Genomic DNA, 72,089 nt, shown 5'->3' with positions numbered 1-72,089 from the left:
CCTTGTTCATAGGGAGGATAGGGAATACTCACTGAGTGCCCCAAAACGGTTGTTCAAAAACAGTAGCTAAGGGATAATATCATCTGTTCTTATCAGCTCTCAGGGGTGCATTTAGTGGCAGAAATTTAAGAATGTAACAGAGCTCCCTACCTGGTAGGAGCTTTCTTATAGGTAGAAAATAGAAGGAATTCTTGTGAACAACTACTTCCCAAGTTATTTCAATCAGCAGTTTGAACAAAGTAAGAACTTACTGTAATATATTACTACAGCTATTATCACCGGGATCAGGAGGAGGACGAACAACCATTGTAAGTTAGACCTGGATCCTGTAGATTGGAACATTGGACATTGTATATGAAAATAAGTAAACTTTAAGATTAAACAAAGTACTCTCGAAGAATCAAAAGAGATTGGCTTTTCTTCATATTTTACAGTGGGGATGGGAGAAAGGAGAATATAATCATAAAAAGAAATAAGAACCTTCTTTGCATTTAGTGTTACTGGTTGGTGTGCAAGCCTCAATGATCCCATGTTCACACCTAGAAAAAAATATAGAGGAAATTCAAAAAGCCTGGTAGACTGATTCCTTGATTATTTTCAATGACATACTTTAATCCAGAGCCATTTTATTCATATTTGCATCTCTGGCTAACATATTCCATCAAATATTTCTAGATTAGCATCTAAAGCTGGTATAAATTCATAACATAATTTGGATGTTGGGATGAAAAATATCCAAAAGAATGACTATGTTTTAAAATACCAAGAGTTAAAGGAAGGTGATAAAATATTGATACATAGGAAAAAGGATGAAATAGATACAAAAATAATCTTAAAATTGGTAATAAACTGTGCTGTTAAAATTATAAAGTACCTAAAGCGATTTCAAAACAGTCCCATAGAAAACTAAAACAGCCAGAAAATAGCCATTGCCCATGATGCTGCTTGGGGAGCCTATGTAGCCGGCCCTTAGAGGTTTCTTCTTTTAGCATCAAGTAGTGATTAGGATATTCCAGAGTCTCCTGTAGGATTTTCCTTAGACAGCGCAGCACTAACAGATTGTCTGAATTATAGCCTGGCTCTGTCCATTACCTAACTAGGTTAGCCTGGTAAGTCACTTAATCACCATGAGCCTGTTTTCTCATCAATAACAAGGAGATAATATTAACTGCCTCAAAGCGTTATGGTGAGAAGAAAACTAAATCCATATTATGACGTAGTTAGAACTACTATTATTATTATTATTATTTTACTAAGTTATTTACTCCTCCCCCATTCCTACTTATCCTGTCATCATGAGGACACTCTCAGACACTTGGGGCTAGAAGGGAGAGGCTAGGTTAACTGCACATAATCTAAAATTTTAGTAAATAAGAGATATAAAGCATCATGTCCCTATTTTTTGAGTCTACTAGGTGAACTCCTAAAAGTTTCCCAAGATCAATTACAAGTTTAAGGAGAGGCACATGAACATAAACCTAATAGTTCATATTTATACAAAACAATATCTTACAAAGCAAAAGCTATTTTTCCAACACATATTACCCAATCTGGTCTTCACAGAAATGAGGCCAATAGGACAAGTGAATATTGTCTGCATCCTATGAGTGAGGAAACTGAAGCTCAGAGAGGTTAAGTGATCTGCTCAAACTCAGTTAATCAGCAGAAAAGTGAGATGCACAATCAGGTTTTCTATCTTTGGGTCAAAACCAAGCTCTTTAGCGTAAAAGACAAGGCCCTTAATTATTTGGCCCTGCCTCCTTCTCAGTCTTTCCTACACTCCGGTCAGGTATCCTGTTCTCCGGAGCTTCCTCTGTCTCTTTGCAGCTGCTCTTCCCCTGCCTGAAATGTCCTTTCCATTCAGGTACACCTGGGAATGCTCTTTCTTTCCTTCCTTCAAGACTCAAACCATGTGTCATATCTTCACCACTTCTCCCCAGGCAGGGTTGAAAGGTTCTCTTGTATAACTTGCAACAACTTGAGCACAAGTCTCTTCTGATGCTTTCCGCGTGGTGTTGACACAATAACCATTGCTTTTCTTGACTTTCTCTGCCTCCAGCCTGAGATCTTTGATGCCAGGAATGTGTCTTGCTCATATTGTTGGCTTAAGCAGCCACCACAGCATCAAGCACACAGGAGGTGTTCAATGAATGTTTGGAGACTGGCTGTTTGAATGAACAAATGGTTATCTAGTTGTTTGCAAGTAAAGCAAGACTCGAACCCAAATTCTTGACTCTCAGCAAGTGTTGCAACCCCTACAAAGATGTTATTTCTCAAGGTATATCTAGTGTTTTAATCAGAAAAAGACTAAAACTTACGTAGTGCAACGGTTACAGTGTTCACATGGAGAAACATTACAAAAAAAGTTTGATTTACATTTGCACTTGGTGTTCTGGGTACTGGTGCAATTTTTTTCCACTTCTTGACCTAGAAAACCAATTTGCAGACTATTAATAGGGACAAGAAAAGCTTATGTCCAGAGATTTTTGATGTCAAACAAAACTGGGAGTACTTCTGTTACATCTTAATCTGGTCCCTCAGAATAGATTGGGGTACCCATGAAAATTCAGGGCCCCAATTGGAATTATCAAGACCAACCAGATCCACAAAGGAGGAGGAGCATCCCACCCACCTCTCGGATTCCTCTGTCCTTGTATCTGAAGGCTTCTGAGCTCTTTCTGGCCATGAACAAGAGCCATTACACAAGCATAAATAAAGGCAGGAAAAAAAAATTTTCAGCAGTTTTGGTTGGAGTTGGTGAACCTTGTTCACAGGCCTCATATTTAGTCATTCCCCTATATCTGGAAGAATTGCCTAGACTCAACCCACAAATGTCTAGACCAGTGACTAGCTCAGTACCTGGTCCTGTTTCACCCCAGCAAGCCCCATCCTGTCCCTTCCTCTACAACAACATAGCACCAGAGTAGGCCCCAACTTCAAATTGCAGTATAAATCCTTCTACATGGAATACCATGATTGATCTCTTTCAATTGCTTTTAAGACACTTACCCTCTCCTTCATCACAAATGCTACATCTTCTGCATGTAGAAGAATAATGTTTCTCGTCTGTGTACTCCACCCCTTCTGAGCAGGGCACACAGACTGTTATGTTCTCATTGGCTGTGCAATAGAAACCAGTAGACAGTGCCATTAACCATTAGGTAGCTAGTAACTAAAGGTTTTTTGTGATTATTAATTGTTTTCTTTAGTTGTTCACCTGCTCATTGTTAGCTGTGCCGCTTATTTTTAAAATAAGTCATGTAAACAGGCAATATATCATCTGACTCCCACTAGGTTCCTCATAGATAACGTCTCCCTGATGCTTGGGTCACCATGATAACAGATGCCTGAGCTGTTTTTCAGAAACTAAGAGTTGACCCCTGTCTGGTTCAGGCTGGTCAAGACCACCAACCCACCAACTGGGCCTGCACAGGTGTCTGATAGGCGACTTCCTGATGTCAGGGAGCCAAAAACTCCACCCTCAGATCATGTTAACACACCATTTTGAGAACATGAGTCCTATGAAGAACCATGAAGCTTGACTACGCTTGTACAGATCATCAATGACCTCACTTCTCCTTACCTCCAATCATCTATCCACACACTTCAGACCACCCCATCCCTCTACCCCATAAATATTCCTAATCCCCATTTCTCAGGGAAGAAGATTTGCGATTTGTACTCCTGTCTCCTTGCTTGGTTGCCTTGTGAATAAACCCTCTTTCTGCTTCAAACTTGTCATCTTGATGATTGGCATTTCACGAGATGGGCAAAACGTACCTGGTTTGGCAGCACAATCAGTAGCTCTCTTTGTGCCTGCACAAGAAAAAAATGGAGCAAGTGTGTTTGAATGCACGGTGGTCATGCAACATTAAGGGAAGTATGCAGGGATGACAATAAAACACTGCTAAAACAGGGGGAGTTAAGCTAATGATATATAAATACAACAAGGGAGAAGATTATTATAAAAATCATGTCAAGAGACAGAAATTCTTCCAAGACAAAAGCAAAAGTAACTGAAGGACTATGCCTACAGAAATAGGACAATTAACAACAGGAGCATATTTAAAAAAAGAGGTTAGAATGACCAAAAGCACTGGAAGAAATGCCTTTACCAACTTTTTTGGGGGGAGAGGAGAGGTTGGTAGGTATATATTCATGGCGGAGATGTCTGTCACTCGCCACTGAGATTACCTAAGGAATTCACCTTGCTCTGGTTTCTCATTTTACTTTCCAAAGTCCACAAATCCTGATTAGAGATGGTATAGTGTAAGGAAAAGAACATTTAAAGTTCTAAGGGCCTTGGTCAAATCTTCAGTAGCCACAAGATCTTTAACAAAGTACTTAACCTCTCTCAGCCTTAATTTCTTCATGCATATGATGGAGATAATGATACTTCTCTTGCGTTTCTATCAGAACTGCATAGGACCTACTTCATAAGCGCTCTCAGTTCTTTCTCTCCTCTTTCTTTCTATTCCTTTGCCATTAAGGGACAGAGTATGTTTTGATGGGAAGCCATGAAAATATTTATAACAAAATTTATTATCAGGTTTATTATCTTAATACACATAATTTTAAATAATATCACATTTGCTTTAATTTACTTTAAAAATATAATGAGTCATTGTATTGATATTAGTAAGCATTACACAACAACGCCTTCTCCTGGAAAATTCATTTATTTAACATGTGTTTATTAAATGTCTATTGTGTGCCAGGCACTTTGTAGGAGCTGGAGGTACTGCAGGAAATAAGATAAAGCCTTGGTCCCTAAGCATGTCACATTCTCAGGGTAGAGCAGGCAATACACAAATAAATATATGACGTCAAGTGATGCTAAGCGCTATGGGGAAACCTGGCTTAGGGCAAGGGGATAGAAAATGAAGAAGAAAGAGACAGAAAATATAAAGGGAAAGCTAAGAGAAAAGCATGACTAGTGACCCTAATTACTAATGACATAACTAATTAAAAAGAATAGGCATGGGGCTGGCCCAGTGGCGTAGCAGTTAAGTTCACATGCTATGCTTCGCTGCCTGGGGTTCGCAGGTCCAGATCCCGGGTGCGGACCGACACACTGCTTATCAAGCCATGCTGTGGCAGTGTCCCATATGAAGTAGAGGAAGATGGGCACGGATGTTAACCCAGGGCCAATCTTCCTCAGCAAAAAGAGGAGGATTGGCAATAGATGTTAGCTCAGGGCTAATCTTCCTCACACACACAAAAAAGAATAGGCAAAGTGTAACCTGCCCCACTCTCATGTACAGCAAAAATAATTTATGCTGTCTTTCCTAGGAACATGACTTTCCTAATAACCTCATAAACAAATTATAAAACTGCTTATTCCATACACAAATTATGAAATGTAAACATATATGATATTTTAGTAAACAAAGGCAATACTTTTTCAAGAGAAAAAATAAACAAATCATGGAAACTCAGAATCAAATTCAAATACAGTGCATCAGGGCTATAGAACATTGTAGTGATATGTTTAAGAAAACCCAGCCAAAGTACAATTTTATTTGCTTGCCAGTGGTATGATACTGGTTTCTAAATGAACTGGCCTCTTTACTGAATTACCTTGCAGAATGTGCCTAGCACAATGCCTATGACATGCCAGGGATACAATAAATCGCAGGTTCTTTCTTTCCTTCAATGTATACAACCTAAATTTATCAAAATATAAAAAAGGAGTGGTTGTTTTCTTGAAAATAAGATTTTAAAATATATTTGTTTCTGAGCATAATAGTACATATGCTCCTTGTAGAAAATTTGGAAAAGTTAGGAAAGTATAAAAAGCATCTATATATCAACCACTGAGATATTCATTGTTATCATTTTGGTGTATTCCTATGCATATAAATACACACATATATACATGGTGACTATATGTATCTGTAATATGTGTGTGTGCGTGCATATATATAAATATACATATATATATAATGTATGCAGTGTAGTATAGAATCCTTCTTATTGGATATGGTGATGTGACGAGGACATTTTTGATCAGTTAATCAATAATGTCAGTTCACACAGGGAATCACTGAAAAAAATACTATCAATATTTTAATTTATAAAGTATAACTGTATAATTATTTGACAATCTTGTGGTATAGAAACAAGTTATTAGAATTCCAGGTTCTTTCTCACTTAAGTCACATCCAAGACGCATCACCTATGATTTCCTGGTTTTCTTTCACTTTCTTCCTTTCTTTCCTCCTTCCTTCCTTCCTTCTTTCCTTTCTTCCTTTCTTTTTGACAGAAAGAAAACTTAAAGACACCAATAATCTGTATGAAATATTTTCAAGATTTTTTTGATCTTTCCATTTATTTTGCCCTCACCTCACATCATCAACAATTTTTTTAGCATCTCACCTTTCCTGAAATTCTTCAAAACCTTGAAACTAGTTTTCACAGAAATAAAATCTGTCTTTCCTCCATATTCATGTATCATTAATTTGTATCATATTTAGAATTAAATGACATATTAATATTATAACACCAATGAGCGTAAACAGATCTGGAAACAAGTTGAATATGGATAAGCCTGAAATTTAAAAAGGGAAGAGAAGTGCAAAGAGTATTCAGCACGTGTTGGACACCATCCAGAATATTTTAGAGATGGAGCAGAGAGACTCAGTTAATCCAGCCAGCAGATGAGTTAGGAATCCCTTAAGGGAATTTATATACGTTAAAGTTTATATCAGAAACATAACAGAAAACATCACTTTGACTGATACATAATATTCCAGCCTCTGAATACTCCAAAATTTACTTAATCAATCCTATACCACTGGGTATCATAATGAAATGTCATGCACACAATATGTTCCTTTATTTTTGACTATTTTAAGATTTTTTTCCTATAAATATATTACTGTATCAGTGGGTATAAATATTTTCAAGTTTTTGACCCATATATCCAAATTTCTTTCTTAAAAGGTTGTTAACAATTTACATTCCAATAGTGGTATACAAGAGTTCTTATCTCACAAGCTAACTCACCAGAGCTGAGATCACTTCTTAAATGAAAGTAAAACAAAGCAAAACAGAAAAAGCAAATAGACAAAAACTCTTGACAGTTTGATATGCAAAGCACATTACCTTTGTTTTAGCTTGCATTTTAGGTTTTAAAAATATGAGTAAAGATCTCAACTCAAAGGACAAATAGATGGTGTTTGGTGAGTTATAAAAAAGCCAGGAAACAATTCTTTATTCCCATTTGAGAAGAGTAAATATAAATAGGCTTAAGTATAAATGGGTTGAATTATAAGAGAGATTTTCTGTAAGGGTTATGAAAACCTGGAGAGGAGGCCGAGAGAGACTGGTAAAATCTTTGATAAACAGGACCTAGGCCTGTTTAGCAGCTTGAGTGCTAGAAGTCTGGGCGGCCAACCATGAAACCTGCTAGCGCAGTCCTTTATGGTTTTACTAATTTATTGCATAAACTCCTGTGTTGTTTTCCTTTATCTTCCTGTCTTACTTCACAATGCAGCTGAAAGAGATTCATATCTGTATGAAACAGTAGTCAACTCTACTCACGTTGAAAAAAAGTTTGCACAATTGCATTTTGCTTAGCTTCTAATTTGCTAGTGTTTGAAGGATTTCTGATCTGAGACTGGTTTGCATTTCAAAATACCAATTTTAAAAAATTGTTGCTTTTTGTCTGTTGCTTTTCTAGCTCATCTAGTAATTTAGCTGCAAAATGTAAATGTATTTTGCAGGCTTCAGTGCCAGGACAAACAGCTTTCTTAGAGACCTTCTGATTGAAGGTAAGTGCTGAAACACATCTCTTAAGAGTGGAAGTCCCTTGCTTTCAGAGCTCCACAGTTATTATGATATATTCTAATCAGCTCTGATGTGATAGCTTTATTATTCACAAATGAGTCTTCTTTTGCTACGGAAAAATAGAGGTAAATAGATAAATCCTCTCATTTCAGAGGCATATAAGTGTGATAAAGATGAATTAAACTGGTCTTGGGAAAATAAGTTCATAGTTCTTTTTCTTCCCAGTAATGCTATAATGCAGGAGAACCACATGTTATAAAAATATTTTCTTAATTATTACTATATTCTACTCCTCACCCTGATTTTCAATCTAATCACTGGATGTTTGGTGTAACATACCAGGAGGACATGGCTGACAGCAGATCTTGTCCTCACCATGCTGGACCTCCAAGCACTCAGATTTTTTCTCAATAACATTCTCACTCAATTTCAATGCCTCAGAGTCAATATCAGTCTCTTGGGTTTTAACAGTTTTCGACAATGGTCCAGCAATAGAGGTTAGTATCTGTAAAAGAAAAGCATGAAGAGACCTTTATTGACTTCTGAAAAAAAAATAAGCAACTTGGTAAACAAGTGTAAGCCACCCAAAATGGCTATATTTGCCATGCACAGCCAAAATCAACGTGCAGCTCCATCTCCCTGCTGATTTATCTCCAAAAAAGGAGCAGATCAATTGCATGACAGCCCAGACCTCAGGTTCTCCAAACTACCCTAGAAACAGCATCAAGGGATGGTAGGAGCAAGGGCTCTGGGCTCAAAAGTGAACACTGGCTCCCACTTACCAGCCTTGTGACTGTGGTAAAGTCACTTAAATTCTTGGAGTCTCCATTTCTTTATCTATAAAGTGGAAATAATCTCTTCTTCATAGGTTTGTTGTGATAATTAAATGGAATAATGCACCTAAAGCTCTTAGCACAATCCTGGCACACAATTAATAAGTGCCCTGTAAGCAGTATTATTACTAATTATTATTATCATAAAGTTCCAGTGAGGGGCAACATAGTGGAGTGAGAAAGAACATGAAATTTCAAAATTACTGTGGTTTGAATCCCAGTTCTGCTACCAATACTGGACAAGTTATATAACCTCACTGATCCTCAATTTCCTGATCTGTAAATGACAATAGTATTTTCTATCTTGACGGGTTATCATGAGGATAAAACGTGATAATTTCTCCCAAACCTGGTACTTAGCTTATAGCATGTTCTATTTCTTCTCTTTTTATACATAGCCACAGAATCAACAGTTTTGATGAAATTCTTCCTGGTTATCCAACCATACAATAAATTCAACAGGATTTTCTTCACCTTTATTCAGAAAAAATCAACTTCTCTTAATAGAGAACAAACCTTTAATCTATTTTTCGTTCCTTTTTTTCTACCATAAGTCTAATTGACATTGTGTCAAATTTATCGTAGTCAGTGGTAGACTAGAGTTCCTTGGAAAAATGAGCCCCTAAAATGTATAGAAGTATTTGGGGGTAATTTCTGGTTGATTCCTTTCTTGAGTTTCCTAAGTATTTTTTTTTTTTGTCTCCCTAAACATAAATTTAAATAATCTCTCATCTTATGTGGAATGTGTAAATTCTATTGCCAAGCATCAAGCAATTTTAAACTATTCATTCTGAGGATTTTTTCCTAAAGGTCATTTTTTGTAGTTTTCATGGCATATATTTTTTTTTCTACTTTATAGTATAGTAATAATATTGGCATCTTCTGAGTCAAGATAACTAAATGTTCTACACTTATAAATCATGGCCACAGGAGTCCCCACCTCTTCCCTTTTAGCCCTTCCCCCTTCGTCACCAAAGCCTGTATCCCCTTCAGGTCACAGGACGCCTTGGGACCTCCAAGGAAGGAGGGATGAAGGAGATGTGGTTGCCCACTTTTCCCCCTAGGATGGATATATTTAAAAATGCATTTCTAACATCCAGACTTCCAAGAGGGAAAATGATACCAAAATATCAAGAAAATATCTGACTTGTCCTGGGTCACTTGCTAGCAAAAGGTAGAGTTAGGACTTGTCTAAGTCTCCTGACTCCTATTATAGTGTTCTTTCCCCTATACCCAGGAAACAGATGAACTTATCATAGAACATAGCTTACTTTCTATATATGAACAATTCCATGTAGCAAACAACTGGAACTGATAAACAGATCAGAGAAATTATGCCTAAATATGCTGGCTTCACTATCAAACCACTGCCTTTTCAATCCAACAGACATTTCCTGAGCACCTACTAAGTGCCAGGTTCTGAGAATAAAAAGACGAGTAACATTGAGTGCAATGGAAAATGAACGTTAAGTTTCCAAAAGCTGATTTGCACATGGGCATGTTATTTGTAATACATTAATAATTTGGGGATGTTTTACCACTTTATATTTGCATGACTCTTACTTTTTAAAACACATTTGAATCTATGATGTTTTTCTAAGGCACAATGTGCAGCTTTGCTTTATTAGCATCAATTTCTCTTTCCAGGATGACAGTTCCCCACTTTTTACTTTCTCTACAGGTCATCCTGTCATCCTATTAATATTAGTCCCTCTTCTAGATCAGAGAATCAATAGCTAATGAATAGTATCTGGATTGTACTCTAGGAAATAATAATGTGATTGAAAGCATAGTAAAGCATTCATTACTAAGATGGGAAGGGCTTTCAAACGAAAATCATTCAAACTTTTTGGATCTTTATTCCATAACTACCTCATCGTTCTATATGACAGTCAGGGATTAAATATACTAACCATTTAACATTCCAGACATGGCCAGCACAATAAAATTTTTGAACCAATGTAAAAATCTCTCTGTAGCTAGAAGAAATCAGCAAATCTTGTTTGCAACAGATAACAGAAAACTGAATCTAAGCAACCAAACTGAGTAGGAGCCATTCTTTCTGTTGTCAGCCACCTTCACTGCTGTGAAGAGGGAGTTAACAGCAAGATATTATTTGCTATCCTTCTCTTTCAATTCTGGTTTCTCATCAGAAACTAAAAGAAATGACACAGATTTAAACTCAGAGATTTATAGGGATTGGGTTAGCCAAAACTGACAATTCAAAGGCACTCAAAATTGATACCCAATAGTGTGTATGTGTGTGTCTCCTATGGCTATAGGGCCCTATCCTCCTTGGTATGCTAATTTCATGCAATATTCATGGGACAGTATTATGAGCAGGTCCACACTTCCTGGTTTAAATGATCAGGTGCTCAGGGAAGCAGCACATTTTACATTTATGGATGGTTGCATTACTGCTATTCCTGGGAAACTGTGCATATACTCAACTTTCTGGAGCTGTCTGAAAGAAATGTATTTTCTAATTCATTTTGTTTTAGTGTTGAAGTTTTGGATTGGAAATCAAAATCCACTGTCCAAAATAGATTCAAAATTTGAAAAATGTGAAACCTGGAGTAGAACAGTGAAAGCACAAATATCTCCGGCTATGAAGCACAGATACCAGCACCAACCTCATCTCATACTTGATCATCCTGCTTCACAGAGTTGAATTCCTGGGACCACTTCTTATTAGTTCAGCATCAAAGAATTGTGACAAGGATAAAAAAGAAAGACGGGTCTGAAGAGCATGTTGTGACTGTTACATGATGTGATGTAAGCAGCACTCCATATAAGCTTGTAATTTTTAAAAATTTTTGCATTAACTCAAGTTTGTAGTATGCAAAGATTTAACCCAAACTTTCCCGGCAGAAATTGGGGCATTTTGACTGTGACAAGGCAGGAAACCCACAGAGAACCAAATAATTTGAATGCTCAAAATTTTTTTTTCAGAAAGGCTGAAAAGGCCAGAAAATGAGTTAAATTAAAGGTGTTCTAACATGTGGATAAACTAAGATAATGATAATCAAATGGGGAAAAAAGAGAGAGAAATAAAAATAATTTAAAATCTCCATCATAATAAAGATTAAAAGTCAGAGAAACCTAGATTGTATATTCTTCAGGGAATAATGTTAGCTAATTAATTAATTGAGCAAATACTTTGCTGAGTACCTACTATATGCCAGACAGATGCCTGGGAACAGAGCAGTGAACAGCTAAAGACTCTGGTCTCATAGAGTTTATATGTAAGTGAGGTGTATTAGTCAAGATTCTCCAGAGAAACAGGACCAATGGAGTGTGCATATGTGTGTGTGGGTGTATGTGTATAGTGGAGGTATAGAAGGTGGGCATGGGGTGTGGAGATTTTTTTTCACTCTCTAAAAAGCCATGTATGGTTGTACCTCTAAACTACTGAACAATCAAGTTTTCTTTCCATGGACGTGAACTAGGAGAAACAATAAAAGGGTAGGCAAAGGTGACATAGAAATTAAGTTCATAAGATCACAGCACAGGAAGTGACCTCTTAAAATCAGGCAGTTTAATACCTGATTTCCAGGTAGTTGAAATCCTAATTATCTAAATCTTATCATCTCATAGAAGAAGCTATGCTCCAAACTGTGTGGTGACTGGTCCACGGCATACAGCTAGCTCAAGAGATTCAGGGCTGTTACCGGCCGAATTGTGTCTCCCCACCTCCAAATTCCTATGTTGAACTCCTAACCCCCAGCATCCCAGAATGTCACCATATTTGAAGATAGAGGCTTTAAAGAGGTAATTAAGTTGAAATGAAGTCTGTAGGATATGTCCTAATCCAACATGACTGGTGTCCCTATAACAAGAGAAAATTTAGTCACAGACAAACGGAAGACGATGTGAAGACACAGGGAGAAGACCACCCACAAGTCAAGGAGAGAGGCCTGAGACAGATCCTTCCCTCATGGCCCTCAGAAGGAACAAACCTTGCTGACATCTTGATCTCAGACTTCTAGCCTCCAGAACTGTGAGAAAATAAATTTCTGTTGTTTAAGCTACCTTGTCTGTGGTACTTTGTTAACTGCAGCCACAGGAAATGAATACAAGGACTAAACGACAGCCTCTTGATTCCCTCAGATTCTGGATTTGAGGGAGCTCAGTGATGCATACGCACTTGGGATCCCTTATAGTAAGCACAAGGATTGCCCATCTTGAACTACCACTGAGCTAAATAGACAAGAGATTTCAAATGGTCTTTAGAGCTGGAATCAAAGGATCCTATCGGCCCCTGAAATCCTTCTTCTCAGTCTCACAGGCACCACTAGGTAGGTTAAAATCTCACTGTCCTCTGCAGCCGAGGACACACATTGAGCAAGAGATGAAGCTCAGCTGACTAATTCTGCCCACTTGCTTTTTAGCCTTTAATTACTTATCAACACTTGAGAAAAAAGAAATTCTAAAAAGACCACTAACAGTTCACCATTTCCAATTATATAACACATCTCTAATATATTTGTGTAAAAAATGAGGAAATAGTAATGACATTTTGTAATAGGTACATTATTGAAAAACTGAAATAAAAATAAATAAAATAAATTTTTCTATATGAAAGAGATAAGTGAAGATTCCATTTGTTCTTATTTTTTCAAAATGTGTAAATAAAAATATACAAGGTAATCTTATCCTAGTCATGTCTTCTTTCTTTCTTAAGGCCTGTTTCTGGGAAGACCAGGAGAGAGAGAGTTGCGGTAATGGGAGTAAGCGACTGGTTAGACCCCTGACTGAGCAAGCAATAAATAAAATAAAATGAGGGAACCTAGAAAATGCCATCTGGGATTAGATTTTGAGTTTAGTGCTAGATTTAGAAAAATAGTTCTCAAAACCCTGACAGACATCAGAATCATATAGTGATGCATTAAAAAAAAATAATAATGCTTAGGTCCCACCATAGACCTAAAGAATCAGGAGCTCTGAGAATGGGGCCCTCCTTATGATTGCCTTCAACAAGTACCCCAGTTATTTTGATGCTCATCACAGCTGGAGAACAACCAGGCTACAGAAAGCAAAATCTGAGATCAGTAGGTTACCATATTCACATGTGAGAAGATAAGAGTTTTACAGACTAACAGCATCTATGTTCTGCACTTGCAAATCAGAATTTGACTTTTCACGGAGAAATAATGACACTTCCAAAAAATAAGCCTGAAAATAAAAGAAATCATCTTTGGTGGAGGAAATGGAGGGCTACAAAATTCTCCACTAGAGCCCTAGAGTCCTTAAATGCCCACGGGGGCCACAGAGGTAACACAGGAGTAAACCATCCAGGTGGAATAGACAACAAAGAGTAAGAGGGGCTTGTCAAAATGGAGAGGTCTGCCTGGACCAAAGCAGCAGCCATTTGATCCAGGGGAGGGGGGGGCCATGTGGCATGTAGGCCCAGATCTTCCATTTTGCAAAAGAAACCAAAATACTCCAACATTCAAATGGTGGCAACTAATATTAAAAATATATACACACACACATACATACTGTATGTGTCAATACCACGGGGGATAAGCAAAACACGATCTGTGGCAGCGTAGGCCCAATTTTTGAAAGCAGGCCTAAACCCATACAGACACTCATGTGAAAAAGCAGTCTACTAGTATCAAGAAAGCTTTTGCGAGGATGACTAAAAACCAAAGCTCAATCTTCAGCAAGGGGAAGAGCCTTAACCTACTTGCTCTCTGTTCATTCTCTTTCTCTCTCTTTTTGCAAGATCTTTGCCCTCAGAAATCAAAAGTATTGATGTTTCTCACACCTTATATTTTTGTGGCGTTCCAGAACACAGAGGTGAATAAATCTAGAATGCTGCATGACTTGCCTAAAGGACAGCCTATCATTAACGACTCCAATGCCAAGTTTATTCTAATTTTGCAAGTTTACCCCAGTTCACAGCTTAACAAAACCTACAGTAGGCTTGCTCGCCTTGCTGGGCTGATTTCATCGGCCGATTGAATTTGTATCAGATGTGGCCTTGCTCAAAATGCATAATTCCACAATAAATTCACTATCAACCCCACTCCGTGGAACTTGGGCCAGTTGTCCACTATAGCTAAGACAGCTGTTTGTAAATGCCCATAGGTGGGAGGGGCTTGGTTGCACTAAAGTTCCTTTTGAATCAGAAGGGGAGCTGAGATCAAAGAGGAGCACTAGCTCATTTCCTTCTGGGGAAGGTGAAGTTACCAATCTTACAATGATAACTTCTTTTGAATTTGGAGTTTACTATTCATACTCTCACTTCCAAGAAAATAAAGGTAGGCAAGTAGATTGAATTATTTGTTCCTGTTTGAGACTGAATTGAAAATACTTAACTGGTGTTAGGAGTCCAACTATTTAAAAAGCTGAAGACACTTTATTTTTCTTTTTAAAGCAAAGGTCTTCCAGAAAATGAAAAGGACTTATTAGGTAGTTAAATGCTGTTTTCCCACTTCTGTGAATAGATACACAGACATAGCAAAAAGAACACAATACTATACAGTAAAGTACTTAGGATATTTCTACAAATAATTTTTTGGTAATAAGATACATAGATAGATAGATCCCAGTACATTTAGCAGTGTTTTCTTTATAATAATAAATCATAAAAAATAAGTAATAAATAAAATAATGAAAATAATCATAGTAATCCAAGGTCATTTAATAAATGTCCTCTCTATAATGCAGCCAATAAAAATTACAGGGTGAAAATTATGTAGAAATAGAAAAAAATTTGTGTACATAAAAAAGTGACAAAAAGCGGACTATAAATAGCACTGAATAAACATGCAATTACATATATGTGTAGACAAGTCTAGGAGGCTATAAGTAAAATAAAAAATGCTTGTATTGGGTGGTAAAATAATGAGTGATTTTATTTTTTCAAGAATTACTTTTTGTTTTACATCATATGGTCAATTTCTCTATATTTAAAAAGAAAAAAGAGATGGATCACTGTCCTAAATTTGGTGTCAACTTGTTTTTATCTTATGGATCAAGATTTAAATTATGCCCTTTTATTATTTTTCGGCTTAAGTAAACAGTCTTTAGTACCTATTACAAAACATGTGCTTATTAAGGGACTTTTGGGACCCAAGATAATTTACCCAAAGGCCCTTAACCCACTAGGGGTTTTCAAGTGGGGGATTTCCTCACTCAGGTTTTTGACCATCTCTTAGGAAACCGTTATTCTCCACAACTGGCAGTGTGCTATAGTGATCCAGCTTCCCTAAAGCATTTTGGTAGCCTTCAGAGAGACTCCTTTGAAATACTGACACTTTCTCTATAGCAACTATTTAGAAGTAAATTACTTGTCTAGTGTCCCAAAGAGACTTACTCAGAGACAACATCCAAATCCTGGGTCCTCTTTGCCTCTAACTATTTCACCTTTTTCCCCTCCTAAACTCAGTGCAAGAAATAAAATTTCTTTTTCTAAATTAAACTCTAATTTGCCATTAAAGGTGGTAATTGTATTTCAGGGATAGACGATAGAAGATTTGTCCTTCATCTAACTGTAGATAATAGTGTGGACCCTGATGGTCTCCAGATATCAATTTCATTTTTGCCTCCTAATCTTGACATCATTTATAAATTTGTGGTTTTCCATCCTGCTTGTTAATTTATAAATTACATTTCATCATTTGACTCATAAAAATTTTCAAGTCCTTTGTGATATAATTAACACTCATCAAAAACAAAAATAAATAGAAATACCCTGCAATCCATTTCACATTTCTTAGGCTGGTTTAAGGAAAATTATTAAATTATAAATTAAAAAACTGTTCTTTATTTTCTTGCCAAAATTATTCTGTATGATTACACATAAATACACTGGTTTCTTTTTCAAATCCCCTTTCCTTTCCCTCGACCATAATTTTGAGACAACTGCTCTAAGAAATGCAGGAGAAGAAACTGGCTATCAAGTAATTGTCCTAAATTACATAGACCTAAATAATACAAGATAAAACCTATAAGGGCCACGTGCTATTTAAAAAAAAGAAGAAGAATCAGCGCCCACAGCTTTTTCTCACACAAATTTCTAAAGTAAGTTTGACTCTTCTTCTGTTTCCTTTGGACATCTGTGAATTGTTTGGGATTTCAAACTTATTTATTGTAGGTGCCATGGAAACAACATCCAGAAACTAGGTGAGAAAAAACTAACTCCAACAGGGTAAAATGAAGAGAAGAGAAGTAAAGAGGTCAACGGTGGGAATCTTTGCTGACTACAGATAGCTGACTACAGAGACAAGAGGGCTCGTGAAGAGAGAGGAAAAGAGAAAATAAGGCAGCTCCCTGCTCCCATCTACTTGCAACCCACTGACATGAATAAACTAAATTTGCTTCTGTGTTGCATGTAATTCGCATTCCCGCCCCCATTTTATTACTGCTACCACTAAGGAAGCACTGCTAAGTGTAAAAGCATAAAATCAAGCATTTTCTGGAGACACACAGGGTAACACAACAGTGTGGAAACTTCTTTAAGAACAGAGAATGTGGGCCAGCCCCAGTGGCCTAGTGGTTAATTTCGGCGCTGATTCCGTGGCCTGGTTTGGGTTCGGGGTGGAGACCTACATCACTTGCCTGTCAGTTGCCATGCTGTGAAGGCAGCTCACATACAAAATAGAGGAAGATTGACAGCAGATGTTAGCTCAGGGTGAATCTTCCTCAGCAAAAAACAAAAACAGAAACGTGATGTTGGGCAAGTGGTGGGTGCAAGGCAGGATTGTGTAACTGAATTTGAGTCATTAAAAAGGAGAAATGGAATATATACTACAAAATGTAAACAATGATTATCTAGGGGAATAGGGTTACGTCAGATCTTTTTTCTTTTTACTCATCTGCATTTATAAATTTTATTTAATGAACTTTAATTTTCTAGGCCATGTAATATATATATATGATAAACAAATTATGTTTAATTTATAATACTATAGATATAATAATAAGTATATATAAGTAAATGTATGCATATATATGTAAGTGTGCATGAGTGTGAGTACATTCTTACAGAAAAGCAAAGTTTTCTTTGTGCTCTAAACACGGACCTCTGGTAAAGATGCTGTAGTATAAAAGTCAAATAAGCACAACTCCCGGCTTTGATAATTTTGCTACACTTACTAGTATTGCTGTCCCAAGATCTAAGAGAGATTTTCAAAGCAACCAACACTGCGATAATGCAGTGGTTAATGATAAAGAAGAGAAGAGTGTGGTCTGAGGTTGTATAAATAGTTTCTTAATTTTGAATCTTAAATTTTCTCTAAGGAAGTTTCTGAAGGAGCCCAAATATTGCACTTTATTTCTGAAAGGATCAGGGAGGATCTGAAATTAGGTGCAATCAACAAACTGCCTGGGACTAAAGTAAATCCCAGCTCTGCCACTTACTAGCTGTGCAAGCTCAGGTGAACTACTTCAGCTTCCTGAACCCCCATTTCGCCATATGTAAAATGGAGATGAGGGCGCCTTCCTCACTACACAGCTGCTGTGAGAGGTGACTAAGATCACCTTTGTAAACACTCCTGTCCGAGTGCCTGGAACTTGGGTGGGGCCCAATAAAATAAGAATGCATCGACTTTCAGAGGCTTCGGAACTCAAACGAACCTCTTGAGGCCAAGTCTCTTCGATTAGCCATCATCAAGCTGACATTTCTGAGATAAGAACACTCCTAGCCCTAAAGAGGGAGCGTGCCACTCAGGCTGCTAGGCCAAGTACAGGCGCCCGCATGCGAGAGCGGTGGGAGCAGGTACCACCGCCGGAGCTGTGAAGCCAAGGTTTCCTCTCGCCCCAGAGCTCAGAAACTACGGTAGGAGTGCAAGTTAAGAAAGATTACAAGAAAAAAATGAAGTGAAGGAAATTTAAAAAAAAAAAAGAAAAGAAACCACCTGAGACAGTCACTTACAGTCTTAAAGGAGAGGGATTCCCGGAAGGGAAACAAAACAGTTTCTTTTTCTGTGTGGCGATAAGAAGATAAACAAGCATCCGAAGTCGCATTCAGCCCCGAGACAACTTTTTCAAGAAAGAAACGGTGCGGCCTGAAGCCTCAGGTTTAACTACTCCCTCGGGGCTGATTTGCTCCCTAAATTTGAGAACTGTGGGAACACGTGTAATAGTTCCAGAGAGCTCAGGTTCTCTCTCCGACCCTGTGCGCACACATCCACCCGCAAAGAAGCGGACTTCTGGCTTGACGTGCAAGGACTTGTCCGGAAGATCCCCTCCTCTCTCCGGCCCGGCTCTCCCTCCAGCGACCCCTAAACCTCCAGGCCCTTGCTCGCCCCCCGCGCCCGCCTCTCTCTGCGTCGCGCACAGCCGTCGCCAGGGAGCACCAGGAGCTGCTCCACCCGCCCCGCGGGGTCGTTGCTTCACATCTAGCCCCAAGGAAAACGAGTTCCCGGGCTTCCTGAAACCCTGCCCCGGGGATCCAGTCTGTCTAAGGCCGGCCGCCCCGCCCGAGGCGCGTCCGGCGCCCTTCCCACAGCGCCCTCCCCGTGGCCGGGCCGGGAGAAGTCCCCACCCGGGGAGCAGAAGACTCACCAGAAGCAGGAGAACCCAGATCCTGGACATGGCTGTGAAGCAATCCGCCGAGGTTAAAGAGCCTCTCCAACTCCCAGCGGAGCGGGCCACACACCCCCGAGAGAAGTGACAGCCCCGCCTGGCCCCTCCCCGGGCTTTGGCCGGCGTGGGAGTGTGTTCCCCTCCAGGGCCCGCCCCGGGCGCTCACTTCTCTCTCCAAAAGCTTCTCTAAGCACCTTAGATCATCCGAGATCACCTGACGAACCGCCCTCGAGGCCAGAGGAGGGAGAGGAAGTTTTGCTGGGGAACGCCCGGGTTGGGGAGGGCGCCTTTGATTCAGCAAGTGCTTGCGCGGGAGGGGGCGTGGCGGGGTAGAGCGGGGAGGGGGGAAGAGTCAGGGTTCGCTGCACAAATGAGCATTCCCCGTTCCGGGGCGTTTCCGCAGTCGGCTGGCATGCCTGGTTCAGGTGAGGACCCTGAAAGCGGGCTTGCTGTCCTTCCTAAACTCTTCTGTAGTTCAAACTGGGAAGGTTGGGGAGGGCTTGAGCAGACACTGGAGCATGGAGTGCACGTGTCTTGCCCGAGTGCAGGAGCCTTGGCTAATTGCTGGGAACAATCAGCGGAAGACCTGGACTTCCCTCAGTTCTCCGTATTGTGGCTGCGACATGAGAGCCTCACAGGAGCTCTTGACTAGTGTATGAAGTGACAGTTATCAAACAAAATGTTCAGGCATTGTCCTATGGGAATTCTGAAGAGGACCCCTTAGCTTTCATTTCTCAAGCGGAGAATCAAGCTAACCTCATGACAATCACACAGCTCCAGCTGTAATATATGTTCACAATTACTTCCCCTCCTGTTATTCATTATTTCCTGGCCAAATTTCTTAAAAAAAAAAAAAAAATTGTAGTTCTTTAGTGCTCTGTTTCACACTGCTCAGTCACTGTTGTTTTGGAAAAGTAGATACTTGTTTAGATAGTTTTGCAACAATTTTACAGAAGTGAAGTTTGTATAATGCATCATTAGTGAGCGTGAGTCTGAAAGCGGTTCCTAGGCTGGGCACAAGTGAAGTAGTCAGTATTTCTTTGGCATCCTCCACTAGGCACTGCACCTCACTCTTGCCCCTCTTCCTTCCCAGTTGGCTTCATCCCGTTAGGAACACTCTCCGCTCCTCCCTTTGCCTGGCTCACTCCTCATGCATCAGGCTCCCTCTTTGCTGACATTTCTGGAAGCCTGTTCAGGTCCCCCAGTCTGGGTTAGGTCACCCTCCTAAGTGCTTTCACTCACCTTGTGTTTTGCACTGCACTATCACCCCTTCTTGTAGGTGTTGATTTGCTTGTCTCTGCTTCACCTTCCCGCAGATTGGTAGAGAGCGCTGTGAAGACCCTGGCTGTGCCAGTCCCGTGCCTGCAGTTCCTGGCACATAATGGATACAAAAAGAAATGAATGCGGGGTAGAGGAGATGGTCTGTGGGGACTCTGCGTATTATCTTTGCAACTTTTCTGTAAATCTAAAACTATTCTAAAATAAAAAATTCATTGAAATAAAAAAAATCCCATAAAAAGAAGGAAGGAAGGAGGGAAGGGAAGAAGGGGAGGGGAGAGAGAGTGGACAATTGATAAAATCAACATCTCTTGAGTGTGAATTATGAGCCAGCAACTTCCACAAATGGTTCTTCCTTACTTAATATTTATCATTTTAGCCCAGTGAGGTGGAAGATTACTACATTTACTTTACAAATAAAGAATCGTAGCCAAAAAGGTTTAAGCAACATTGGCAAAGTTGGTTAGTTAATAAGTAGCAGATCCAGGAATTAAACTTAGATATTGTTGCTTCTGAGGCCCTCCTCTTTCTTATCTCCCCCATCTCCTTCACACACCTAGTTACCTTCAAGCTCAATGACATACTAATAGGTGCTTTGTGGGGAGAAATGTGTTTCCTGGTCAGATCACTTTAGAAAATTCTAGGTTTATTTAATGTAAACAGATCTCTTAATCCAAGACTTCTCAGAGCCTTTGATATGCTAATATGCATAGTGAATATCTAAGAGGGGGCCATGATATATACTGTTCCCCAAATTTCTTTGTTTTCTTGTTGGAGTCCTTTGGAGAACACCTATTGAATGAACACCTTATGAATGCTGGAGTTCTGGGGAAAACAGTTCAAATATCCCTAAAGGTTATTTTTATTTTAACAATACATTCCTAAGGGCCTCCAAGCCTTCAAGGGCAAAGCAATACAATTTTAATAATAGAATTTCAGGCACTCTACCAGATGTGAGAGTTGTTGTGGACAACCATCCTGATTTTACTCAGACGATACCATCTAAATTAAAGCTTGCTTCTTCTACTCTAAAGATATCCTTGCCACTGAACATCTCATTCTGAATAACATTTAAACACACATCTGACTATGTAAAAAGCTGAGGAGAAGAAAACCTTCAACACCTTTTTACCACCAAGATACTTTTATTCCTTCTCCCCATGGACCTAATGTTTTAAAAATTGTTGTGAACTAAATATCTCTTATTAAGTAGCAATAAATTGATTTTAATGTTTCCCAACCATAGTGAGCATTCATGATTGTTTATCCTACATCTTTTCTTCTTCTTCCTGGTAATAACACTTCCAAGTTGCCTTTGGAAAAATTGCTCCTTTTCCCTCTTCTTAACAATTTGATATGCGTGGCTGTATTAGTCAGAGTTCTCTAGAAAAACAGAATCAATAGAATGTATGTAGATATAGCTGTAGATATCTTGTTATCTATAGCTATATCTATCTATCTATCTATCGAAGAGATGTATTTTAAGGAATTAGTTTATGCGATTATGGAGGCAGGCAAGTCCAAAATCTGCAACATAGGCTGGCAGGCTGGAGAGCCAGGAAAGAATTACAGTTGAAGTCCAAAGGCAGTCTACTGGCAGAATTCCCTCTCTCTCAGGAGAAGTCAATCTTTTAATTAAGGCCTTCAACTGATTGGATAAGACCAACCCACATTATGGAGGGCAACTGCTTTATTCAGAGTCTACTGTTTTACATGTTGATCCCATCCAAAAAATACCTTCACAGAAACCTCTAGAATAGTACCAAATATTTGGGTACTGTGGCCTACCCAAGTTGACACATAAAATTAACCATCACAATGGCATTGACAATAATCTCAGGGCCTGTGTGTGTATGTAAGTGGGAGGAGGAGGGGGACAGGGAACTCAACTTGGTTAAGCCAATCAGCACATTACATTCAACTGAAGTGACCTTGCAACCTTTGCTGGAAACAGTGGGACACAACCTCTTTTTCTCCTCCAACTGGATTCAAAGTGGGAATATGTGAGGTATGGACTGATGTGGTTGTGAAGAGAGCTTGTAGGCCTGCAAGAGCTGAAGGCAGAGTCAACCCACACTGAGAGGAAACCATGCTGAGAGCAGGGCCTGGTAGTGTCACCTGAGTCTCGGATTGATTTAGTCCTAAAATCTATTCCTGGACTACCCAGTCACCCAACTCAATAAATTCTCCGTGTTTGCTTAAGCCCGATTCTTATAATTAAAAGAATCTTAACTAATATATTATCAGAGCTTATGACTAGCATGAGAAATCCTCTGTTATCAAAATTAGTTGTCACAAATTAACTATTACAGTTTCAGGGTTCAAATAAGGATATCTCCCTAAACAAGCCTGTAGAGATGGCCGAAGATCTAGGGATATTACTTCTACCAAAGAATTTTTCTAATCACTAGAGGGCACTAGATACACATCAGCTAAGCGACAAAACTGAATACCTCAATTAATAGAAATATATTTGGGTTCTTGAGAAAGGGAAGGAAGAGGAGGGAGGGCTTTGATTTGCATAGATAATCTGTGAACCTGATCATATAGTCGTTTTCATCTCCGCAAGAACCTATTATTTCTTATAGGGTTAAAGAAATGGTGTACGCAGAGCACATGGCACACTCAATAACTACCAGTTATTACTCGTGCGTTGATCTTTCTAAAGGAGGTGGCTTCACAGGACAGATCGCTAATTTGGGGTCACAGTTCAGGTGGAAAGAAAGACAAGTTAGTAGCTTACAATTCCTTTCCTGTACTACTTCCTGTATGAATGTGGTCAGGTGCCTGCAGGTGCAGCCCAAGAAAAAGTGCCTGGAACCTCGCTGACCAGGGCCAGAAAGCTTGGCTATCGAGATGCGGAGCAAGTTATTCAGTCTCCCAGTTTCTCCCACTGTGAACACTGATATACTAATCTACTCTCGAGTAAGAACTTGGAAAAGACCATGAATTAAAGAGCATTTAGACTGTAGCAGCTAGGATGCAGAGACATTCTGGGAAGCAAGTGGTTGGAAGAAACAGCTCTTCTGTGCGCCCTGGTGTCATAATCCAACTGGGCGCTCCTCCTCTGAGTGCCCTGAAAGCACAGATCTTCTGTGAATCCACACATGAGAAGCGTGTCCACCCCCAGTGTTCAGAACTGACACATGAAAAGATAGGGACTGCTTTTCAAGAAGTGCTGATCTGGGGCAGATGAGATTTAAGGCTTCATTTAAAGCAATGTTTCTTAAGCCTCAGTCTACCTTTTGCCATTTCTGTGGTCCACTTGTATTTTCATTTAACTAATATCCATTTTTAAATCAACTCACTTTGTTTCTTAAGTAATTTTATTTTCAAAATAAAACATTACATTATAATGATAAATGGAAAATCAGCATTCCTTACCAAAGACAGAAGGTATCCCTAAAAATAAATACACAACTATTGAAACAAAATATTTGCCTGCATACCAGTAAAAATCGTTTTTCAAACCACCAGTGGTAAGGGCACTGTACTTATGGAAAGGTTGGCTTAAGGATGGCAGCACCTTCTCTCTGCTTTAACCCAAAATGACCACCACAGAAAAGACGAGTAAACCTGGGCCTCAGGCCCTCCCCAGGAGATTGGAAGGGAGGTGACGTGCCAGAGCAAGAAAAATGTCAGAGCAGCACCCGGTGAGGGGCAGTCATTGTCTATCAAGCCCCATCTAGTGCTAGAGGAGTAAGATTGGGGAGGACCCTCTGCCAGGGCACCAGTCTTTAGTCTCTATTAGAACAAGATGAGTGACAGCTCAAGGGAGATGATGGATGGGGAAAAGGGGAGGGCTACAGCGAGTCCTGCAAAGCTAGAGAGAGAATGTGGAGTGGGGTATTGGAGGAGAGGGGGTAGGGGAGCCAGAGGCTAATTTAGAGCACAGAGCACTCGGATGGAAAGGAAAAGTAGACGGTTTTCTGCAGAAGATGGCCTTAGTCAATTAATACAGAATAGTGAGGATAGGCCCATGGATTTAAATCCTAGTGCAGTTACTTCACTAGCTCTGAGAAGCTTTGCATAATGTTTAGCCTCTCTCAGCCTCACTTTTCCCACCTGGTAAACATAAGCCCTTTCAGCAATAATAATTTTCCTAGGAGTTGGTCTTTCATTTTGTAATTTTATTTTATTTTATTTTTGCAATTTGCAAATGGTCCCCTCAAGACCACGTGGATCACCAACACCTTTCATAAGTGACAATTTGTGTGGGCCCTGCCCATAGTCGCCAATATCAGTGCCCTTTTACTTACCTGTACTGCTTTCTTCCTTCACTGGGTTAGAGAGCATAAGCATTACCTGCAGCCCATCACCTTGGCTTCTCCAAGAAAACAGTGCTTTTAAAACTTACCAGAAAAGAACTAAAAAGGAATCATTGGATCAGGCTCTTCCTTCCCATGATCATCCGTTATTGCCTCTGATCAGGTCTGAAGGTGAGGAGCTGTCTCTCTCTTCATACATGGACTGGTCATTTAGACAGGCCCAAAGGTTTTATGAGTAACTAAGTGCAAACTGCCCACCCGGTCTGTGCTATGTCTGTGGTTCGTTTGCTGGTTCAATTCCACCAAATGGGTATTGACAAAGAAAAGAACAAAGATCTTAATAACCTGCTTTGGGATACGCCTAAATGATTATAAAGTAATTCAAAATCATACCGAGAAATGCCAAAAAAAGAGAAGGTGGCATGCATATATAATTTAAAATTGTTTTAAATTTCTAAGCATCCTCTCCTCCCAGGTACACACTGCCTTCTAGGAAAGATAGTTCTCTAGAAGACTCTCATAAGTGTCACAGTGGGTATGAGTCTGCTGGCCTGGAGAGGCTGGGACTGAGCAAAACTGCTTTTCGTAAGAAACAGATAGGAGATTTGGAGTAGGGGTGAGGGTCTTTGGGTGGTGTCTGAGTAAGTCGAGGCAGGAGTCAGGGAGGTGATGTTAATGTGGGGTCAGGAGGAACAACTTGAGGAAAGACCTGTCTGATGAGATTTTTTTTTTCCCAAAGAAATGCTGTGTGTTATGCCCTGTTTGATGGGTCCTCCCTTTGCGGACAATCACAATACGCTTGGTTGGATTGCATTTCTTGTGGAAGTGTGAAGGGATCAGACAGAAGCATGGAGTGAGGAGACAGTGGACCCCAGAGATTTATGTTCAGTTAGAACAAGACCTGTCAGAGGTCGAGAGAGACCTATCTCAGAGAACTTGAGCCACATCCACGTTTGGAAATTCTCTTAGTACATTTAAAGCCAAATAAAAATCAACACAAATATCAAAATGCATTGGCAAAAACTATGGGATGTCTTAAGTGTTTCAATTTAGCAGACTGGTACTTTTAACACTTAAAACTTCAGCACAGAATCTCACGTGGTGCTGGTGTCGAAAATCTATATTTGAGATCCTTCATGCATGTGAGGCCTGGGCCATTCTGATCCACTCCTCATAGCTTCTGACCTACAGTCACAGAATCTTAGGGTGGAAGAGACTTCTGGGACCACCAAATTAACACCTCCTACTTTCAACCAGACTCTGCTCTCGACAGCCCTAGGAGCTGAGCACCAGCCTTAGCTTGAATCCTTCCAGTGCTGGCTCCCACTACCTTCCAAGGTGGTTCATTCCATTTTAGAACACTTTCAATGGGTTAGAAATTCTCCCTAATGTCATAACTTCTTGTAGTTTGACAAGTGTTTATTCAACATCCGCTATTCGAAGAACACAACTTATAAACAGAACTGGAAGATCCCCGTGAAAAATGGGTGATAGTAACCTTCCCCCCAACCCAAGGTTGGAAGAGGCATTTTTGCCATCTGAAACCCCACAAAGCCCTTCACAAATCTGCATCTTAAGAGTTTTTTTTTCATCCAGGCGACAAGGATAACTAGTCAGCCTGACTCCCTGATAATAGTAAACTGGGGGAAATGGAGAATTTTATTGCAGTGTCTACACTGAGGAAAGATACAAAGCAGGCATTTCCCACCACCTTGGCCTTGAAATCCTCTTGGAATTTCCAAGTTATCCAAGGAGTTTCTCAAAATTCTTTAAAAATTTTCTTCAAATTTATTTTATTTAAACCATAAATATGTGTTGGGAGGAATTGTCAAGGAGATAGAAATTGTGAAATCAAACAAAAATAAAGTATCATTAGTAATAATATCTGCTTATATAGTGCTGGGGAAATTTGTGTGTTCTTTGCACACCTGTTAGCTCAGCTAAGCCTCCTAGCTACCCCATGAAGTAGGTCCTGTTACTGTCCCATTTTACAGAGGAGAAACTTGTAGTGACTTGTCCAAAATCAGGTGACTACTGGGAGCAGAGGTGAGTTTCTGAAGTTCATGCTGAATCCACTTCCTCTTCAAAAAAGTTACATCATTGGCCTTATGATCAAGACATAAACTTCCTGAGGAAGTACAAAACCTGATTGTTTTGTTGTTCTGTTGAACACATGATTTCCTGTTGATTAATGTCACACTTTTATCATTTTATTTTCTTCACTTTCTGACTTTATTTATCAAGATTTAGTGAGCTAAACGAACTTTTTATTGCACTAAGTAATTCTACCAAGTAAGAAATTTTGCTGTGTTTAATCCATTCTCCCTTCTAAGAATCATGGCTCTTGCCCATGCAAATTGGATTGAAATAAAGACTGTAGTAACTAAGACTGTGTGCCCATAACTCCACACTCTAACTCAGTGCTTTCCAAACCTTAATATGGAGATAAATCACCTGGAGATATTATTAAAATTCATTTTATGATTCAGTAAGTCTGAAGAGGAGCATGAGGTTCTGTATTTCTCACAAGCTCCCACGTGATGTCTACGGCACCATCTGGAAAGGACACTTGAGTTGGCAAGGGTTTAGCCAGCTCAAGAAAACCATCCATCAATCCGGTTTTTTTTCTTTTGAGGAAGATTGTCCCTGAGCTAACATCTGTTGCCAATATCCCTTTTTTTCTTTTTTCTCTCCAAAGCCCCAGTACATAGCTGTATATCCTAGCTGGAGGTCCTTCTAGTTCTTCTATGTGGGACGCTGCCCCAGCATGGCTTGATGAGCGGTGAGTAGGTCCGCACCCAGGATCCGATGTGGGGAACCACAGACCACCAAATCAGAATGCACGAACTCAACTGCTACGCCACAGGGCCGGCCCCCATCAATGCAGTTTGATATCATGCAGGTAAAACCAAGCTAACTCTACTTTTAACTTTTAAAAATTGTATTACTTTAAAATAATACAACTTTTGGCTGGTTGTATTACTATTCGAGTATCTGTTTTGTGGTATTAGATGGGAAATGTAAAAAAATCAACAAACTAAGTAATGTCATAATAAACGTATTTCTATCCAGTTTCCATTTAGCTTAATATTATACTACTTAGGCCAAATTTTCACTTAGCAGAAACAAGTCTGTCTTGACTACATAAATAAATTCTTCCTATCAAGAAAAGAAAAAACAAACTTGGTTCATTTTCAAACACACTGAGATTTTCTTTCTGTGAATAGAAAGAAAACTGGCTAGAAGCCTGCTGATTCCCTCAGCCAATCAGAATAATGTGACCATAAATGTCCATGAGTTCCCCCCTCAGTGAATCTCTGCCTTCTTTATTTCTGTCATGGAGACATGTATCTCACAGTTCTGTGCTACATACTCTACCTTTTATGTCTTACTTTCCTCTTCTCAGAAAAAATTTAAGTTCGGTGGAATCTTTCATCTAAAAATCCATTGTCTTTTATGTTAAAGGCTATAATAACTGTATACACATGTAGCTTTTGACTACCTTTTAATAATAATATCTAACACATTTAGAGCACTGAAGATGAGCCAGGTGCTATTCTAAGGGCTTTATAAATATGATTTCATTTGATACTCATAAAAATCCTGTGAAGTAGGTTCTTCATATACCCACGATATAGGAGCAGTAACTGAGGCCCAAGCAGTCAAGGATCTTGTACTAGTCATGCAGCGAGTAAGTTACAGAGCTGGAATTTGAACCAAACAAATGTTTCTTGCATTTAACAGTGTGCCACCCTCTTTCTGAACCAGCATATACTAGCTAATTGAGATTCACTACATGTCAGACATATATTGTCTCATCCAGTTCTCATACCCACATCTACAAGGAAAGAAGAAATTTTCTTATTCATACAAACAGGTAACTTGATCAAGTTCTGAGGCAAGTAAGCGACCCAGGTCTGTCTGACTCTAAAGCTTGTGTTCTTTGCCCAATATCTTGATGTCTCCCACCTTTGTACTGAATAAGACAGTTTGTCTGGTGCTTGTTTTTATAGAGGGCCAAGCTGAAACCTTTGCACACGCCGGGGCACAGCCTAGAACACATACTACCTGGGACTGGGACACTTTCTGGAAGGGTCTAAAATACCTTGCCTAAACTTTTTTCCACATTCTCCCCATCTTGCCTTTCCCACCTCTCTCAGTTCCCTGTTACTGTGACATCATGTCTCCCACCCCTGCCCATCTGCCTCTTTGTGGTGCTGTTAACAAAGTAGACATTGCGTCAAATTGGAGAATGTCCCTCTCTTGCCTTCCCTTAGTGCTTCCCCATGCCTTAGGATCGCATCTCTTCATTTTTCTTTCTTTTCCTTGGCTACTAGTCTAGCTCTTACCCAAAAAGGAATTTATTATCTTCTTTTCATATCGTGAATATAGCGAAAGTCCATAAACCACAATGACAAAGGATAGAGCATTGGCCAATTCCTTCCAAAAAAAGCTATTCCTCCCCCAGCCCAAAGAATAACACATTGCTAACATTTATCAAGGGTTTAACTGCACTAGAAAAGTGCTTTATGGACACACAACCTCTTTTGACCATCACATTATCTTAATATTTAATACTATCTTCATTTTACAGATTAAAAACCTTGCTGAATTTAAGTAACTTGCCTGCGACCACATGTCCATATATATGCGGTAGAGCTGGGGTTGGAACACAGGCCCCACGGCTCCTAATTTACCAGTCTGTCAGCTGACCCCACTCCCTCTTTAATGGTGTATTGTCTCTGCCCTTTGTCTGACTTCCTTGCAGTCAGCCTCCCCACACCCCGTCCCCTCCCTGTCAGAGACCAAACTGCCCCTCTGGAAGGACCCTCTTCCTCCACTCTGACAATCCAAATCCTACTTTTCATATAAGGCAAAATCAAAAACTCATAGCCTTCCCTGACTCGCTTCACCCCATTGTGACCTCTCCAAACTTAGAACTTTCTCAGCACTTTTGAGGAGTGAGTGAGACTGATTTCGTGTTTGGAGTCTGTGAAAATTATCTCTTTTTAAAAACTTACACTTCAGACAAATCCCTATTGACTTGGAATTGAACTACCCCACTCTTACTTATCATTGCCTGTACTTGACTTTATATGGCATGACACACATTCCTAATGGGAATGCAAGTTGCTTGAGAGCAGGACATTATTTTCCACCTTCTTTGAATGGGGGCATTGAACTTAAGTCTGTATCCCCAGAATCTTCCTTAATTAAATGAATATTTATGAATACCTACTTTGTGCCACAGACTGTGCTGGCCCTGGGAATGGCAGTGAGCAGGACAAGCCTGGTCTCTGCCTTCATGGACTTTACAGACTAGTAGGGACAACACATTAGAGTGGTTATAATAGGCAGCCCTGACCTCTCCTATGCTTACTTCAGTGCTCTCCTTGTCCTTGTTCCCCTCACTTCTTCAGAGATGCCCTAGAACTTTGGCCATCACCTCTTCCCAGATGATTTTAAAATCTCTACCTCACGCTCTGACTTAAGTTTACACTTCCAGTGCGCTGTTTTTAATTCTTGTTCGTTTTCTACTTATCACCTCAAACGCTTAATGTGTCTGACACTGAGCTCTTTAATTTCCATCCAGGCCAGAAGGAGGAGGAAATTGGAAGCAGTGAACAAAATAAAAAATAAAATAAAATGTCAAGTGGAAAGAAGTCCACTTCAGTCTTTGGGCCCAGCTGGCTATCTTCTGAACCCACAGACTTGCAACTGCACTTTGCTTCTTCTGTGTCTGTCGATCTCCATAATTAAATTAAAAGCTTCTTACAAATAGGAAGTGTGTCTTCTACTATTCCATATTGCCCGGGTCTACCCCAAAGTCTTACAGGTACTTTCTGCTTGTATAAGGAAATGTGATGAAGGCACAGACACTGGAAATGGCCTTTGCTGTTGCTGTATGGAGCCACCTGGCATTTGATTGTGGAGTCAGGACTAGAAGGCTAGCAAATTATAAGATCAAGCATCTTGAACCTTTTCTGATTGAATGAGCTTTGAATTTTGTCCTGAGTTTTGATAGGAAGATCAAAACAATTATTTCCATGCTGTCCTTCCCCATCTCTCAGAGTTTGCAGACCTGTTAAGAAAAACAACAACAACATCATCATCAATGATAGAAAGACAGAGAGAGAGAAAGAAAGAGAAGGAGAGAGAGAGTAGCTTCAGTATGAGACCATCATATTCTCTTTCCTATTCTTTGTTGGAGTTATTGCTGCCTACACTAACCAGAGTTTAATATCATCCCAAGATGAGTGGCCTACATTTTAAGGGTTCCTGACAACTATTTGGCCAGACTCTCATCCCTCCTGAATGCTGGCATCTTCTCCTCATGTACATGTCTCTTTGAAGTCAGCAAGAATCTGGTCTGCAATGAATCACAAGGCCGGGCTTCCTTAGGAGCCAGAGCTGCCAAAGCACCCTGTTGCAAAGCCTGGAAACTCGCTGACCCCATTTTCTTCTTCTCTTTATCTCAGCTCTCATCTCCCTCCCTCTTCTCCCGCTACACACACACATACACTTGCACCCCACATATACACTTGCACTCACATACACAGCAGTGTAGCCCATTAGAATCAGCTTAATAGCAGCTAAAGAATCTGTAATTTGAATTGTGTTTGTGTTTCTCTGTTTTTCAGGGTTTCAGGCAGTGAACCATGTTTCTAAACATAAAACAACATCGTGCTGATCTTTTTCTCACCACTGCTCATTTTTTTTTTTGGTGAGGAAGACTGGCTCTGAGCTAACATCCATTGCCAATCCTCTTCTTTCTGCTGAAGAAGATTAGCCCTGAGCTAACATCTGTGCCCATCTTCTTCTATTTTGCATATGTGACGTCACCACAGCATGGCTTGATGAGTGTTTTGTCAGTCCACACCCAGGATCCGAACCTGCAAACCCCGGGCCACTGAAGTGGAGCATGCAAACTCAACCACTATGCCACGGGGCTGGCCCCACCACTGCTCATTTTTTGATGCACATTTATTCTTTATTTCTCCTTTCTCTCTGCCTCTGGTCATCTTACTTTTTCCTCCAATAACAGCAGAGACAGAGTGACAGCATGCCTACCGTGGATGTAGATCAGGACAGGGAAAGTCCCGTGTGCACATGTCTGCTCTGGGAGGTTGTCAGGTGCCAAGATCCTCCTAGGACTGAGTCTTCTGTCCATAGGAGCCACATTTCCCCTCAGTTACTGCTTTCAAAGGCTCACTTTATTAAAAGGTCTTTCTCTACTTGTCTTATGAAAGATGGTAGGATTCTGAGTGTATATAGTGTGGTGGCCAAGTGAAAACAGATTTGGCTTATTAAACAGGGTGAGGAAGAAGAGCAACTTTCTAGGTTACCTTGAAAACCAACCACGGTTTGGCTTTCACTTGATTTATAACTGTGAAGGTACATGGTATATGGAGACAACTTTTTCATCTTCAATTCTGTACCCAAATAGCTCACATTGCTATATGCCACTTTCCTATCCCTCAGTGAGGAAGTAACAACAAGCCAGTCTGTCCAGGCCCAGGAGTGAGCCTGAAGGCCAATTCACTTCTGGGCTTTAATTCCAAAAATATTTATTGAGTTTTGGGCAAGTCACTGTCTTTGCAGTGACAGGAGAAAAGGAATACCAATACAATCTGTAATAATAGTTAAATGCACTGAGCACTAATTACATGCCAGACATTGCAATAAACAATTTGCATCATTTTTCCATTTAATTGTCAAAATAACCTTATTATTTTTCCTACTTTAAAGATGCAATTTTGAGAGGTGAAGTAAATTGTCTAGGCTCACAGAGCCAGCAAGTTGATTTGAGCCCAGCTCCGATAACTCCAGAGACTGACCTCTAGACCATTATAACCCTCTGCTGTTTGTCCCAGAAGGCTGCCCCACTCCTGGCAACCACTGAGAATATTATTTAAAAGAGGAGCCACATTCCACATATTTTTTGACCCTACAATATTAGATCATGAGTGAGGTTCCCAAAAATGCTTCCTAATTAGAAGGAAAGAGACTTATTTTATTAAACAATGTTTTAAGTGATCTAGACCAAGGTCAGTGGTCAGGTGGAATTCACAAAAACATTTTTATTACTTAATAACCATTAACTGATCTATCTGGCTACCAGAGGAATACATTTTGAAAAAAACACCAACATTTAATAAACTACATGCTATGGCAATTGCTTTTTCCATATTTTCAAATTAATTGGGTAGGGCTTATCTTCAATCTCACTTTTAATACATAAAGCACCTGATTTAAAGTGCAAACTCTTTGGACATCTATTTTGGGAAAAATGTCTTGAATATTTTTCTATTTGCTGTTGGTTTCCTAAATAGAGGTCTTGAGAGCCTGGTTTCTTTACCAAAGAGTCAAGCCGAATGAAATACCACTTTAGTCAGGCTATATTTATGGGTCATCTCAATGTCTAGTTTAGTCACAGTTTTAAAATTTAACTTTAACTAATTTAAAATTTAAAATTTAAAATTTTTAAAATTTATAGCTCTGAGGTACATGTTTATGTAAATATGCAAGACATACAGGTAAATATACATATGTGTATATATATACTTGTTTATATTTGGCCTGACAAAAACTAGTTTGCCAGTTGACTTTGGTTCAGTTGCAAAAATGAATATAGATTTTATTCAAATGTCTGTAAATTAATGAAGGCCATTTGGGGTTCATTCAGTTTAAGCTCTTTGTACCTGAAAGGGGAATGGCCCATGTTAAAGAGGCTTTGGGGGCACAGGGAATGGGAGATAAGCACAGCATTGCATTCCAAGCAGGGCCTACAGGGCACATGGCCTTATATCCATGAGTACTTGATAAATTGATTAATCAGGATGAAATGATATATTTTTCTTTAGAAAGGGGGAGGAAGACCTAGTTTCTAATAAGAAAGGATTCTCTTTATCGTGAACTCTATGAGAGGATTTCATAGTTTTCCCCCTGGCAGTTTCTGGGACTGCCTTATCACTCTCCCCGTTGGGACATTCCACTTCCTGTCTCTCTTAAAGCTGTTCAGATGGTGATGAAGCCTGGAGGTCCTGAGAGTGGGAATCCATCAGGGCCAGGCAGGGATCTCCAGGGTCAATCTTCACAGGCTCTATCTCCAAGGCAGGGTCAGAAATTATCCCAATAAGGAATTTCTGACTCTATGGGTCACCCAGAGGAAAAAAGGAGGGATGGAAAGGAAGGGCCAGGCAAAATGAAAATAGAAAAATGAAACTTAGAAGTTAAAATTATTTTTGGAAAGACTAAGGACTTACAAGACTAGCTTTTAAAATAAAACAACCACAAACTCCATATGGGTTTAATCTGCTTTAGTATTCTGCAATGGCTCTTTTCAATAGCTCAGCTCTCTCTCTCTCTCATACACACACACACACACACATACATGCAAACACAATCTTCGTATCTGCTATCTAAAACACTTAGAAATGGCCTTTAGGATTCTCAGTTCAAATAGATATTGGGGAAATAGATCAGAAATAGATCAAAAGATAAATGGAGTACTTACTTTGACAGCATACATACTAAAATAGGAATAATGCAAGGAATATTAAAGCAAAAGTTATACCATTATATGGGATTTATAATGTACATTGTAACACAGTGGGGGGTAAATGTACTCATACACTTGTAAGGTTCCAATATTTTCCATGAAGTAGTAGAATATTAACTCTAATTGGACTGCGAATATTTAAGGGTGTATATTATAATTCCTAGAGCAACTCTTTAAAAATAATGCAAAAAGGTATAGCTAAAAAGAAAATAGATAAAATAACATTTAGAGGATATTCAAATAATACAAAAGAAGGAAGGAGAGAAGAAAGAAAAGAACCAAAGACAAAGGAAATAAACAAATAAGTCATAAAATAGTAGATCTAAATCCAACCATATCAAATATTACATTAAGTGTTAATGGACTAAAAGTAAACGGGGATCGATTGTTTTCCTAAACTCTCTGTTCGCAAAACTTGTTTTGTGACATCAATCACTAATAAAAATAGCAGTAGCCAATCCCCTATTTTCCTGCTGTCTGAAGACCAGCTGACAGCTGAATTTAAAATCCTCTCCTCTTAATTGTTAGCAATTGATGACTTTGTTTCATTTCATTAGAAATTGATAATTAATAAGTGGTTCCACTGGACAGCAGACTTCTCGTTCTCCAGAAAATATAAGTCTGGCTTAAACTGTTGGAGAAGCTACAGATTTGTATGCCAGCTCATCATCAGAGTGCCATTCTCTAAACACCCATTTTTGGCTGTTTTCTAGGGAAAAATTATGCAGCAGAGGCAAGAAGAGGGACATTGCACAAATTGCGTACTGTGGCTCCTGTCTGTATTACAGTCCTGCTTTTATGAATGTCCTACTAGTTAAAAAAAAGAAGAAAAACAAAAACCCAACAAATAACTCTTCAAATTATTGTTATTGTTGAAGTTATTGTTGCTTCTGCTTCTGGCAAACCCATCAGAAAAAAAATGAAACCCAAATGGTCTAGAGAAGAAGGAGTTAGTCAAATAATGAGATTTGGAACTAAACTTTCAGCAGATGGGATTTAAGGAAATATGTCTCCCACTCATTTGTAGCTTATTCTATTTACCCAAACTCTCAGATTCTAACTTGAATTTAAATGAGCCATGTTGAAAAAGATTGAGACAGGATCATATGGCTCCATTCCATTGACACCCTTCACAAAACATCCTGCATGGGGTTTGCTCATTTTGTGTTTGTGTTTGTCCTTAGCTGTACTTATTTCATCAAGTTAACAGCTTGAGGATGAAAAACAAATATGTCATCTATTATTCTACACACTCGGAAGTGAGACACCCATTTAAGCAGCTGAACTTTAGGAAAAATGGGGGTAAGAGAAATGTCTGCCTTCTCCAGTTTAGGTGTTCTGGAAAACCCTTTCCTGCCCAAATCCATAATTGCCTGAGAAGTGCTTGAAAAATCAGACTCCATTATTCAGGAAAGTGTCTATTATTTGTGCCTTTTATGGATAAGGGCAAGAGTAGACAAAGTTTGTCTTTACATTTTGTTGTCTTTGGGTGGTGGAATCCCAATGTCAGACATGAACTCAGACATATCTCTTTGTCAGATTTTTTGATTCAGAAATATCAAATGGGGAATTCTAGAGCTGTGCAGACTGTCTAATTTCTGAACCATTCAAATGCAATTTTAGTATTCTGGTATGATGTCATTCTTCCCACTCCCTGGCACTCACTGCTCCTCTGAGTTGTGCTTAGCTAGAACTAGAACTGTGCAGATGGTCTCAGCATCGCCAACTGAACACCCTCTCTGTAGAGCAGGGAGCTGAGCTCCAAGGAAACCTCAGGATAAAAGTGGTGATGGAAGTCAGAGACAGCTCAGCAATTTGCTGCATTCAAAGGGAACTCAGTGGTGAGGACAATCAGGTCAACAAGACTTTACTGGGATTTTGGGGTGTTTCTGGAGAGTGGAATAGGAGATAGAGATTGGAGGGATGCTTCTTGGAGAAATAGATCTACTTGAATGGAATGAGGACTTTGTCTGTGTATGAAGAAAGAGGTGGTAGTCTCCTTGATCCAGTCACATAAAAGTAAACTCTTTTCTTAAGCATTATATCCTGCGTTTTAACACTGAACATAAGAGATTTATGGATTGCCTGAATGTTAGGAACACTGTTCCATCTCTAAAAACTCATCTATATTCATCTTTTTTTCCAGTTAGTGTGATTACATCTGAGGTCTCCCATCAGCATATTTTTCAAAAAGTGCCTATTTCCTGAAGGATTAGAGGTATTCATTCATCATAAAGGCCCAGGTGGAGTTTATAATTTACCAACATCCACGTGAGAGACATATACTGAGCACCCACTACGCCCCAGGCATTGAAATAGACACTGGAGATCCAATGGTGAGCAATCATAGTTCCTGCCCCAGCCTAGTGAGAAAGGCAGGTATTAATGAAATAGTCATACATAAATATACTATTACAAACTATGATAAGTACTATGAGCGAAGGGGTGAGTGCTATTCAAGTATTTAACAAGATCTAGTTGGGAGGGTGTTTGGCAGTCAAGGAAGGCTTCCTTGAGAAACTGATCATCTCAGAAATCTGAAAAATCTGCGTGGGAGTAAACCAGACAGAAAATGATCATGACAGATGAAGTATAAAGCTCTGAAAGTCTCCTTTGCACAACAGACAATATGCCCTTTGGAGCATGTCTTTTCCTTTCAAATAGAGACATCAGAGGCACACTGAGGTGACTGCCAGCTTACAGGGTGGGTTCAGGCATAGCCAAAGCCCCAAGACATACCAGAAAGTGGAAATATTCATTTCTTCCAAAGTAGTTTTTTTTAAGATGGAATATTGACACTAAAGACCTTTTTTGGGAGATGAGAGAATTGGCAAGGCAAGCAGGGCATTAGAACAATCTATTTTAAATCTTATGGAAACAACAATGTGTTCCAATTTCCCCTACTTCCACCACTTAGGATTATACTTCTTGGTTAGCAATCAAGATCCTACTTATAAAATTGTCTTGAGTACTATTCAGTGTGGGAGAAAAAAAATAAAGTCCTAATCCAACACAGATAATAGCTTTCCAAACCCTTAACACTTTATATTTTCTAGGATGTTTCTCTTATTCAGAAGGATCTTCTACCCAGACACATTTTCCATCTGCATGTGGTCTGGGAAAAAATAAAATAATGTAATGTTGTACCTGAAATACTAAACCCATACAAAGTTCTGACAGACAGAAACTTTTCCTTCTCAAAGTCTGGGAAATCTTCCTTCCACATCCACTTTCCAAGAAGAAGCCTTTAAAAGGGGCGAGTGAGGTATAGGGACCTGCAGAATCTCCATAACACATAACACATTCTGTTACTAGAAAAGAGGACAGAAATTCCTAAACCAACAGTTGCTTGAAACATTTTTAGCAGAGCCTCATTCCAGGCCAGCCACTGAGAATGAAGCAGGAAAAGACTTTCTGTGACTCAGAAGCTGCTTTCCCTTATAAAGTCAAGGTTCTCTGGAGTGGTATTTTGACTTCTTTTGGAGGAGGGGTTGCCTGCATCTTAAGAAGCCAGAATTTTTTGTTCCTCTCTACCAAAAAAGTACTCCATCGACAAATATGTGATTGCATTTTTCCAGGTCGGTGGAGTGCCCATGTTACCAGCATCCACAGCTGGTTTTTGGATAAAGTTCTTGTTGTCATAGATTCAAGAAAACAAATATGTTTTTGATTGTTCTATTATGAATTTTAAACCCGAGGTGACCAAAGACTCTGCGTGTAGATTTGCCGGGTTCCTGTCCCTGAAAGAAATCACCTATATTACAAATCTTTGCTGCAAAATAAGAAAGTTCATTAAATGCATAGATGTGACCACAGGAAAACATAATTAAATATTGTGGTTAGTCAGATATTCTGGATAAATGAGTTGCTAAATCTAACATATCTGAGTTATCAGTTTTCAAAGACTTAAATACAAATTTAATATATGACATACAAGTTAAATACAAATAATTATATATACAAAACTACTGAGTTGAATACTTTACTTCTGAAGAAATGTCAGGACCACGATGCACCTTAAGGTCACAACTAGAAAATCTCAGTGATTGTCTTATGTTACAGCAAAAAAGCAGTTGTTGTCTGGACACTATAGTTGTTTGAATTCTGGATAAAATATAAGCTTGCCGTGTGATGATCATACCAACAAAATCTTGAGATATTCATTTAAAAAACTCAAATTTATATTTATTCTGAGTAGTGTCCCAGGGTGGGGAATAGGGGAAGAAAACCTTGTCAACCATCTTCCTATTTTTAATTTAGTGATAATTAAAATGGATTCAGATGTGTGACCCTTCATTGCTGCCAGACTGGCTGAAGTAATTCACAGAGATTCAGCCTGTTTTTCTTTTATTGGCCTTTACAAGACAGAGTTTATAGTAAGAAAATTATGAAACGATAAGGTCTACTTTATATTTTCATCTATGAAAGTTTAAGAAACAAAGATTCTTATGCTTATTTTTGTTTGTGTTTGAAGGTTGCCAGAATGTGCCACATTTAGCAATTTGGGTTTAGGCAACATGGATTGTGATAAAATGCATGTAAGAACGGAACAGTGCTGAGGAATACAATATTGAAAGTCACCAGAATCCAGTATTCCACTGTGTTCTCTTGTCTGTCCTCACAACAACCTGATGAAGTGAATGCTATGTCATTCCCATTTTACAGATGAGAAAACTGGGAAGCTGAGATGCTGGATGATTTGCCCAATGCCTCAAAATAAGTTGTTGGAAAACTGGCATTTGAATCCAACCTAAGTCCAAAGCTCCTACTTTATAATGCCTTTCAGCATAGAGAATAAGAGTCTTGGCCTGTCCCAACTATCTCAAATTCCAATCAGGTTTTAAAGAAGTGGGACCTCCTCAGTGTGAAATTACCCTATAGGGTCTCAATTTTGTTGGAAAAGGAAGTAAATGCCTTGAATTCCAAGTTGCAGCTTTTAGAATTCTTGGAGCATCCAAAGATATCTCGAAGCGCTCTTCCTGTTCACTTTCTTTTCTAGGGGCTAAAGTATGTATGATGCTAAAATGAGTATTGTGTAAACTCCCAGGCCGATCTTGGCACACAGCCTGCCCTCCCTCGGCGCCGTTCAGGCCACATTGCTCTTTATGGGATCTTCTCATTCAAGCCTCGGGATCTTCTAATGGAACCCTAAGTTCCTGATGTTTCCCACATCAATCTGGACAACAAGCATGCAAGCATCTCCTGACACCTGATACTCATCTGAATAAACCCTAATTTAGGTGACAACTGATAATATGTTCCATTGATTGGCACTTTACAGTTTTCAAAACACTTGAGCAGTGTGTGTGTTTCTATAAATTCTATAAGCTCAGGAACCCCGAGAAGTGGTTGAGCAGGTGTCATTGTCATTTTGCAAATGAGGAGACTGAGATGCAAGTTACACACACAGCCAGTCGTGATAAGGTACTGGCTCCTGGGGCAGAATTTCAGCCACGGGTATCTCAGTCACACTTTCCTTTTGTGAAAACTATCAACATCTTTGGCCTATTACCTCATTGATGCCATCAGGAGACTTTATACTTTATATTTATGTTTTCAAATTCAATATTTCAATCATAGATTGGAAGAAGTAAAAAGAACATTAAAAAAATATAGGCCCACCCTCTTACAGTTATGGATGACAAAACCAAGGCCAGAGAATTTAGCAAACTGTTCAAAGCCATACAATTAGTGGCAGAGCCTCATATAGAACACAGTCCTCCTGTCTTGTCCAATTGTCTTCCTCTGTCTGTGCATCTGCTATCCGCTCTGCTCTCTGAAGGCATATTTTGGGACCGTAATCTAATGAGAGACGATGATAATAACAATGAACCAACCCTCACTATTTTTCTGCACTTTTGAGAGTTCTGTGTCAGATTATCCTCGTCTTCTCTTTTCCAGTGCTTCTAGATGGCTCTTGTTTAAATGCACATCTCCAGGCCCCGTACCAGCGAATCTGGCTCAGATGAGCCCCAGGAATGTATAGTTTGACAAACTGCCCAGGTGATTCCAATGACTACGGTTCTATAAGTTTAGGCCGTGCTTTAAGAACTCTAACTCTGTTTTCAAGGACTGGGGTGGGGAAAATATTGGTTAACTACATTTAAGGAACACTTTACTTTTTGTAAGGCTGTCCCAGAGACCAGTCGTAATGGTGATCGATAATTAGTTAGCAGCAAATCAGCCCAAACCAGTGGTGTATCACAAAACAGAGACTTGTCCAATGAGTCTGCTGTTCCTTAAGTAAGGGGCTCCTTGGCTCAGCAATCCCTGGGAGAATCTGCGCTTTGCGGAAGTGTGAAGAGAAGTGTGATGGCCACCCTTGGCTGCTTTGCCCAATGACCTGATCTCCCAAGCTGTGGTCTAGCTTGCTTGGCAAGGGCTCTGTATGTGCACTGGCTGTTGGCAGTTGATGTATATTTATATACTTAATATGCTTGACCTCCTAAGGCTGGGATACTAGGCAGTGACATTCTGTTTAAGGAAAAGAGAACAAAGCTGTCATGTTGTAATGATCCTGAAATGTGCTAAAGAAAGCCTAGAGCCAGAGAACTTCCTTATCTTATGCATCTTATCTGTTCCTTTCTTAAAATAAATTAGGCAAACTTTCTGAAAATAACAATGTCTGACATAGTCATTGCAGCTCTTTAAGTTTGGGCTAAATAGGAAGTTGCTTAACTGCATTCCTGAGTTCCCACTCTGCATAGAAGGGCAGTCAGTGTGCCCTAAGGAAATAACTCACACACTGGCTGCCTCCAAAAATTTGCAACCTAATGGTGAGTGTAGGACAAACGTGGCAAAATGTAAGAGCTTACAACAAGGGAATGTGTTGAGTGAATCACTGGAGTGATTAGAGCATTCTCCACATAGAAAAATTAATCTAAGAAAGTTCATTTGAGCAGGCTTTTGAAATAAGGCAGGAACATGATTTAGCAGAATAAGAAGTAGGAAGGTATCTCAGGCTCTGGAAATGGACTGCGTGAGGGCTTAGATGCTGGACTTTATGAATTTGTGTGCTGTGGGGAAGAGGGCAACTTAAGACATTAAAAATATTTGTGAAGCTTGGAGTGAAAATTGCAAGGGGGCAGCAAATGGGAGTGGTGGAAGGGAGCCTCCTTTGAATGTTCTTATTCTCCTAATAGTTGAATTCTTGTAATTACACAGGAGCAAAAAATACAGTCTGTACAAAATATGTAGATACTATATGGAAAATACATGGATGCATAGTCTAGACTTAGGTGGGGCCTGTTAGGAAAAACAGAAATCAGAAATGAGATGGCAGAGTAAGAAAGAGCCTTTTAATCTAGTTAGAAGGTAATTAGAGACTGTAGCATTGTAATAAAATATGGACATGCAGAAAAGAGGAATCTTTAAGAAAATCCGCAAGAACATATGGCTAAATGTATATTGTACGTCCTGGGTCTTTACAAGCCACACAAGGATATTGGTCTGATTACTCCAGAACCTACCTCCATTTTGACCAAAAATGGTAATAACCAAGCTTGCCTGCTTACCTTCTTCACCAGCCTTCGATGGGAATGACACTTGGCTGCAGAAAAAAATCAAATCCACCCTCAAAGCACAGAGATTTGCCAACACTGGAGTGATCCAAAAGAATTTGCTATTGGTTTGGTCCATAGGTCCAGAAGATCTGAGCAGTGATGGGCATTGTTGAAGTAGTAGTAACTTCCCAAGGTGACTTCTAGGAGAGAGAGAAAAATTACTTGGCTATATAAACTCAGGTGAGTGTTAAAAAATAAAAATTCTCATTAGGTTCTAATCATTCCTCTCCTAGTAAATCAGACTTGTTGTTTAATTCCTTACTTCTGAAGGGTAAGAAACTATTTCAATCATCTTATTATATACATAACAAAGACTATACTTGGGGACATACCAGGCACTAAATTTAAGTTCTGTTCCCCTGTCTATCTTTGGAATTAAATTCAGACTACCTAAGACATTATCGGCATTTTCTCCAAATCCTGTGCTCCTCAAAAACTGCCCAGGAATTGACGTCCTGGAGATTTCCTTATGTAATTGATTCCATATCAGGGTAATCACTTGCTAGTTAGATGGTCATTTTTCCTTATTTTAGACACTGAAATAGTGTCTTTTATGTTCACACACTCAGGATATACACCATCTGTGGTATCATCATCAAAGACACTGACCTGAGACATTTTGTTACTACTTCCTTCCCACATAAAAATTATAGAACCACACCAAAAAAGCTGATAACAAAGCAAGCAGGAGGATGCATATATGAAGTATTCTTAATTGAGACCCCCTATTCTGTTATATCATGTAAGGAACTTTTTAAAACTAACCCCTGATAGCATTTCATACTTCTGCTCCCCCTCTTTTAAAATTAACGATCCATTGAAACGCCGTAGGGTGGAGTGCCAGGGAGTGCTGGAGTTGTGATTGGATTGGCCATTATCATCATTTGTACATCAGAATTTACAAACTGAAGGCCCACAGAAAGGGTTGATTTAGCCTATTTCATTATTTTCTTTTTAATGTGACTTAATTGCCATCATTTAAAAATAAGGGGATTACACATAAAAATTGCAATTTCTGCCTTATCTTATAAAACAGAAAATCTAGCAACTCTGAACTAGTGTATCAACAATGAACAGGAGTCGAGTGGTGGCTGAATCCTTTATGGGGTACCAGGGTCCCTTGCTCATCAGAGGTATCACTCGGCCTTTTCAATCATGTCTACCTCTATATGCATTTGGATTTGCAAAACTTGCCCTAGATTTTGGGGCATAGACGACCAATGCACAGCAAAAATGTCAGGTATAGATTGTGCGCACTTAAAGAAATTAAGAAGTAGAAAGGTCAATCAATGCAGTAATAATAATCCTGTTGCTTATATTTTCTGGAGCACCATCAGCGAACCCTAGTCTAAAGGCTTGTGATTTTCATTGAATGATAACGCCTAGTACTTTCTCCTGAAGATAAGGACAAAGGGAAGTTCACGTAGAAAGTCAGAACTAGAAGAAAACTGAGAGGTGAAAAAGCTCAAACTTTCATTTTAGAAATAAGATACTGAGATCCAGAGATGTAAAGATCTTGTCTCAAGTCACATTATCCTCTTGGTGGCAGAGTGAGGACTGCGGGATTCCTACACCAGGGGTCTTTCTTTTACACTGTGGCTCTTCTCTGCTTGCCTGTACTAAGTTTTCCTCTGATGTTTGTAAATCAGCCAGACTGGGAAAAGCATCACACTGTTATAGCTGTATATTGCATATTTGTAACAATGGATATTGATCTTTCTCATTTTTTAAGGAACAGAGATGGTTGATCTAAGACACTTAGTACAGTGTCACTCATACTGTATCAAAAAGTTGGAGAGTCAAACAGTTAAAAGGTATTTAAAGGTCTCTTCAAAATTCCCACATAGTATAAGAATCCATTCTATAACAGTCCTGAAACCATCTTGCTTCCAATTAATTAATTCAATGGACAAGGCATGCTCGACTCCATAAGGCAATTCGTCCTTTATGTTATTGGGTTGTTAGAAACTTTAACCTAAGTTTCTAGGTGAAGGTGAATGAAATCTGTTTCCTTGTAGATGTAACGCCTGGGCCTAGTTATACTTTCACAAGGAACATGAAGATGCCCGCTCTCCTCCTCCATATCACTTCAATATCTTAAGCAGCCCTCATGTCTGCCGCAGGTCCTAACTTCTGACTAAGCCTTCTCAGCTACTCAGAGCCATTCCTGTGTGTGGCCAGGCTTCTAGGCCTGTCACAATCCTCACCACCTGCCCATTTCCTTGATTATTAAACTGTAACATTCTGCTGTTCAATGCCTTGAGAAACCAATAGGTCGGGTGTCTAACTGCAGATTTACTAAAGTCAAACAGGGATACACGTTGCAGAGATTTTCTGTGGCTTATAAACAGCAATAATAAAATGCTTTCCCCTTGGTGAGATGGCTTTGTTAATAGTTCAAGGCTTCCATTAGTGACAAATGAGTTTCTGAATTACCTTTGACACCATAAACTCTCTCAACAGTTCATGTGGTAGAACTCTTCCTGATGATATCATCTTGAGTTTGCCTTTCCTATATTGTTTCTCTGAAATCAGTGACTTTAATAAGGGTATGTCCTTTTTCCACCTTTCTGAGTGGGAACATGGTTGCTTCTCTCCTGTTGTAGGTGCTGTACATCCTTCAGATATTTTTGGGAATGTCCTGTTCCTGTGGCCTAATCAGCTGGCCTAATCCTTTGCTTTAACCTCATGTCCAAAGTCATACAGACCTGAGTTTGAATCCTAAACCCATCACTCAGAAATGGTATGGCTTTGGGTACAAAACTCAGCTTCAGTTTCTTACTTTAAAAAATGGCTATATTAATAGTACAATTGATGCCTGATACCTGCTAATGGCTTACTAAAGGTTTTTTGTTGTTGTTAATAATGCTATTGTAGCTTTGAAGTGCCCTATACTGTTCATATGCTATGTGACCCCCTTCATACAGCCTTGTATATCCCAGGATCATTTGCTCCACCGCAACACCATTTCTCTAGTTGAAAAGGCTGATATTTTCTCCTCTTTAGCTCAATCCTCAGTGGTGTCTATGACTCTGGTCCAACGTACTATATATATCCTCCTTGATTTGGCTTTTTTCTCCTCCAACATGCTGGGTTCCAATTCTAAAACACTCTGTGGTGGTAATATCAACAATTCTATATTTATTGACTGTTTTGGTCTAGAGGATCCGTGAGTTGGTTTCTAGACTAAATAAACGACTATCAGTTAGTCCTCACAGAAGTCCAGCAAATCCACCCATTCACCGTGTCATCCACACTCAGAGAATCAGAGAGTTAGCAAGTTGGAAGGAACCCCAGGACATCACGTGATTTTGCCCCTTCGGCCCAGTGATTCCCATGTTTCAGTATGGATGGGAATCACTGAGGATCCTACCAAAAATAGATTCCATTTCTGATAATTTATGTGGATACTCTGCCATCAAGGAGGTGGCGTGTAACTCCCCGTTCTTTAAGTGTGGGCTATGCATAGTGACTTCCTTTCAAAGAGTATAGTGTGGAAGGGGTTGGGAGAAGAGTAACTTTACGGTAGAGAAACCTGCAAACCTCAGTCAGGAGATTAAGATTAACATCAATTGTGATAAATCATCTTGATAGCGTGTACGTTTGATATGAAATGATGAGAATGGCACTTTACCTCTGAGGTCTTCCTCCTCAAAACATATAACCTCAGTCTAATCATGAGAAAAGCATCAGACAATGCCCAGATGAGAGACATTTTACAAATACCTTCAAAACTGTCAAGATCAATAAAATAAGGAAAGTGTAAGAAATTGTCACAGCCAAGAGGAACCTAAGCAGACATGACAACTGAATGTAATGTTGTATACTGGATGGGATCCTGGAGCAAAAAAGTGGTATTAGGTTAAAAATTAAGTAACTCTGAAGAAAGTACGCACTTTAGTTAGTAACAAGGTATCACTATTGGTTCATTAACTGTGACAAATGTACCATACTAATGTAAGATGTTAGTAATAGGAGACACTGGGTGTGGGGTATATGGTAACTCTCTGTACTATCTTCACGACTCTTCCATAAACCTGAATCTATTCTAAAATGAAAAGTTTATTTTAAAAAATTTACTCTGGGATCTTCCCCAGAGATTTTGATTTAGGAGATGTGTTTAGGTGGGAGGAGGTTCAGGTTTGTCTTGTTGATGGTGTTGCAATCAGTTCACAGACCACGCTTTGAGAACCCTGGTCTATTCCGAAGGTTCTCATCCTTGGCTGCACTTTGGATGCCTGTGCCCCATCCCAGACGCTCTGATTTAATTGATCTGGAGTGTGGCCTGGGCCTTGGGATTTTTTAAAGCCCCTTAGGTGATTTTAGTTGTAGTCAAGTGTAAAAATAACTTTCTATACCTATGCTGTCCAATATAGTAACCACTAGCCACATGTGGCATTGGAATGTAATTAAAATTAAATAAAATGAAAAGTTCAATTCCTACACACATTTCAGTGATCAGTAGTAAGAAGTGGCTAGCAGCTACTGTACTGAACATTGAAGATACTGAACATTTCCTTCATTGCAGAAAGTTCTATTGAACAGTGCTGATCTATATCATTGGTGTGAAGGGGATATTTGTAGTCTTCTCCCAGAGCATCTGAGAGGAAGAGTCCCTAAAGATTCCTTATGAGTAATACAAAGAACAGGACACTCTTATCATTGGTGAAGATTACAATTTGTCCTGGTTTGTCCTGCATTTTCTGAAGCACTAAAAGTCCTATATCCTGGGAAATCCGTCAGTTATAGGCAAACCATGACAGTCACCCCAGAGATCCAGGTCTTTTGTGAAGGAGAGCTTCAACCAATAGGAAGCTGGGAGATTTGAGTCTAGTCAGGGTAGGAGGGAGTTGCTGATGCTGGGGATCTTTTCTCTCAGCTCTCTGAACCAACTGGTGCCCAAATTGTCCTGTGTGCCCAGGATATCATGAGGCAGGGATGTTGAATAGTGAAGTCGCCTGCCTTTGCATGATGGTTTAACCTCTTGCTCCCTGCTACCTTGGCAGATCCTGACACTCAGGCCCCTACCTACACCACTGTGTATGTGCTTGAACCCAATCTCTGGTCAAACTCAGACATGTCTGGGTCTGAATCCCTGCTCCACCACTTACTAGCCATGAAGACTTTTGCAAGATATTTAGCTTATCTGAGCCTCCATTTCCTCCCTTATAAAAGGGAATAATAGTATACCTTATGGCTGCTGTGAAGATTAACTAAGCTCGTGTATATAGAGAAAATAGCTCAAAGTACTATCTGATAAATAATAATTAGTGATATTGCTATTATTATTTACCCTCTCTTCACAATACCGTTGACGTTTATTGTTCAAAAACCATTTGTTAAGCATTTTCTGTGCTTGATTCAGTTCAGTTCAGGAAAAATTTACTGAATGTTCTAGGCTCTAGGAATGCAAAGATGAAATCAATTTAGTCTTTGCCCTCAGACATGTTATAGTCTAGCTGGAAGTTAGGTGTATTATTATGGAACAATGTTGTGAGTCCTGTGAGAGAGCTGAGCATAGTGTGGTGTGGGAAAACAGAGAATGGAGAGCGGAGGTGGGCGAGAGTGACACCTACCTGTGTTGAGGAGGATGAGTAGAGCATGCCAGAAGAAGAACTGGAGTGAGGGGTGAAGTTAGAGGTGTGAACAGGGAAAGATTGTTTCAGGTAGAGGAACGCCATGAGCTAAGGTCCTGAGCTGTGAGCTAGTCTGATTTGTTAGTGGAAAAGTCCATTGTTCAGTACTATTGGGGCAACGTTGGATACTTCTGAGTGGGTGGGTTAAGGCAGAAGAAACAGGCAAAAAATAAGTGCTGTTGATAAAAGGACAATAGATACTGTCCTTCTCCTGAAGGAAATTAGTTCAGCTTTCAGCTCTCTGTTCTTCATGGTTAAACCTGATTTCCCAAGTTAGCTTTTGCTAACAATGAGAATGTTAAAAATTGTTCTGCCTCGAAAATCTAACAGGGTGCTATTGTGCAATCCAACATGCATTTTATTCTTTTACAAATAAAATAAAATAAAGCACTTGAAGGTGCCCTTTTAATCTTGAAATACATTAGATATTCTAGATGCCTTGAAAAGCTTAAATGAGAGAACAAGCTTATTCTGCTTTCTGCTTTTGTGGGATTATGGACAGACAGCTTTACAGTTTTCTGATCCCTTTCCTAAGATATGACTTGTGCACAATCTCTTAAGTGTCTATTAAAGGTTTGTAAGTTTATCTAATGTCAACACCACTGGTGCCAGAGTGTAGATATCATTTTTAAACTGAGAAACTGTTACAAATGCCTTGACATGCAATAGGAAATACATTTGTGTGTGTGATGGGATGGACATATGTGGTATGCAGAATAACGTCCTCCCCAACATGTCCCTATCCTAATCCCCAAAACCCGTGAATATATTACCTGACACGAAAGAAAAAAGGGAACTTTGCAGATGTGATTAAGTTAATGATCTTAAAACGGAGAGATTATCCTGGATTATTCAGCAGTGCCCAATGTAATCACAGGGTCGTTCCAAGAAGGAGGCAGAATGGTCAGAGTGAAAAAGAGAGATATGAAGATGCCACACTGCTGGCTATGAAGACGAAAATGGGACCATAAGCCAGGGAATGCAGGTGGCCTCTAGAAACCAGAAAAGGCAAGGAAACAGATTCTCCCTCAGAGCTTCCAAAAGAAGGACAGCAACCTGGATTTTAGCCCAGTGAAACATACTTCAAGAACTGTAATATAATAAATTTTTGTTGTTTGAAACCAGTAAGTTGGTTGGTTGAAATCACTAATTTGTTAAAGCAGCAACAGGAAACTAACACAAGTTGTCACATTCTTCTGGTTAAGAGTTTACCTCTGCACTTTTGTTATCTGAGAAACTATCTTTCTCACCTCTAGCTCTAACTTCCTCTTACAGAACACTCGGTGATAATAATAGCTAATAATTACATAGTGCTCTCCATGGGCTAAGCAGTGTTCTAGATGCTTCTCATTTGTTAACTCTTCACATCTCATTACCATCTTGTGATAAGGTATGACTATTAACTCTATTTTTCATCCAAGAAAGCTAAGGCAGTGAGAGGGCACAGAGCTAGTAAGTGGTGGACCTAGAACTTGAACTCTGAATCAAAATCCTTGTTTATTGCTCGAAAAATTTTTGCCTTTATACAAAGACAAGGTCTAGGCCTGATTGTCATTGCATCCCTTCCTTATGTCATATGTTATTTCTCTCACATTTAGTCTGCCAAGGGTCTTCTCTTATGGGAGATTCCTTTGAGCTTCTCAAATTTTGAAGTAAATGAAAACACTATGAAAATAAACACCATCTACTGAGTATTCGCCTGTCCCCAAAATACCAGCTCTTACATCCCCATAGGTGATGTCAAGTCAAATTTGCCATAAAGAGTCCTGATTATGTTCAAGTGAAGAACAGAACAGAGCCTGGCAAATCCCTCCAGATGTGATTAGAGTGGTCATTGTGCCACTGTGGGCTTGATGAGTTTGTCTGCTTAGGTTGTCTTGGAAAAACTCAGCCTTTGGTTCTGAGAATTCCAGAACCTGGAGAATTCCAGGAATGGGAGATGGAAAGGATGCCTTGCTCTCGTTGTGTCTTCTCAGACAAAATGAATTTTATGAGCTGAACAAAATAGCTCATGAGTGTGATCAGTCTAGAGAAAACAATTCCTACTGCCCAAATTTTCAATAGCAGAAGAAAATCATTTTCCTTACCAGAAATTCGTATTATATGAATGTTTGCTAGTATTGACATGGCCTAATTTTTATCTACAAGGCACCGGGGATAAAGAATAATCAAGAAATTGTTAGGCAATTATTGAGCACCCACTGCTTACTCAGCTCTGGACTGGGCCCAAAGAGGGTTAAAATTGTCCCAGATCTCAAGGAATTTATAATAAATCATCACTGGGTAATGTTACCAAGATGGTGTGCGACGTTTGTAGAACAACAGGTCTGGAGATGATTCTTGAATATGTGCTTAGAGTTTGGAATTTGTTTTATAGTTTTCCTGAACTGCAACCAAGTCATCAGACACTGTTGTTTTTCTAATTGCTCCATAACTCCTTGGATACATGGCTGAGAGCCCCGGAAGATATCTGGCCACTCAACTGGAGATTCTTTGTACACACACATCCAGTGCTGCTTTCTCTCACTGAAGAGACTTGGATGGGCTATGAGAGTATAAATCTCAAACTCAGACAATGAGCTCATTTAATCACTTATTCAGAAGTTTGTTTTCAGTTCCAGGTTCTCTCTGGTTAGTGTCATAGATGAAAGCAAGAAAGGAAGGAAGGAAGGAACGAAGGAAGGAAGAAAGGAAGGAAGGAAGAAGAAAGGAGAGAAGGAAGGAAGGAAAGAAGGAGGGAGGAAAGGGAGGAAGGGAGGAAGGGAGAAAGGAAGGGAGGGAGGGAGGGAGGGAGGAAGGAAGGAAGGAAGGAAGGAAGGAAGGAAGGCAGGAAAGAAGGAAGGAGAAAAAAAAAATTGTAAGAAAACCCTAAACCTTGATTCATCTCCTTGTGTGTCTATGTCATCAAAGTCTGATTACTGTCAGGGCTGCGATGTACACTACTATAATCAAGGAAGAAAGTGACCTAAGAATCATAAAGGCGAATACCAAAACTCTTCTTTTTGGTGTTTAAAGGAATATTCACTTCATAAAGTCACCAAGGATGACACAGACACTGCTTGAGACAAAAGTGGGAGGAGGACGGATCCTACCTGTACTCAAATTGCCCTCCTAATCAAGAAAATACAAAATTTTTGCTTCATATGATCCCTGCAATGAAAATCATTGAATTAATCCCAAATGCCCAACTTTTATGCCGTATTGTGTAGTCTTCATATTTGAACATTCAGAAAATCCTATTTTCTGGTTGACAAAAACTAGACACAGTTGACAAATTCCTGGAAATACAGAGAAATCTATTATCATTTAGTCTTAAGCTATTTAAAATTTTCTAATAATCAACAGTGCAATTTCTCAAAGATAAATATATGTGTATGAGTGTGTGCATACCATACATTAAACAGATCAGATACAGTAAAGTGAGTGAATAGCTGGCCACAGCTGTAAAATAAAGCCATTCATTCTTGGATTTTTCTCACATGTCAGTCCAAAAATACTCATGGTATCCATCAAAAATATTTCTATCATGAATTCGGTTAGAACCTTGGCTTGGAGGAGGGGAGCAGATAAATGTAGAACCATTGAAGCTATCCATTGACACTTGGAAATGAGAGCTTAAGGCCAGATTTGCGTTCATTCACTACCTGTCTTTGAGAAATGCCTGGGTCACCTTGTCTCTCTATCACCTGTCAAATGGGTCAGCAGGGAGAGAGGAGGACCAGAGGGACTTCCCTTGAACATGCCCTTTTCTCTCAAACTGCTTCTGTGACACCACGTCCTGTGGACTCTCTGCTCAAAGGATGGCCCCTAATCGTGCTACTAAATTGCTCAGGGACAAATTAGTAGACATATCTAATGTACCAAAGGATTAAAGTGGTTATGGTAATGCTGACTTCCAAATTCCTCTGTGGAACTGGGGCCCGTCAACCCTGTCTCCACTGCAATTCCTATTTCCATTAACACCACACACGGACTCGATTTATAAACACAACATGCCTATGTAAAATCATTACTCCCTCTATGTATTTATGGACAATTGAAGCAATATCTTTCTTCATTGCAGGCCACCTTTGTAGGAGAATTTTTAAAAGTTCCTACTCTTCAGAGGCTGCTCCTTTCTGCACTCAGTTCATTATGAAATGCCCTGAGATGCCAGCATGACAGCAGGCTGGCATCTTCTGAGAAATGTGCAAACCGTGCCTGCATCTGCCGCATTACACTAGCTCAGAATCTCTGGCCATTTCAGCAGTTGTTCTGAAGGCTTGGGGTGTTTATCTCCGAAGGCAGCTGAGCTGCCTCCCGTTTCATGACCAGAGCAGTGGAATGCAGTGGAAGAGACCCAGGCCTCCGGCCACCCAGATTAGAGAGTTTTGTGCTGAGGTCCCTATATGGTTGTGTTAGACTGAACGCCGGGCTCAAGTCAGTCTTTGTTCCTTGTTTGGGAAGCAAGTGGGAGGGGAGCAGGCCAAGGGGCTATATAACCCTTCAGCGGTCAGCTTCCCTGAACACCGTCCAGAGCGGAGAAGCCCAGCCGAGCATTGTCAGGGTAAGTGGCACAGGCCCAGGGATTTGATTTACAGATCCAGCGGCTCTGATATTACCCAGTGTAATCCAGCATCGCCTACAGAGATTTGGCTGGGCTCTTGCACTCTGAAATTTTTGAATGAAGGTTATACTACTATGATTGTACCTTTTAGCTCTAATTATTTAATATTAAAATCAAGGCTAAGATGCATCTTGGTGGGGGGGAGGAGGGGAGAGGAAGATGAAATGAAATCTATGTCTGTCACCTGTAAAATCTGTTTAGATTAAACCAACAGCCCAGATCTTGCAGCACATTTCAAGGACGCAGCCTGGCTGTTTGTAGTAAGTTATACATTTACGTATATTTAGGCACTGAAAACTTCGGTATGTGTTTGTGGTTCTGATTTGATGTGGGGGTTTTAAATTGAACTGTATTTTTGGTGCAGCTAAGGTATCTGGAAGTGGATTTTAGAAGCAACCAGAGGCTAGTTGCCTAGTCTTTGATACTGGCTATTTGTGTATTTGCATCTGGGTTCCTCTGGCTCTAATTGGTGGTGTCTTCTGTGAGCTTATGCTTTAGGATGTGCATCTCAGTCAGTAGGTGGTTGATCATTTGCAGCAGAGCGCAGCAGGAAACCCACTGAATCTTTGTGAATAAGAGGGAGGGAGCAGAGTGTGCATCTGACAGCTGTTTGTGTCAGCCTGTGCGACGTCTGGTTTGCATTTCTCTCAGCTTGGTGAAGCAGGCAGAACTGTGGAGCCAGCCCTGCCACCCCACACTGATTTTCGCTGTAAATCAGGGCTTGGCAGCTTCAACCCAGACTGGAGTTTTCACACTGAGATTCTCCTTCCATTTGTGATTCATGACTAAATATGGTTTGCGTTTCAAGACCGACGAGCTGGGAACTGAAATGTTCTCTCCCCCCTCCAACTCCCCCGTCCCCTCCCGCTAACTACTCATTTTTGGCACAAGATGCACTCGAGTGGTTGGAGCAAACCCCCTGACCCGGGTGCAGTTCCAAAAGCAGACGTTCGAGTGTGTTTTACCTAATTAGGAAATGCCTTGCTCCAAACCCAGCTGCTCATTCAGGTTCGGTTGAGGGTTGTAAACGACAGAGCCAGCTCCTTTCCAAGGACACAGAGATTTCTTCTGTAATGACAGTGCTTGTTTTTAAAGATTATAAAATTCCTCCTGGACATTTTTTGCCAAATAAAAATACGTTCACTGAATTTTGAGATTTTTTTCCGCACGCGTGCTGATGCTGAGGGTCAGCCTACTTTTCTGCAGTATACTCAAACACTCCCCCAAACCCATCCTGCCCAACAATATGGTGATTAAGGACATGTGTATTCACGATGGCCATACCCTCACATTTTCAGGACGTTCTAATTCCAAATATTTTGTCCTGTTTTCTGCCCTTGCTTTTGGTTTGGACAATCTGCTTAGTGCGTCCACAGGAAGCCTGCTGAAGCTGGTGCTGCCCGCCTCTGACACGCGCCTCAGACCCCGTACTGCTTCTTCTGTCTTGTCTCCCTTCCATTTCTCACCTCTCTTCTAGCTTCTAAATCTGCTAGGAAGGAAGCCAAATCACATGAATGCCAAATAGAATTCAGTGTCTGGAAAGGGAAGAGATGGGTGGGAAAGAAAAGAGCAAGCGTTTATAAGTTCCATTTTCCATTCCTACAAGTGGAATCTACAAGTTGAGGATTTCCATGCTAAGCCTGGAAGCACTGTGGAAAGAAAGCAAAGACTGGAAATAAAAAGATCTGGATAATGATAATAATCACATAATGATTTTAGTAATAATAATTTTAAAACTAATATTTATTGTAACTCATAATGTAAACACCACTATAAATTATTTTGAATGCTTTTTTAAAAAACTTAATCCCCATAAGAACTCTATGTGGTATGTACCAATATTATTGCTTTTTTTTTTTTTTTTTATAAATAAGGAAACTGTGATTTAGAGATGTTAAATAACTCACTGAGTCACACAGCTTCTAAGTGGTGAAACTCTGACTCAAATTCAGGCAGTTTGACTCACGAGTCCAAACTCATAATCATCGTGCTCTGCAATCTCCGTGTCCTAACTTTACCAGTGTTGGGATCTTGGACAAACCACTTCAACTCCTTGAGTCTTGATTTCCTTGTTTGTCAGTTGGAGACAACAGGAGATCTCATCTACAATAGTAGATGGATTTTAAACTATATCGTCTCAGCTGAGGTTCACGTTCTTTGCCAAAGGTCATGCTACATTAGGCACTGCTATGGAAGTTCTCGGCATTTGGAAAGATGCAGCATTGATTTCGTGGGAATGGTCTGGCAGAACTCCAATTATAATAGCTTCTTTTTCTTTGCTTACTTCCCAGAAGTTTCCTTAAAACAGTTGCCTTTTATATGTAGGTCTGGGTGTACAAGGAATTCACGAACTTAGAAGAATCTTCCTCGACTTGAAAGCCTAAGATCTAAAGCCAGGCAGAGAACTCTGGGTGTCCTTCTCTTTACAGGATATTTATTTCCACCTAATTCTGTTTGGAAAAATGGAAGGGAATCTGGATTGAAAGCCAAGGGGTAGGCAAGAGTACCTGTTCTCTGGTTCTACTCTGCCTCTAACATGTATGCCTTGAGCAAATCATTTCCCGTGGGTTTTCTCATTTGTAAAAATGAACGAAAATGTCGTCTATTAGGGCTTCAGTTTCCCAAACCTGTAAGTTGTTACTTTTGCTCCAGCCTTTCAAATTTTGTCATAGGATCCATGCTTAAGAGTGAGATATTTAAAATATTGTTTTATTACTAAAAGAATACATGCTCAATTTAGAAAATATTACAGAACCCAGGGAAGATAATTAAAAACACCTACAAAACCCACCACTTCAAAATAACCCCCATCTACAACTTGGTAAATATGATCAATCTTTTTGCAATGCATAAAAATACATTTTTAACAGGATCATAAAATGTTACTTTCTCTAGCCTATTACTCTTAAACAAGAATATACCTTTTATTTATCTTTCTTAATGGCAGCAAAGTATTCTACTGCATGGTGTGTTATTTATTGGACTCACCCTGGCTTGTTGGACTTTTAGTTTAGCAGTAATTTTTATCAATAGAGAATAACTGTAGCCCCTAAAATTTAAAGCACTTAGAAAGTTTTGATTGGTTCTAATGTTTTTCCAAGGGTAAAATAAAAGTCCTTAGCATCTAAAAGAGCTTTTTTTTTTAAAATGCTTTAAACATCTCAACAGTTCCAAATTTTCACGTGCTGCCTATTCTTCAAAATCTACCTTTTTGAAAAAATTTTAAAAAGTTATAGCACATCTAGAAAAATGTGACTTTGGGTTGACACAGACAGCAAATTCCAGAAGCTTCTTTAACATTTGACAAGTGACTTGTCCTTGTGAAGATCTGGTCTCACAGTCTGATATTCCTATCTTCGCTCTACAGCTGTTCATTCATTCACTTGCCTTAGTCAATCTTTAAAGTGTTTATGAGCACATGTGAGGTGTCAGCCACGGTGGTAGAAGCCAGTTATATGAGCCTGGAATTCAGAGTTTTGGCTTATAAGAAGCTTACAGTCTAATTAAAGTACTTTGAGATAAATGCTGTGTTAGATAAATGTCAGTGGAGAGCACTCTAGGAATACAGAGGAGGGGACCCAAACCCAGCCTGGAAGGTGGGAGTGCTCGGGGAAGTGCCATGACTGCTGGATTACAGCTGGGGCAGCTTCCTGCCTGTTTCCTGCAGGACCCTGTGAAGTAGCTCCAGCCGAGATGTGTGAAGAAGAGGACAGCACTGCCCTGGTGTGTGACAATGGCTCTGGGCTCTGTAAGGCCGGCTTTGCTGGGGACGATGCTCCCAGGGCTGTTTTCCCATCTATTGTGGGACGTCCCAGACATCAGGTGAGCAAAATTCTGATTGGAACAGAGAGAAACAGGGCTATAGATTAGGTCCCTCTATGTCTGTGTGTCCCTGGGTATCCACAGATTGTCTGTTGCTCTTTGCCTGGAAATTATGTAAACTTATTAAAAATACATCTCTGATGATTAATGTCTAGGACTAAGTGCCAATTTCATGCATGATCTAGACAGATTATGTGGTGGGTATCTATTAGATATAAGTCTGCCCCTTTTTCATAAGTTCTGTTTTTCTAAATATAGTTATTATTATCATCATCATCATCATTATCAGAAATGCTTATGAGTAACCTGCTGTATACCATAGCTATTCTTTGGAAAGTAACTAAATGAAGAGCCCAGGTCAGTCACTCTCATAGAACTTGATGTTAAATGAAAGTAGCTCTGTTAACAAATGTAATTTTATGTACTGTTAGCTGTCAACGAAATACATCTGGTCAGCCATGTGGTAATTTTACATAACGTTATGTATAAACAAAATGTTGGTGGCAGCCACATAGTAAAAAAAATTTCAGAGATGAAATTCTCCTTTACATCAGAAACATATTTTGAACATTGAGGCTATCTGATTGATATATGGCTCTCAGTTTGGCAAATACTCACAAGAGCAAATAATAGAAGCCTCCTCCAGTGAATGAACTCTGTCTCTTTGTTGAGCTGTATGCAATGGAAATATTTGGCACAAGCCACTATTTTATGGATCTATTAGTAGCCACAACTGTTTTGCAATTCTAAAATAGTCACCCCAGTGCAACTTAAAATCCAATAATGAGAATTCTCTTTCTTTTTTTTTTTTTAAGCTTAACCTTAATGATTAAAAAAATACACCTGACTAGTTTAGGCAGATGTCTTAATGTTGACTGGTATGGGTTTATCCATTAGAAATCAAGTACTGAGTGGTCATTTGTAGAAAGAATGCTTTGCTTATAATGGTTAGAAAATAATATTCGTATACTCTTGGGTAGGTGATAACTTTAAAAGTACAGTTTAAAGGACTTATAAGAGGCAAAATGCCATTTAACTATTATGTAAAATTTCATATATTAATTCAACAAATAATTATTGAGTGCCAAATATATGCTAGGCAATTTGTTATAGCGGCAAACAAGACAAATACAATCTCTGCCCTAACAGAGCTCATCAAGGAAGAAGGAAGATAAAACACACAATGTAAAGTTGCCTTACCCACAGGGTCCTCTGCTATTTGTAGGCTGATTCAGGCCTGTTTCCAATCAACTGAGAGATGTTGCCTAAGAGCATAGTGACCATGAGACAGCATATTGTTGCTGATACCAAAAGAGGAACTTCCTAGCTCAGTGATTTAACCCTTTATGATTGGATTAAATGAATTCACGAGTTCTGTGACAGGCTGACTCATTATGTGTTGAACCTTTTTAGGGGGTGATGGTGGGAATGGGACAAAAAGACAGCTACGTGGGTGACGAAGCACAAAGTAAAAGAGGAATCCTGACCTTGAAGTACCCGATAGAACACGGCATCATCACCAACTGGGACGACATGGAAAAGGTACCAGGAGGTTCCCTGAGGGTTGTTATGGGTATTTCCTATGACCCCTGATTCAAAACATCTTGCTATTGCTGGGGAAAATAACTGGCTAGCATTGCCCAGTTGTACTTTTACTAGCTAATGTTTATTCTAGATTATCACTAACTGAAAAAAAAAAAAAAATCCTGGAGGTTTCTTTAAAAAAACAAATCCCTAATTGGTTTATAAACCAATTAGAGGGAGACAGTTCTGTAGATGAGAACAGTGGTTGGAATGAACAGCCTATTGCTCAGTCAACTGGATTACCCTCTTAGGACAAGCATTGTATGAGCAGAAGCCAGGAGAACAATCCCCCCTTTTGTTCTCATGAGAGGCTGCATGGCTGTCCTCTCAGGGTTCTATGGCTAAAGAGGACTGGAAGAGCTGGGTGTTCCCTTAGCCCACCCATTCTTGAAAGCTTTTCACTAACTCATCCTGAATATTCAAAAAAAAGAAAAAAAACCCCACTTAGTTTCACTATAGAAAAGGGGGCTGTGACATTGTGGATTTGGTACATTCCTGAATGTCCCTCAACATATTGAAGCACAAGCAACTGGTAAAAGTTTTAAAATACACGTTTAAAAAAAGTATACGTCTTTGTTGCATTAAGTGAAGTCTTTAGCTCCCCAAGTCATGCAAAAGAACTAATGAGAAGAGTTAAATCCTAAGATGTTGGTGTTTGTTATTAGGCATCATAGAAACACAAGTGATCAGAGAAAAAGCAGGACTAATGAGAAAATGACATAAAATTTTAAAAATGCAACGAAATATATTAGAACCATAACATCTGGACTTTTATTTATCTATCAGCTCCCTACATACATGCACACCCCCACACACTGTTACCGGTTTAAAAGAGCATAGTTTTGCTAGAATTTATCAGTAATAATGATGCAACCTCTGCTTCTCTACAAAAATTATATTTCATTAGCTTTGCTTAGTCTAAGATTCTGGATTTGGTAAGACTGCAGTTTGCACTGAGGAGAAGATATTAATAGCAGTGGGAAAATACTCTTTAAGAGTTTCTCCATGGAGCTGGCAGCGTCTCAGAATGCATGTGCCTGGAGAAAGAACCTTGGAACGAACAAAGCGTTTCATCATTTCTAAAATTAAATTCCAAGTGTCTTCTGGAGAGAGGGAGATGAGAGAGAGACAGAGGGAGAGACTGGTTGTTTTTTAAGTGATGTTTCAGAGTAACCACAGTATATAACATGATTGGCAGGATTTCTTGATCACTCTGCTACTTTTAGTCCATCAAAGGAATAGAACTTTCAGGAGTCTCATTTCTTCTCTAGAAACCACAAATTCAAAACCAAAGCAAGTGGAACAAGATAAAGAGTCTTTAAAGTCCATCTTGCTTTTATTCATTTATAAACTTTCACCAGCAGTTCTTATATTGTTTTGTTTTAATTCTGGATGAATCTAATATTCCTGGTGCTAGTGGAGAATTTGCATGCTTTTAAAAATAATTAATTTAGCACTTTTTACAGTGGTTTGTTCTTTTTGGCATCCAGGGATGAAAGAGGATGCTCAATCATGAAGTAAACACACTCACATCCAAAGTATATTCACACAAATATGCTATAAATAGGGGTTGGCTTTTTTGAAGCACCTGAAAGCCAAATGTCTGCCCCTGAATAGAAGGTTCAGAGGGTGCCAACGGAGGCAGGCTCATCCCAGACCTGGAGAGCAAAAGTGGGGGATGGAGAGGATGGAGGCAAGAGGCAAGGAGACCTGTTCTCTTCTTAACGTACACTGCAGCGGGAGATTTCCTTAAAAGTGTTAAAAATGGCAACTAGGTTTTCAGGTCAGCTTCATTCATCCACTCATGTGTTCACTCATTTGTCTTTTACTTATTAAACTAAATCATTTCCCATGAATATTAACTAAAATGGAAGTACGGAGTAGAGAAGATATAGTGAATAATAATAACGTGTACTCAAGCCAGGCACTGAGCTAAATAGTAACTCTAGGATTACCTCATTTAATTCTCTCAAAGACATACTAATTATTTTCATATTACTGATGGTGAGACTGGAGCTTAGAAGGGTTAAAATTTGCTGAAGCTCACACAACCAAGAAGTGGTTGAGCTGCGATTTGAACCCAGATTTGCCTCCAGAGGCTGTGTCTTTAACCACTACACCATCCTGCCTGACAAACCCAGATTTGGGTTTTTGCTCAGTCACTCAGCAGATGTGAATGCTTGGGTAAGTTACTCACCTGAGCTTCAGTTTCGGCATCTGTAAAAATGTGGACACGTAATGAGTAGTTGCAACATTTTATTTAGTCCTGGTTTCCTTTAGCTCATTCTGGTCCCTTTTCTGGGTCTGCAGTGCCTGCATGACATCACATCATTGTGTTTCTCCTCGGTTTCCCCGCTAGATCTGGCACCACTCCTTCTACAATGAGCTTCGTGTTGCCCCTGAAGAGCATCCAACCCTGCTCACCGAGGCACCCCTGAACCCCAAGGCCAACAGGGAGAAAATGACCCAGGTAAATATCCATTCCAGGACCCAGCACTTTTGGGTTTGGGAAAGTCCTGTTTGAAAGGGGCTATGCGGGACAGCAGAGAGACAGCCTCCCCCAGCAGTCCACTCACACACTGACAACTTTCCAGGAACTCAGTGGTTCCAAAGATCTTGATGGGACTCACATCCTTACTGCAGAAACTGCCCCTCGGCTCCAAGAGCAATAGGAAATTTTAAAGATTTAATTGAAACGGTAACATGTTTAGGTTAAAAACTTCTAAGGAGAAGTCATTTCAAAACATAGGTAACATACAGTGGGGAATTTTCGTTCTGGAGTCAGACAGATCTAGGTTTGAAAACTGCATCTGTCACTTAGCTATGTGACCTTACAGAATCTACTTAATTTCTCAGAGCCTCAGTTTCTTTGTCTGTACGTTGGGAATAATATTAGTACCATTATGTTTCAAAGGATTGATGTGAAGATTAATGAGGCAAAATGTTAAATGTATATCATGACGCCTAGTATAATAAACATTCAACAAATAATATTTATCATTGTCATTATTGTGACTTGTCTGAAGCTCAAAGACCTGTAGCAGGAGACCATCCATTCTACCAGCTAGGCAAGGTTTCCAGTTTGGATGAGCTATCCAATAAAAATATCTAATGTCAATTTCATGCTTGCTCTGGTTAAGCCCCGGGCTAAGCATTTTATATGCATTGTCTCTTTGAATCTTAACAATGTGAGGCAGAAGCTATTATTATCCTGATTATATAAATGAAGAAATCGGGGCTCAAATACATTAGGTGTTATCCCAAGGTCACACAGCTAGGAGTGGCAGAGTCTGGAACCGAGCCAGGATCTTTTGGCCTTGGAGAAGAATAAATGTAAATACTACAGGGCCTTGACCTCAGAAGAGCTCTTGGTGCTTACACCAACACATATTCTCTACAGGGGAACATCTGTGCCTGGGAATCACTCCATGTATGCTGTGTCAGATGGGCATTATTGTTCTTGTGAATGCTGTGAAGGTAGAAGAATAGTTGGGAATTAGGACTCTCTAGCAAATGATGTCAGATGTTCTGGTGAAGAGACTAGAAGAGTTTTGCAGATAGAGAAACGGAGGCCTGTGGGCATCTCGGTGTGCACAAACTTCTCCTGAGTGACCTGCAGGGGCTCTGGTTCTAATCTTGTCCCTGGACTGCATGAGCTGGGGCATTGGTATTCATACGTGGCCTCTGTTACCAGCAGGCAGTTCTTGTCTTCCAGGAATCAGGGCCCCTTCCACTGTAGCCAGAGTGGCCTCAGATTCTACGGCTGGCATTGACTCAGCAACTAAATAAAAAAGTGGAAAAGATTAAGTGGAACCTCAGGCAAATCACAGAACTGGGTGAATCTCAATCAGTCCAAGCTTCAGGTCTTCTTTATACCAGAGAAGTCCAAACCTGCATGTGGTCTTTTCTTTTTCTTTTGACTTTGATATCTTTAGTAAGTCCTGGGCTGTTCACGCTGAAAGAGCCCCAGAGCTCATCTGGTCCTAATTCCTCCTCCATTTACAGTTGAGAGCCCTGGAATGAAGCCCATGTTAGTCAGCTATGTTTGGTGAATTCTCCCAGGTCGCATTCAAGTCAGAGTCAGGGCCAGAGCCAGAAGCTAGACGCCCCCACCCCTGCACAGTCATGTGTGCACACTGCCCCTTCGCTTCTCCATGCCATCAGGTCGCCAGTGTGATGGTTTCCCCATTCACACCTTCATTCCTCCTCTTCCAGTGACCAGGGCTGTCCTGTACCTCCTTTACCTTAGTCTCCTCTGCCCAGAACCAGGGGGGCCCATCTGCATTCATCCACAAGGCATGCCCTCTTGAACATTCTTGGTAAAACTGGCAGATCATTAACTTAGCTCTTTGGATTGCTTTGCAGATTATGTTTGAGACTTTCAATGTGCCAGCCATGTATGTGGCTATTCAGGCGGTGCTGTCCCTCTACGCCTCTGGACGTACAACTGGTAGGTGGCTGGAATGAATAGGAGCTTCGATTGAATACACCATCAGTTACCAGATTGATGCTTACAAACATGTGGGTTGTGATGGATGGGGTTAGTTAGAATTGACAGGGCTAATCTCAGCCCCAGAAGGTCTTCTTCTCACCTTTAAAAACAAGCTCTTAAGTTCATATTTCTAGTAAGATTTTTTCTATTTTTTCTCTCTTTCTGTTCTTTCTTTTTTCATCTTTCCCAAACCCTGTCCCACCTCCCCTATTCTATCAAATGCCTTCCTTCCTCTCTTTCAAATAAGAGGCTTAGAAATTCCCCTTCTACTAGACCAGTAAGTGACAATATGCTGGCTGCCGTGGGTGACATTTATTGTGTCCAATTGTTCCCCAGGCATTGTGCTGGACTCTGGAGATGGTGTCACCCACAACGTGCCCATCTATGAGGGCTATGCCCTGCCCCACGCCATCATGCGTCTGGACCTGGCTGGCCGAGATCTCACCGACTACCTCATGAAGATTCTGACTGAGCGTGGCTATTCCTTTGTGACTACCGGTGAGACCCGTGGAAATAAAGGGAAAGGGGTGTGGGGACAGTATGTTCTTAACCGTAGTTTACAGGACCATAGTGACTATCCAAGGAAACGATGGGAGGGAGCCTTGCAGATGGCACGGCCTGGACTGCATTGCCCAGAGCAAAGCATGGCTTTTTTTGCTATGTGAAGTTGCAAAATGATTATAATGTTTCCTTAAGAAGAACATTTATAGGGGCCGGCCCAGTGGCACAAGCGGTTAAGTGCTCAGCTTCGGCAGTCTGGGGTTCACAGGTTCGGATCCCAGGCGCGCACTGACGCACCACTTGGTAAGCCATCCTGTGGCGGTGTCCCATATAGAGTAGAGGAAGATGGGCACAGATGTTAGCTCAGGGCCACTCTTCCTCAAGATAAAAGGGGAGGATTGGCATCGGGTGTCAGCTCAGGGCTAGTCCTCCTCACAAAAAAAAAAAAAAATTATAACTGTCTAGTATTATGAGCTAGTAGAGTTGTATTATTTGAGCCTTTTTTAATCCTCTCCATTCACAAGAAGAGAGTGTGCAGAAACTGAAGATAGAATGGTGTGGTGATGGGCAGTCTTTGGAGGCATCTAGACAGGGCTTGGAGCCCAATTCTGCCACTTGCTAGCTGTATGACCTTGGACAAGTTATCTAACCTTGCTAAGCCATAGTCTCTTCATCTGTAAAATGAGGGTGATTGTAGACCCTTTCTAATGTGATTGATTAAATGAGATAATGCACGTGGAATAACTGGCACAGAGTAAGCATGCAGTAATTGTTAGCTATTACTAACACCAACCCCTCAGGCAGTGATACCTGTGTCTTCAGACTCTAAACTGGGGCCACCAGGTCTCCATCCACAAGAGTCAGAGTCAGATGTTACTAGAGACGTTGTGGCATCCTCAGTGCCGGTGGTCCTAGCTGCCTGCCCTCCCCTTGTCAATTTGGTATTGTCCAAATGTTTGGGTTTCTGGACGTGCTTGAGGCTTAATCTAGCCTCCAAGTTTGAGGCTTGAAGATGTTAAAGTCTCCTTTTGGAGTAGGGAGTTGAATTAATTCTGTTCCTCCTCTGCTCCCTACAAAGAATCCCAAGACAACTCCAAAAGGTTCCCGGAGGCCCGAATGGAACCAATAGTTTAGAACCTCAGAGTGCAGGAGTTTGAAAGGTGTCTGCCTGTGCACTTCTTTCATGCACCACTAGAGCCTTCTAGAGTAGGACTGGTCCTGAGCCAGGGCCTGCCTTTCTCTGGAAGGTGATAAATGTGCCAAGAGTTTGAGCTAGAATCTACCTGGGCCAGGCAACATGGATCTCTGGAGTTTTTTGAAAACTGTGGGGCCCTCTAAGGGGCTGCTTCAGCATAAGACAACCTGATAAACTGAAAATCCAATATAACAAACTGTTATAAACAATTATAATAGAGAATGATTAGTTAATTCTGCAAAAAAGCTTAATGTACAGAAGGATTTCCTGCTCTGTGCCTTTCTCTAGCTAGCTCATTTTATTCCTGTCATGCATTTTCAAGACAATGGTTACTAAGGGTCTACCATGTTTGAGGCACTCTGCTAGGAACAGAGTGGTTCCCTAGTGGACCTATAACTTAATTCCCATCATGGATTTGCAGTCGCAAAATAATGAATTTACACACTTCTTTGAAGGAACTTGTATTATGGGAGAGATTGGAGCAGGGCAGGTGGATTTTTATTTCTTGTGCAAACCCTAATGTGTGTGTCTTGACAGCTGAGCGTGAGATTGTCCGGGACATCAAGGAGAAACTGTGTTATGTAGCTCTGGACTTTGAAAACGAGATGGCTACTGCCGCGTCCTCCTCCTCTCTGGAGAAGAGCTATGAGCTGCCCGATGGGCAAGTGATCACCATCGGGAATGAGCGCTTCCGCTGCCCAGAGACCCTGTTCCAGCCATCCTTCATTGGTAGGCATTGACGTCCCATCCCTGGGAAGGGGATACCACCCTATCCTCCCATGTCCAGCCAGCCCGTGGCTACCAGTACCCTTCTGCATGTGGGGACATGTGACAGGGGCCACCAGACCAAAGGCATTTCTAAACCAGGGCAAGGGAAAGGGTGAGAAGACTTAAGGAGGCCAGGAAAGGAGTTTTCTTTATAAGAAAACACTATCTATGTTGTAGTCAAGCCAAAACCATTCTTGGCATATGGTGCATGGTGAAAGATCAGATATTGCCTACGCTTAGGACACAGTGTAGCCACCGGATGGATGGGAAGGATGTGCTGAATGCTGAGAGTTTGGGAATGGTAGGGGGAGAGAGAAATGGAAGAGCCTGCTCCTACACTAGCATTGACCTTGGGAGAGAGGTTAGCACAGTTGTTCACAGAGGGTAGGCTCTGGGAGGGGTGAGCCTGGGTTTGAGCATTAGTGCTACTTTCATAATCTTGGGAAAGTCACTTAACCTCCCCAAGCCTCAGTGTCCTCATCTATAAAATGAAGATTGTAAGAGTACCTATGTCATAGGGTGGCTCTGAGAATTACCAGAGATATACGCGGAGCAAAATGAGCACTGAATAATTATCAGATATTGTTAGTAATTTATAATTAGGTATTATTATTATTACTATTATTCTTATATAACAGCACTGCAAAAGATGAAGGACCACCTAGAAGTTCTTATCAAAAGACCCACTTCAGAAATTAACAAAAAGTTCAGACAAAAAAATATATTAGCAACATTGAAGAAAAATGACCTTGGTCCAAATAGGATGAAGCACTTTTCTGATGACTCAGCACCATTTAGCTCTGAGGGGTGAGAACAGGGCAGCAGCCAAAGGGAGACTTGGGAGAGTTCTGAGCATTGGCTACGACATTGGCTCAGCTTTGGACATTCTGTAGGGAGTCTGAAGGCTTTACCCCTTATTTGAACCATACACAGTAGTGAGTCTATTAAAAATAAGTGATGTGATGTTGTAGCCCCCCACCCTCCTGGAGATGTTGCAGCAGGGCTTCCTCACTAGACAAGAAGTGGGAGGACATGGACCTTTACAAGCATCACAAGGACCTTTTGGGTTTTCAGATGGATGGTTCCTAGATTATTATGCCTGCCTAGCTTCAGTCCAGTGTAAGGTCTTCCAGTTGCTCACGTAGGTCTTCCATGTCTAACCTGGGTTTTACGCATTGCCCAAGGACCATGGCCTGTGTCTGTTTTCCAGGGATGGAATCTGCTGGCATCCATGAAACCACCTACAACAGCATCATGAAGTGCGATATTGACATCAGGAAGGACCTCTATGCTAACAACGTTCTCTCTGGGGGCACCACCATGTACCCCGGCATTGCCGACCGCATGCAGAAGGAGATCACTGCCCTAGCACCCAGCACCATGAAGATCAAGGTATGGTTCAGTGGCAGACTCCATGGCTAGGCTGCCGGCAGTGCCAACCCTACCACCAGGGTTGGTGTGAAGGACTCTTCAGAGGCCACATCTTAGTCACATGTGCTCATGGGTTCTACGGCTAGGCAGTAGGTACAAGTCCACGGTTGCATACTTTATAGGCTATGTCAACCCAGTTCATAAGAGAAGTTGAATTATTTTTGTAAAAAATTTAATCTATACTTATCCCTGTCTATCAGCTACTTAGAGCAGCTACAGTAAAGGTCAACAGAGCTCCCCATGTGTGCATATCTTTTTATTTTTTTATTGAGGTATAATTGACATATTATTTTAGTTTCAGGTGTACAACATAACAATCCAATATTTGTATATATTTCCAAATGATCACCACAATAAGTCTAGTCAACATTCATCATTCATCTATCTCTTTAAAACATACATTTTGTTATTTTTCCTCATCACAAAAATACTGTGTCTAGTATAGGTAGCATAATATAGAATATTATATAGAGTATAGAACATTAAAAAAAAATCAGACGAGCCAGACATACTTCTGAAGAGGTTTAAACCCAGTAGACTCAATAGCATAGACTCTTGTTCCGCTACTAAATGTGACCACATCTCGGTGGCCAGGAATTAGAATTTTATCTTCACCTCTCTGTCCGGCATACCTTTTGATATAGGTGCTTAAAAGAACAGAATGACTCCAAGACGACCAGGCTCAGTCTCTGAGCCATCCAAGACCCATCTATTGTGTGAATTTTGAGTCCCCGTCAAAGGAACTCAGAGATTAAAGGGAAATCATTCTTTGGAGGCAAGCTTACATGTGGCTGGCGACTTCCCAAAGGCTATTATCACTCTGAAATCAGAAGGCCATGCCGGTGCCCTCTGACCCATGTCAAAGGGAGCTGGAGAAGGGGCACTCTGGGTGCAGATCACACACAGGAGAAGAGTTCAAACAAGTTCTCTGTTATTTGCACTCCCTTCTCTTTTTTTGGAAGTGGTGTGCAACAACATAAAAGAGTGCGAGACTGAAGCACGCTCTCTTTCTGCATCATAGGCACTAACAGGCTGCAGGTGAGAGGAGAGAGACTGGTTCTGAGGATCTGTGTTTCTCGGGTGCCCCTCTGATCAACTCTTACCCCCTCTTCCTCCCACACCGGAGGGAGAGAGATGAAACCAGCTGCTGGGTTCCCTGACAAAGCCAGCCTGGGTGGGGGGTTTATTACAGAGAGAGGCTGTAGCTCAAACTGGGTAGTTCCTAGTTCCCAGACTAGGCCTCTTGATTAGAAATGAATGTGGAGGGCCGGCCCCATGGCTTGGCGGTTAAGTGCGTGCGCTCGGCTCCTGGCGGCCCTGGTTCGGATCCCGGGCGTGCACAGACGCACCGCTTCTCCGGCCATGCTGAGGCCACCTCCTACATACAGCAACTAGAAGGGTGTGCAACTATGACGTACAACTATCTACTGGGGGGCTTTGGGGGAAAAAAAGGAGGAGGATTAGGCAGTGGATGTTAGCTCAGAGCTGGTCTTCCTCAGCAAAAAAGAGGAGGATTAGCACGGATGTTAGCTCAGGGCTGATCTTCCTCACAAAAAAAAAAAAAAAAAGAAATGAATGTGGAACTTTGGGCTCCATTGTGGTGAGAGAAAACCGTTAAGAACCTGGGACCGTAAGATGATGACATTAGGGGAAACTGAAAGTGGATGAGGGGTCTACAGGAACTCTACACTATCTTTGCAACTTTTCTGTAAATCCAAAATTATCCCAAAATAAAAAGGTCACTTCTAAAACAAAACAAAATGAAACAAAAAAATGCCTGGGAGAGGTCCTGGTTTGAATTTCGGGTCTGACATGTACACAACCAGTGTGACCTACGCCTGTTACTTAAAACTCTCTCAGTCTCTATTTTCTCATATGAAACATGGGAGTAATTTAATACTTACTCTTCCAAGTGGTTATAAGAGTTAAATGAGATAATACACGTAAAATGCTCAGCACAGTGCCTGGTACATAGTAGGTGCTCAGTAAATGGCAGCTACTTGTTTTAAAAATAAATGTTAAACCAGAGCTTGGGGGGTAAACAGAAATTAAACCCTTTCACCATCGTTTCAGAAACACCTTGTCTGTTGGCTGAAGTGTTTGTATTCATTTCTACACAGTACCCAATTCTGGAGTGGAATTTGAAATTGTTCAACTATAGCTATTTTGGGGCTCTTAAGCAAAAGTCATGTAGGATTTGGGGTCAACTTTCAGTTTGCCCTGTAGTCGACTGAACACAGTAGAGGTGTTACAGATGCTTTGGAATAGAGGGTGGAAAGGCAGCCAGAAAAACAAATGCACTCATTGAAGAATCTCTAAATCCACAACCTCGTCACACCCCCTTGGGTTAGGGTTAGGGGTTGGGTTAGGATTAGGCATCTAACAGCCAAGACTGACCCCGCTGCCCATGAAACTTCAGCCAGGTCACCAAGTCTGGACCACGCTAGAATGCCCAGGGGCTGTCCTAGTGCACTAACGGCCCTTCTTTCTCATCCTGACCGACAGATCATTGCCCCTCCGGAGCGCAAATACTCTGTCTGGATTGGCGGCTCCATCCTGGCCTCTCTGTCCACCTTCCAGCAGATGTGGATCAGCAAACAGGAGTACGACGAAGCTGGGCCCTCCATTGTCCACCGCAAATGCTTCTAAAACACTACCCCGCTCTCTGTCTCTAGCACGCAACTGTGAATGTTTTGTGGAATAATGCCTTCAGTTCTTTTCCAAATCTTTCCTGGCCAAAGCTCTGACTCGTTACCTATGTGTTTTTTAATAAATCTGAAATATGTTACTGGTAACCTATAGCCTTGGTCTCTGATCAGCACCAGATGATCAGGTATTTCTGTTAGGTTGACCTCACCTGTTACAGAGTGGCTCCCTCTAGTGGTGCAGCTGAGGACATGCCACACTAGGATGTCTATGTTTCCCAGGAAGGGCTAGAATCACGGGACGTTCAATTAAATGCTGCCAGTGGGAATTTGAAAATACACAGGAGATAAATGTAAACTTGGATTAAAGTGTATTGCTAGGATAATCCACACTGGGATAGGACTTCATAACTTGCCAGTCTTTATATTACTTTGCCCTCATAATCTCAGTACTGGTAGCCTGTACACACATACATACATACGTATATTATACATACACATATATATGACTTTTTATATATAACACATTTTAAACTTAATAAATATATATTAAAGGAAGTATGACTTTTAAGTTTATCAGGGAAAACAGATTTTTAAAAAACATGAAGAAACACTGCTCTAAAATCTCACTACACATCTGGATCATCTGTTTCCTTTCTCCTGATCAATATCTGTCTCTGAAAAGAATCCTACAGATATATTCACACCTGAAGGGATGGGAAAGATAACAATACTTTCCAAGGACCACTGGTGTCAATCATCATACTAAGGGTTTTACACATACCCTCTCTTATTTGTTCTTCAGAACTATGTGGGGAAAATATTATTATCACGCCCATTTTATAGATGAAGAAACAGAAGTTGTTCCCTTAATACCATTATACAGGGGAGCTGCCAACCTCAACTTCTCTTTTACCCATCTAGCCTGGGAGGTACAAAGACGTATAAAAACACTTTCCCTGCCTTTAAGGGTCTTAGTGTCAAAGCACTTTTCTGCCCAGGCTGTTTAGCATCCTCGGCAGCTCCCCAGGTGGGCACTGCTTGTCCTCCTGTGTGTAAACGTCTGAGTGAGGTCAGCAGCCACTGCTTGTCCTGGGGAGTGAGGGGTCTCTGTCCATGGCTGCATTTCACTGTAGAGACCTCGGGGCCCAGGATGTAATGCCTGTTTGGTCCAGGAAATCCAAGCTTCCCCTGGTCTTTTCTGGCCCTGCAGCTTGCAGCTAATTAGGATTAACACTACAAATAATAAGAGTTGGCATGTGCTGGGTGCCTGTCATGACCAGATCCTGTCCCAAGCTCTTTATATTAGGATCTCATTTTATCCTACAACAGCCCTATGGAGTCGGCATTCCTACTGCCTTTTTACAGACGGACCAGCCGAGGCAATGAGTGGTTAAGGAATATGCCCAATGCCATACGACTGGCAGAGGTGGTTCCAAGCACATACTCTTAGACATTAGGCCAGCATTTCTCAAAGAACAGGTCAATCTCATCGGGGGTTCACTTTAATAGGCTGATTCCTGGGCCGTATCCAAAGCCTGCTGAACTAGAATCTCTGGAGCTGAGGCTGGGAACTTGAGTTTTAATCAAATTTCTCTGGTCAAATTTCAAATTTGATTTGAAATCAAATTTCTCTTTTGCACACCAAAATTTGAAAGTATCTATAACATGCTATGATTGAGGGAAAATTTCCAGTTGTAAATTTATGCTTACCAGCCAAGGGTGCTGGAGACTTAAACTTAAGGATTGGTGTACATATATTTGCAAACAGGTCACTTCCATAATTTGGGCTAAAATCACCAACCATTTTCCCGTCACCACTACAGTTTAAAAACAAGCCTGTTGTATTTCACTTTTACCAACAGAGGGAGCAAGCTCTCTGGTAAAGGAACAGGTGTTTGGAATAGTCTCAAAGAATTCGAAACAGGCATGGCCAGAGGCAAAAATCAGGAAAAACAGAACTACCCACTGAATGTTCCTTCCTTGTGAGCATCCAGCTGCAGTGCCTAAGCACCTTCTCCCAGTCATAGATCGTTAACTCCTCTCCTTGATCCCAAGTCCAGTGACTTGAAGGTATGGACAAGTGGCTGAGTCTCGTTGATGAGCCTCACATGAATCTCCAGAGAAGCTAAACCCAGCAACATATAAGGTCTTACAGCCTCCTGAATCCTTTTTTCTCCCCTAATGATAGCAAACCAAACCCTAACACTTTTCTTCCATTGGCCACCAATTTTCCCACGACAGGCTTATGCAATCCCAGAAGACAACGTGTTTCTAATAACATTAATGCATATCATGCAGCCTTTCCCGTGAGCAGATGAGTAGGAGGAAGCATTACTTATTTTTTAAGAAACAAATAATTCTCTGTTGTCAGTGCGGCATCATTTGTACAGTCAGGCTGAGCCCGAGTCTCTTTAGTAGGATTTCCAACACAGAACAGCCTGGAGAAGAATTCGCGATTCCAGTGAGGGAAGAGGCTGTCTGGGCCAATGCACTCACAGTCTGACCAGAAGCCATTGCTGCAATTAAGCTAATTCAAAAAGATGTGACCCAAAAAAGAGAAGAGAATGGGACAGCTGGGGATGTGTATGTGTGTTTCATACATCAGAGTATGAAAACCAGATGTTTAAGTAATGTTTATTCCTGGGAGAGCCAAGTCACTTCAGGTAATGTTTGAACGGTACTTACTAGATATAAAGAGAACAAGGTTCTGCCTGGATGGAACTTACAGTCTAGTGAGGAAAATGGACATTAAACTAGTAGCTAGGGTGCATTGTGAGGATTACAAAAGTGGAAATATATGGGGTATGGGCTCTTATAACCAGGGGCTCAGGGGAGGCCTCCCTGAGGAGGTAGGCTTAAGCAGAGGTAAAAGAATAAGAGTTAACTAGGGGAAAAAGAGAGGGAGATTGAGAGGGTTGAGGCTGGAGAAGAGGAAGTGTACAGGGAATGTGTTCCAGGCAGAGACTCAGAGATGGGAGAGTATGCCGCATATGTAGAAGAGAACCCCAAAGAATTTGACCCCACATAGGCTTTAGAAGTGTGACCATAACTTGACTACAATTTTCCAAAGTAGAATTCATAACATTTTCTCTGTGAAACGTCTGTCTTTAAGTCAGACACCAATTACAAGCAATTAAGGCTAAGAAATTTGGTATCTTTAATTTGTTTGGCATTCCTGAGCATTTCATCTTGTAGGCTAATTAAATTCTTCATCCCATTTTTAGAAATGCATCTGGGAAATGAACACGAAAAAACTTCCACCTCTCACTCTAATTTGTTCCTGATGGCTACAGCTATTCTAGAATGTTCTTCTTGTAGTAACTTCATGCCCCTTAAAGATCGAAGGGAATGTAAATGATTACAATTTGCCTGATTGGCTTTGTAACATATGTTATCTTCAAAGGAAACTAATGATGAAACAGGCTCCTATATAGTCTAGTTAACTATAGTTTTTCAGAGGCCTAAAGCTCAGGCATCCTTAAGCAGATTTCCTATCCTTGGAGAAAATTATGTGGCACTGTAGACACACCAAATCAAAAGATGCTCTATTCGTATTCTTTTTAGGTCATGTCT

General features: G+C 40.4%; 2 protein-coding genes across 3 annotated transcripts in view; one reads left to right on the top strand and one right to left on the bottom strand.

Moving 5' to 3' along the window:
• The window catches only part of FAS (Fas cell surface death receptor), a 23,914-nt gene extending 4,613 nt beyond the window's left edge, over window positions 1-19,301 (bottom strand). Inside the window, exons 1-7 of one of the 2 annotated variants that reach the window (XM_087432228.1) lie at window positions 19,143-19,301; window positions 8,131-8,296; window positions 3,781-3,816; window positions 3,010-3,120; window positions 2,319-2,427; window positions 481-539; window positions 252-326 (exon numbers count right to left, since the gene is read on the bottom strand). In XM_087432228.1, the coding sequence (XP_087288354.1) occupies window positions 252-326; window positions 481-539; window positions 2,319-2,427; window positions 3,010-3,120; window positions 3,781-3,816; window positions 8,131-8,296; window positions 19,143-19,172 (586 nt within the window). In that variant the 5' untranslated portion in view covers window positions 19,173-19,301. The remainder of the gene's footprint in view (window positions 1-251; window positions 327-480; window positions 540-2,318; window positions 2,428-3,009; window positions 3,121-3,780; window positions 3,817-8,130; window positions 8,297-19,142) is intronic. The other variant, XM_087432229.1, reaches the window with a different exon arrangement.
• A 32,638-nt stretch (window positions 19,302-51,939) lies between these two features.
• On the top strand, window positions 51,940-68,663 carry ACTA2 (actin alpha 2, smooth muscle). The gene is made up of 9 exons (XM_004439980.3): window positions 51,940-52,015; window positions 55,743-55,897; window positions 57,311-57,439; window positions 59,841-59,951; window positions 61,847-61,931; window positions 62,310-62,471; window positions 64,207-64,398; window positions 65,648-65,829; window positions 68,374-68,663. The coding sequence occupies exons 2-9, from the start codon at window positions 55,769-55,771 to the stop codon at window positions 68,515-68,517; spliced, it is 1,134 nt and encodes a 377-aa protein (XP_004440037.1). The 5' UTR covers window positions 51,940-52,015; window positions 55,743-55,768; the 3' UTR covers window positions 68,518-68,663.
• The last annotated feature ends 3,426 nt before the right edge of the window (window positions 68,664-72,089 follow it).

This window comes from Ceratotherium simum, chromosome 6 (assembly GCF_057802395.1).
Source record: "Ceratotherium simum simum isolate JZ-2026a chromosome 6, ASM5780239v1, whole genome shotgun sequence".
Lineage (NCBI taxonomy): Eukaryota > Metazoa > Chordata > Mammalia > Perissodactyla > Rhinocerotidae > Ceratotherium > Ceratotherium simum.
Note: the sequence above shows the minus strand (reverse complement) of the source record. Positions and strands in the feature narration are given on the sequence as shown.

Excerpts from the sequence above, each read along its gene's own strand:
- ACTA2 (XM_004439980.3), top strand. The coding sequence starts at position 55,769 with ATGTGTGAAGAAGAGGACAGCACTGCCCTGGTGTGTGACAATGGCTCT. Across the intron at positions 64,399-65,647 it reads GTTCCAGCCATCCTTCATTG|GGATGGAATCTGCTGGCATC; the intron begins GTAGGCATTGAC and ends TCTGTTTTCCAG. Across the intron at positions 65,830-68,373 it reads CCAGCACCATGAAGATCAAG|ATCATTGCCCCTCCGGAGCG; the intron begins GTATGGTTCAGT and ends CCTGACCGACAG.